Below are 62,361 nucleotides of genomic sequence, written 5' to 3' on the forward strand. Positions count from 1 at the left end.
GAGCCTACTTTGAGGCAAGGCTGGTACTGGGGCCTCCGAGGCCAGGATAAGAGCCTGCTGAGGGGTTAGGCCAGTGCTGGGGCCAGCGAGGCCGGCATCGGAGCCAGCCTTGAGGCAAGGCCGGTACTGGGGCCTCCGAGGCCAGGATAAGAGCCTGCCGAGGGGTTAGGCTGGTGCTGGGGCCAGCAAGGCCGGCATCGGAGCCTGCCGTAAGGCAAGGCCGGTACTGGGGCCTCCGAGGCCGGGATTGGAGCCTGCCTTGAGGCAAGGCCGGTACTGGGGCATCCGAGGCTGGGATAAGAGCCTGCCGAGGGGCTGGGCCGGTGCTGGGGCCAGCGAGGCCGGCATCGGAGCCTGCCGTGAGGCATGGCCGGTGCTGGGGCCTCCGAGGCCAGGATCGGAGCCTGCCGAGGGGCTAGGCCGGTTCCTGCCTTGAGGCAAGGCCGGTACTGGGGCCTCCGAGGTCAGGATAAGAGCCGGCCGAGGGGTTAGGCCCTTGCTGGGGCCAGCGAGGCCAGCATCGGAGCCTGCCATAAGGCAAGGCCGGTACTGGGGCCTCCGAGGCCAGGATAAGAGCCTGCCGAGGGGTTAGGCCGGTGCTGGGGCCAGCGAGGCCGGTATCACAGCCTGCCGTGAGGCATGGCCGGTGCTAGGGCCTCCGAGGCCAGGATCGGAGCCTGCCGAAGGGTTAGGCTGGTGCTGGGGCCAGCGAGGCCGACATCAGAGCCTGCCATGAGGCAAGGCCGGTACTGGGGCCTCCGAGGCCAGGATAACAACCTGCCGAAGGGTTAGACCGGTGCTGGGGCCAGCGAGGCCGGCATCGGAGCCTGCCATGAGGCGAGGCCAGCATCGGAGCCTGCCGTGAGACATGGCCAGTGCTGGGGCCTCCTAGGCCGGGAACGGAACCTGCCGAGGGGTTAGGCCAGTGCTAGGGCCAACAAGGATGGCATTGGAGCCTGCCGTGAGGCTAGGCCGGTGCTGAGGCCTCCGAGGCTGGGATTGGAATCCTGCCAAGGGGTTAGGCCGGTGCAGGGGCCAATGGCCAGCATCGGAGCCTGGCGTGAGGCAAGTTCACTCCTGCGGCCTCCAAGGCCGGGACCAAAGCCAGCTTAGGGGTTAGACCGGTGCAGGGGCCAGCGAGACCAGAACTGGGGCCTCCCATGAGGCAAGACCGCTGTTTGAGCCAGCGAGGTCTGGATCAGTCCACTGAGTAGCCAGGCCACTACTGGGACCATCAAGAGTGGGATCGGTACTTGCAACGCAGCATGCACAGAAAAATATCGCAGAAAGTATAAATCAGACGCTTCTCTTAATCAGCAATAATTAGGAGGAAAAGAGCAACAGGAAGAGGTTGAGCTATAGAAAGGGCCCTATAGTGAAGCAACTAATGTGACCAATCAGAGGGTATGTAATACTGGAGGACAGAGCCTCTTTAAAACGCAGGAGGTACATAAACAAATGTATCAAAGTAAATCACCAAAGATGATTTGGAGGGAGGGGGAGGGAATGGGATGGGGGCTGGAGGAGGGCTAATTGGATGATGTGTGCTTGTATATCCTCTCAAGTCTTGTACTCCAATGTGATTGATATATGACTACAATGCACCAATTTAAAAAAATAAATTAATTAAAAAAATTAAAAAAAAATAATATAATAATCTCTAACCCATCCTCTGTCTTCAGCAACACCGTGAGCAGGAGGTGGGGTGGCCACAGGCTCCCTGTTCACCATAGTGTGGACCTGAAGTGTCCCCAAGGCCCGTGTGTTAGGCTTGGTACCTGGCATGCAGTACTATTAGCAGGTAGTGGACCCTTTAAGAAGGAAAGTCCTGGGAGGCCCACTGGCACATGCCTAGAATCCCAGTACTTGGGAGACTGAGACAGGAAGACCGCAGGTTCAAGGCCAACCTCAGCAATGTAGAAAGACTCTCGGCAACTCAGTGAGCCCCTGTTTCAAAACTAAGAAAAATAAGCCAGATGTTGTGATGCATACTTGTAATCCCAGTACTTGGGAGGCTAAGACAGGAGGATCGGAGGTTCAAGGCCAGCCTCAGCAACTTAGTGAGACCTTGTTTCCAAATAATAAAATAAAAAGGGCTGGGGATGGAGCTCTATAGTTTGCAGGTAGAACGCCCCTGGGTTCAATCTCTACTACCAAGAAGAGAGAGAATTGGGAGGGGAGCAGCCGAACTAGTAAGTCAGGTCACAGGGCGTGCCCTCGAAGGGAGCCCCGGCCTCCCTGTGTCTCCCTTCCCTCCCTGGCTGCCCCGAGCTCCTGCAACGGGGCCAACTGATGGTAGCCTGACCCTCCAGAGTGTGGAGCCGAAATCAACCTTTCCTCTTCACAGGCTGATTATCCCAGGCATTTTGTCATAGTAACAGAACCTGATGTATACAGAAAAAACTCTGTCCCTGCAACTCCTGCCTTGCTGGCAGCTGAGAGTACACTAGGAGCCAGCAGTAACTATGGAGCTGTCACTGGAGGGAAGGGGCAGGTTTGTTGAAACGGCCTCCATTTACCTGCCTGGGGAATGGACAGAATTTGGTAGAGTCTGAACTGCGTGGCCTCCAGGATCCTCCTGGGATGGCCTGGCTCAGGGACCTTGATGTCAGCCTGGGAGGGACAGGAGGTCAGGATGGAGCGGAGCAGCCCTTGAGGCCCCAGATGGCCTTGACCCAGGGTGCTCTGCATGCTTACACACACACACACACACACACACACACACACACACACACACTCACACACTCACCGCTCTGCCCCCAGGCAGCCATGTCTTTCAACACCAACTGGACTTTGACAGGGGTCAAAGGCTCTGCATGTCTCCGCCCTCTCCTTCCAGCCCGTGAGAATATCCGCTGGTGCCCACGGAGTGTGTCCCCTGGGAGCTAAAGCCCCCCAGCGATGGCGCCAGGTGTCCTGTGGATTCTGCTCCCACTGCTGGTGTGGCCTGAGCCAGGGTCAGGTGAGTGGGAAGGCGAGACCTGGGCCAGGACACTCACGCGGACCAGCATTCAGCGGGTCCCTCTGCATCTGGCCCTGGGTGGAGCCAGGCCAGAGAGCCCCGGGGGGCCTCAGAGCTCAAAGAACCTCCAACCTGGGGCCTCAGAAGTTCCCTGCCCTGTAGAGTCAGTGCAGAACTGGAGCCTGGGAAGGGAGGCCTCCCAGAGGAGGGAGTGTAGAATTATGACTTGGATCCCAAGGCACTGAACTAAAACAAAGTTACAGACGATTACAGAGTCGACCACCTGGAGCAGAACCAGGATTCTAGACAGCGGAGGGCGGGGGTTAAGGCTCCTGTGGCCAGGTGTTGGTGGGGTACACTTGTTATCCCATACTTGAGAGGCTGAGACAGGACTGTGGGTTCAAAGCCAGCCTTCAGCAACCTAAAGAGAGAGACCCTGTTTCAAAATTAAAAATTAAGTCGGGCGTGGTGGCGCACGCTTGTCATCCCAGCATTCGGGAGGCCGAGACCGGAGGACGATCGCGGTTCGCGGACAGCCTCAGCTACTTAGTGAGGCCCTCTGCAACTCGGTGAGACCCGGTTTCAAAATAAAGAATAAAAAATAGGGCCGGGGCTGTAGCTTGGAGGTCGAATGCCCCTGGGTTCCATCCCCAGACCCGCACACACACACACACACAAAAAAAAAAAAAAAAAAAAAAAATTAAAAAGAACTGGGGATATAACTCAGAGATGGAATGTCCCCGGGACATTCCAAGTACAAAATCAATCACCAGTACAAAGATAAAGGTGAGGGGGAGGAGCAACGGCATTTCCAGTGGCACAGGATGAGAACAAAATGAACAAAGCAAAACCTGCCCTCTAAAATTTCCCAGCTCTGCCAGGCGTGGCAGTACACACTTGTAATTCCAGTATTTAGGAGGCCGAGACAAGAGAATCTCAGTTTGAGAACAGCCTCAGCTACTTAGTGAGGCCCTCTGCAACTTAGTGAGACCCTGTTTTAAAATAAAGGGTAAGCCGGGAGTGGTGGCGCACGCTTGTAATGCCCGCACTTAGAAGGCTGAGACAGGAGGATCGCGCAGGTTCGAAGCCAGCCTCAGCTACTTAGGCTCTCAGCAACTTAGTGAGACCCTGTTTCTAATAAAAGATAAATGGGTCTGGGAGTATAGCCCGGAGGTAGAAAGCCCCTGGGTTCCACCCCCAGTACCACCAAAATAAATAAATAAATAATAAAGAATAAGCCGGGCGTGGAGACGCACGCTTGTAATCCCTGTGCTTGGGAGACAGAGACAGGAGGGTCGCGCAGGTTCGAAGCCAGCCGCGCTGGCTTAAGAGACCCTGTTTCCAAATAAAAAGTATAAAAGTAGGTCTGGGAGTGTAGCCCGGAAGTAGAAGGGTTTCCAGGAACCCCAGTACCACCAAAAATAAATAAATAAAATAAAGAATAAAAAATAGGGCTGGAGGTACACCTCAGAAGTACAATGCCCCTGGGTTCCATCCTCAGTACCGCAAAAAAAAACAAACAAACAAAAAATTCAACTCCAATTTGTCACGAATAACCACCCCCATCTCTCCGTCTAACGATTTGTCTGGGGCCTCTGCCTGCTTCAGTTCTTCACTCTGCCATCAGCCTGCTATGGGTCCCTTCAGTCCTCGCTCCACCTGTCTCCCTGAAAATCATTTCATCACATTTTTTTTTTTTTTTGAGTCGCTGAGGATTGAACTCTGGGCCTCACACAAGCACTGTCCCGCTGAGGTACATCTCCAGCCCATGAAAACCCATTTCCATATGGCAGCCAAAGGAATAACCTTACAACAACCTGGCCAGATCGATTCCTTTCTTTCTTTCTTTCTTTCTTTCTTTCTTTCTTTCTTTCTTTCTTTCTTTCTTCTTGTGGTGCTGAGCACTGAACCCAGGAACGTTCTACCTCTGAGCTCCACCGCCAGCCCTTTTCACTTTTATGTTCTGAAACAGGGTCTCGCTAGGTTGCTGAGAGTTCGCTAAGTCACTGAAGCTGGCCTTGAACCCACAATCCTCCTGTCTCAGCCTCCCAAGTTCTGGGGTCACAGGCGTGTGCCACCACGCCCAGCGAGATCTCTCTAACTTGGAATCTTGCCGTGGCTCACCAGTGCAAGCTCTTTAGCCGTCCGGCAACAGTCTGGGCACCTCGGTTTCCTCCTCCCCATAAGTACAGCGCTGGGGCTCCCAGGGTTATCAGCAGGACAGCTAGTAGAGACGCGAGCTCCGCAGGTGGATACTCAGGGACAGGAGAGGCTGGGCTAATTCAGTCTCTCCTTCCACAGCCTCCCTACCCCTGGTCATGGACTCCGTCATCCAGGCGCTGGCCGAGCTGGAGCAGAAGGCCCCGGTGACAGCGGACAACCAGAGGGCCTCCGCGTGGCTGCTGTCGGCCCAGGACCTCAGCTCCCCCAGTCCCCTCCACCGCTTCCTCTTGGATGCAGGGAACCCGGAGGCCGCCAACCTGGATCGCCACCCACTGAGCCCTGAGCTCAAAGACCTGATGAAGGCGGTGGCCCGGCATTACGTTAAGGGCGGGCAGGAGCACGGGGTGGTGCTGGCACCCGATGGCTCCACGGTGGCTGTGGAGCCTCTGCTGCGGGGGCTGGTGGCCGGGCTGCAGGCGCGCACGGTTGCGAGCCTGCCCTTCGCCAGCCTGATGGTCCCTCGAGACCCTGAAGCCCCTTCTCTACCTTTTGGGTCTGTCCTACCAGGACTCAAGGGCACTTCTCCGGGGGGGGCCTCTGCAGATGTCGAAGCCACCTTGCCAAATGACAAAGCCAAGCCCCCCACCATTGTGAACAGCCTCCTGGCGGCCACCCTAGCTACAGAACTAGGCCTGGCTTTCCTCCAGGGACCTCTAAATCAGAGCCAGCCGGGCCTGGGAACCGAAGGCTGCTGGGACCAGCTCTCCGCCCCGCAGGTGTTCACACTGCTGGACCCCAAGGCGCTGACTCCCACCATGGCCTTCCTCAACGGGGCCTTGGACGGGGCCCTCCTGGGAGACTACCTGAGCCGGGCCCCTGAGCCCCGGCCAGCCCTCAGCCGCCTGCTGAGCCAGTACTACGGGGCCGGGGTGGCTGGAGACCCAGGGTTCCGCAGCAACTTTCGAAGGCAGAATGGGGCTTCTCTGGTCTCAGCCCCCACCCTGACCCAGCAGGTGTGGGGGACCCTGGTCCTGCAACAGCTACTGAAGCCCATGGACCTCCAGCTGCAGAATATGAGCCAGGAACGGCTGGCCCAGGTGGCCTCCTATGTCACCCAGGAGTTCATCGAGGCCTTCCTGGGTAAGAAGGTCCCCTGCCTGCACGGCTCTCTCTCTCATAGATAAAGACACTCCCAGCCCTGTGTGTCAGGGAGATCCGGGGCCAAGGGAAACCAGAGGGGACGATGAGGGATCTGGATGGGGGCCGGGGCAGCTGCACAGGTAAGGAAGTGCTAGAGTTGGCTTTGGAAGATGAACAGGAGTTTTCTTCCTTTCTCTCTTTCTTTCTTTCTTTTCTTTTCTTTTTTTTTTTCTTTTTCTTTTTTTTTTTTTCTTTTTCTTGGAGGTACTGGGGGTGGGACCCAGGGGCATTCTACCTCCGAGCTATACCCCCAGCCCTATTTTTTATTCTTTATTTTGAAACAGGGTCTCCCTGAGTTGCTAAGGGCCTAAGTAGCTGAGGCTGGCTTCGAACCATGATCCTCCTTTCTCGACCTCCCAAAAGCTGGGATTGCAAGCATGTGCCACCACGCCCGGCTTAGGAGTTCATTTTATTTTTTATTTTTTTTTTTACTTTTTGGCATGGAGGGAACTTTTTGAGGACAGAACTCAGTGGCATTCCACCTCTGAGCTACAGCCCCAGCCCCTTTTTAATTTGAAACTGGGTCTTGTAATACTTGAGAAACAGAGGATCAAAGGTTTGAGGCCAGCCTCAGCAACTTAGTGACATTCCGTTTCAAAATAATAATAATAATAATAATAATAATAATAATAATAATAATAAAGGACTGGGAGTGTAGCTCGGAGGTAAAATGCCCCTGACTTCAATCTCCAGTGCTATAAAATGAGAGAGAGAGGAGACCTGAGGTCCTCCTGTCTCAGCCTCCCAAGCACTCAGATGACAAGTGTGCACCATCACGCCAGGCTCCATTTATTCATTTTTTGGAGACAGGGGCTCGCTAAATCGCCCACCCGGGCCTCGAACTCGCGGTCCTCCAGCTTCAGCCCTCCCGGGCCCGGCCCGAGCTGCGGGAGCCGGCGTGCTCCATCTCAGCCGCACTCCCCACCCCGCAGGATGCCCGGCCATCCTCCCGCGCTGCCGCTGGGGAGCCGCGCCGTACCGCGGCCGCCCGACGCCGCTCAAGCTGCCGCTGGAGTTCCTGTACGTGCACCACACGTACCTGCCCGCGCAGCCCTGCACCACCTTAGCGCGCTGCGCCGCCGACCTGCGCTCCATGCAGCGCTTCCACCAGGCCGTGAAAGGCTGGGACGACATCGGCTACAGGTGCGCGGGCCGCGGTGGGCGGGGCCTCGAGGGGAGGGGCTCGCGGGGGGCGGTGCTAGCGGTGGGTCTAGAGTAAGGGCGGGTCTTTATTTAATCATCATCATCATCATCATCATCATCATCATCATCATCATCATCGTTGTTGTAGTATTGAGGATTAGGCCCAGGGCTATTCTAAGTAATTTTTTGTGTGTGTGGTACTGGGGATGGAACCCAGGGGCCTTCTACCTCCGGGATACACTCCCAGACCTATTTTTATACTTCATTTGTAAACAGGGTCTCACTAAGTTGCCGAGAGCCTCACTAAGTAGCTGAGGCTGGCTTCGAACCCGTGCGATCCTCCTGTCTCAGCCTCCCAAGCGCGGGGATGACAATCCTGCCCCGGCTCAGGGCTGTTCTATTCCGAGCTACACCCCAGACTTGGTTTACTTTTATTTATTTATTTATTTATTTATTTAGCGATACTGGGGTTGGAACCCAGAAGCATTCTGCCTCCAATAAAACAATAATAATAAAAATAGGGTTGCGGGGTGTGGCTTGGAGGTAGAAAGCCCCTGGGTTCCCTTCCCAGTACTGCAAAAAAAAAAAAAAAAAAAAAAAACACCGGGGGAGGGTCCAGCCGAGGGGCGTGGCCCTCACGGCGCCTCCCCATCCTCTCTGCAGTTTCGTGGTGGGCTCCGACGGCTACGTGTACGAGGGCCGCGGCTGGCACTGGGTGGGCTCGCACACCCGCGGCCACAACTCCCGCGGCTTCGGCGTGGCCTTCGTGGGCAACTACACGGACACGCTGCCCACCGAGGCTGCGCTGCGCGCGGTGCGCGAAGGGCTCCCGCGGTGCGCGGCTCGGGCCGGCCTCCTGCGCCCCGACTACAAGCTGCTGGGCCACCGGCAGCTGGTGCGCACCGACTGCCCCGGGGACGCGCTCTTCAGCCTGCTGCGCACCTGGCCGCACTTCGCCCCGGTGAGTCCGAGTCCGCCGCGGCCACCCTCAGCAGCCTGGCGCCCTCGCCAGCGCGGCCCGAGCCTCCAGGCCCTGTCCCAGCGCCCACCCTCTGCCTGTGCAGCCCGAACCCCGCCTGTGACTTCGCCCCAAGCCCCCTTGCCAGTATAAGCCCCATCCAAACCCCAACTTTGGGTAGCCGGATCGCAGCCCCCGACCCCTGATCCGTGGTGACAGCTCTTATGTTGGGTCAATCTAGACCCAGCCAATGCTCACCGGGGCCTAACCTGTCACCAAAACACTAAACACACAGGCCGGGTGCCTGCGGGGATGCACAACTCATCCCAGTACTTGGCAGGCTGAGGCAGAAGGATCGCAGGTTTAGCCTGGCACTGTGGTGGTGCACGCTTGTAATCCCAGCATTCGGGAGGCTGAGACAGGAGGATCTCGGTTTGCGGCCAGCCTCAGCTAATTACTGAGGCCCTCTGCAACTTAGTGAGACCCTGTTTTAAAATAAAGAATAAGCCTGGCATGGTGGCGCAGGCTTGTAATCCCCGCACTTGGGAGGCGGAGACAGGAGGATCGCTCAGGTTCAAAGCCAGCCGCGCTGGCTTAAGAGACCCTGTTTCCAAATAAAAATATAAAATAGGTCTGGGAGTGTAGCCCGGAGGTAGAAGGGCTTCCAGGAACCCCAGTACCACCAAATAAATAAATAAATAAATAAATAAATAAGATTACATTAAAAAATAAAAAATAAAAGCCGGGCGTGGTGGCGCACGCTTGTAATCCCCGCGCTTGGGAGGTGGAGACAGGAGGATCGCTCAGGTTCAAAGCCAGCCGCGCTGGCTTAAGAGACCCTGTTTCCAAAAATAAAAATAGGTCTGGGAGTGTAGCCTGGAAGGAGAAGGGCTTCCAGGAACCCCAGTACCACCAAAAAAATAAAAAATATAAATATAAAGAATAAAAAATAGGGCTTGGGGGTGACGCCCGGAAGTAGAAGGGCCCTGAGTTCCATCCCCAGGCCCGCAAAAAAAAAAAAAAAAAAAAAAAGGATGACAGGTTTGAGAACAGCCTTAGCAAGTAGTGAGACTCTCTATCAACCTAGTGAGACCCTGTTTCAAAAATAAAAATAGGGCTGGGGATGTAGCTTGGAGGTAGAATCCCCCTGGGTTCAGTCTCTAAACACACACACACACACACAGAAACACACACACAACCATAGTGAGACCTTATTTTAAGACAAAATATAAAAAAGGGCTGGGCGTATGGCTCGAAGGTAGAATGTCCCTGGTTAAATCCCCAGTACCAAAGAGAAGGGGGAGCTGGGGGTGAAAGTCAGCACTAGAGCACTTGCCCAGCATGCTGGAGGCCCTGGTTTCTGCCAAAAAAGAAAACGATTGTGCCTAGCCAGTGACATGTGCAGCTTTGTGCGGTTTCCCTCACTCCAGACCCCTGTTTCCTACCCAGTCCGTGGCCCCCCGGGGAGGAGGGCAGACCCAGCTCTACAGCCCCTTCCCAGAGTCACAGTCCCCTCTCTCTTCTAGACTAAAACCTGAGAACTGTCAAGAGGTCCCCTTGGAGACCAGGAGAGAGCCCCCCAAGACCCCGCCCGCAGCCGCCAATAAAGACGGGGGAGAAGCCTCTGTGTACGTTCTGTGTCTGCCTGCGCGCTCTGAGTTTCGCTCTGTCCAGAAGCAGAACCCTGAGACGGGAATTCCAGCCCCAGGTTCACGGCGACAGGGAGCTTGCCTGGTGTGTGTCGGGGCCTGGGTTCCACCCTCAGCACTGCAGAAAACAAACCAACAACAACAGCAAAAAGGATTCCAGTACAAGAAGTGGATTGAGAGGGGATCCAGAAGCAGGGCGTGGTGGCGCACGCTTGTCATCCCTGCGCTTGGGAGGCGGAGACAGGAGGATCGCGCAGGTTCGAAGCCAGCCGCGCTGGCTTAAGAGACCCTGTTTCTAAATAAAATATAAAATAGGTCTGGGAGTGGAGCCCGGAGGTAGAAGGCCCCTGGGTTTCATCCCTAATACCACAAAAAAAGAATAATAAATGGGGCTGGGGGTGTAGCTTGGAGGTAAAATGCCCCTGGGTTCCATCCCCAGTAACACACACACACACACACACACACACACACACACACACACACACACACAAAAAAAGGTGGATTAAGAGGTGAACCAGCACATATCCCCTCTGGAGGGAGGAAAGAAAAGCAGCCGGGAAAGGGTATGTTATCAGACCAGTGTGTGCTCAGTCCGGCTGTGATGAAGTGTACACGCCTCACAGTTATTCCATTCAACGGGGGTCGTTGGTACAGGGCCACGCCCGGGGAGGTGTTAATTCCATAGCACTTCTGGACAGCCCCAGTTGTCAGGGGAAACCCTTCAGCAAAAACACAAGAGAGTTGGAGCCGGGCATGTTGGTGTACCCTCTCAGTATTTGGGAGGCTGGGACAGGAGGATTGAAGGTTTGAGGTCAGCCTCAGAAACTTAGGGAGACTTGCAGCAACTCAGTGAAATCCTGTTTCGAGCCGGGCGTGGTGGCGCACGCTGCTCCCAAACCTGCAATCTTCCTATATCAGCCTCCCAAGTACTGGAATTACAAGTGTGCGGCACCAGGCCTGGCTCAGTACTGGGGATCTAACCCTGGGGAAAATCTACCTCTGAGCTGTACTCCCAGGCTGATTTTAATTTTTTTATTTTGAAACATCTCTGTTGCTGAGGCCGGCTTCAAACCTGCCGGCCTCCTGTCGCAGCCTTCCAAGTACTGGGATGCAGGCACACAGTACTGCACCTGGCCGAGGGTCTTATTTTCAAAGCAACATTGTGTGTGTGTGTGTGTGTGTGTGTGTGTGTGTGTGTGTGTGTGTTCACGCACACATGTGTGCGTGTGCAGTACTAGGGGTGAAACCCAGGGGCATTCTACCTCTGAGCGACACCTCAGCCCTATTTTTATTTTTTTTTAGAAATAGGGTCTCACCAACTTGCTGAGGCTGACCTCGAATCTGCCGTCCTCCTGTCTCAGCTTCCCAAGTACTGGGATTACAAGCGTGCACCACCATGTCCAGCTAACAAAACAACATCTTAAAACTGATGACCACAGGGCATTCACCTGAGTCGGGACCTTTGTGACTGCCCCGGGCCCTGTAGCCAGCCCCATCCTTCCTGCTCCGTGGATTCTTTTTTTATCTTTTTTTCTAGTGCTAGAGGTTCGACCCAGGACCTCACACACGCTAAGCAAGCGCTCTACCACTGAGCTACACTTCCAGCCCTTTTTTATTTTATTTTGAGACAGGGTCTCACTAAGTTGCCCAGGCTGGTCTCGAACTTGTGATCCTCTTGCCTCAGCCTCCTGAGTAGCTGGGATGCCAGGTGTGTGCCACGGTGCCCAGGCCCCACCCCATGGATTCTCGTGATCTTAGTCTTTGCACAACCTGGTACGATATCATCTGGTGCCTTCTCATGCTTTGGATTGGCAAGGTCACCTCCTCAGGGAAGCCCTCCCTGATTCTCCCGGCTCGAGGAGCAGCCCTTCTGCTCAGCCTGGGCTCCAGCTCTCTCCAAGCCGCCTCACGGGATGCAAATGTCCTGTGGGCATCCATGATCGGCGTGCCTCAGGAAAATGAGATCCAGGGAGGCAGCAGACAGACAGAGTTCCCCGTGGCTTCTCTGGCACCTGGTAGACATTCAGGACATTTTGGTCAAATGAGCGAAGGCTCGGATGCTAAACCTTTGAAACCGATGTTATCATCGTGTACAAACAGGGAAAGCGGGGCTCAGACGGAGGGGTGATTCGCCCGAGGTTGCGGCGAGGGGCAGCTGGCGCGCGGACCCGCTCCTGTCCGGCTCCCGGGCGGCAGGTGCTGACCCGCGTCTTTGTCCGAGCATCTTTTACTCACCCTCGTCTTCCGGTAATCACTTAGGAAGGCCTTCCTAAGGTCCCGGGCAGCGCACCAGACCGCTCAACTCTGACCATTTCCTTCACTGCACGACAGCACTCAGCTCAAAACGCAGGCGGGTTACGTTTATGTTACACGAAGTTCACTTCCACTCAGAATTAATACTGACCATAAGCCGGCCGTGGTGGTACGCACCCGTCACCCCAGTACTTGGGAGGCCGGCAGGGGAGGAGGGCAGGTTCGAGGCCAGCTTCAGCAACTTGGCGAGACCCTCTTTCAAAAGAAAAAAACGAAAAGCCCAGAGGTAGAATGCCCCCGGTTTAATCCCCAGAACCAGAGATGCAGTTCAGACCCTAGAAGTCCTGCTTGTGTCCGCTGTCCACTTACCCTGCTAAAGAAAGTCGGGCCGGGCGTGGTGGCGCACACTTGTCATCCCAGCATTCGGGAGGCTGAGACCCGAGGATCGCGGTTCGCGGACAGCCTCAGCTACTTAGTGAGGCCCTCCGCAACTCAGTGAGACCCGGTTTCAAAATAAAGAATAAAAAAGAGGGCTGGGGGCCGGGCGTGGTGGCGCACACTTGTAATCCCAGTACCTGGGAAGCTGAGACCAGAGGATCAAGGTTCGCGAACAGCCTTACAGCTATGGAATCCCAGCAGTGGATACTCTCCGGTGTTTCTGGGCTCTTGTTTTGTATTTTTGGCCCACACCGTCGTTCACCCGAGGTCAACCACGCGGGTCTGTGCCTGTTCCTTGCTGTGTGATATTCCTGGGTGAAGATACCACAGTTCATTCATGGTACCGTCGGTGAACACGGGTTGTTTCTGGTTTGAGGCTGTTATGAATGGTGTTGGTGGGCGTTTCTATTGGGTTTCTAAGTAGCTGTGGCGTTGCTGGGAAATTATGATAGATCATCCCAAAGGCTGGGGACGGAGCTCAGTAGCAGAGCGCTTCTGAGTATTCGCAGGGGTTGGGTTTTATTCCCAGCGCCTCAAAAAAAAAAAAAAAAAACAAACAAACAAAAAAACCCCACTATTTCTATAAGGAGATGATGCCAACAGTGTTTTCTCCCTTGTGGTACTGAAGACTGAGGCCAGGGCATTCTTCCTCCAAGCCCGTTTTTCACATTTTGTTTGGAAGCAGGGTCTCCCTAGGTTGCTGAGTGGCTCGCGATGATGCGGAGGCTGTCCTCGAACCTTCGATCTCCGGGTCTCAGACTCCCCGGCAGGCACCACCCCCAGTCTCCAGTCCAGGCTGGCTGGCGGCAGATGAGAACTGTAGGTGCTCCAATTCCTGGCCCGCGCTTCATCTAGAAGCCTGCCCCCCCCACCCCCCGCATCCTGCCCCCACGGTGCCCTCCCAGCCTGGCCTGGGGTGGGACAGACAGGGTCACGTGGAGCGGGGTTCGGCGGAGGAAGCCGGGCAGGGCGCAGACAGCTGCTGATTCTGGGGCTGGCCGGGAAATCAAAAGGTAAGGGGGGGGTGTGTGTCTCATGCAACCCCGCCGCGATCACCTGAGGGCAGAGCCCAAAGGGCAGTGGACCCAGATGAGGACAGCGTGTGAGCAGACACTGGGCACAACCCTGCTCCTCTCCTCCTCCAGGGCAGCCTCAACATGGACCCTGCGCCTCCCAGCCAGGCCTCGCCCGCGGCCCCCTCGCCGCTGACGTCCTACCGCTGGCACACGGGGGGCAGCGCGCGGAGGGCGGCTGGGGGCTCCCGCTGGGGCCGCCTCGCGGGCTGGGGGCGGGCGCTGAGCCACCAGGAGCCCGTGGCTAGCAGGCCCCCGGCCCCGAGGTCGCTGTTCCGTCGGGTCCACTCTGCGCCCCCCAAGGAGCCCAAGACCAGTCGCCTGTGGCTCTCCAGGACTCTGTGGGGGAGGCCCAAGGACGCGGCGCTGGAGCCCGAGCCGGAGCCCCCGGCCCCAGGTAGGCGCCCCCACCCCGCTCGGCAGGCCGGATGCTCGGGTCTGGGTTGGTCTGAGGAGCACCAGCCTTCTAGACGCGCAGGAAGTTGTGGGGAGCACAGAGGCCCAGCAGGAAGTGAGTGGGGGCCCTCGCAGCCCTCTTCCCTCTTTTCACCTAAAGAGGGGTGAGGCCAAGTTGCGGGGCCGGAGAAAAGGAAAGAGATCCGGCAGGGTCCAGGTGCCAATGGCTCCCGGCCCCAACGGGTGCCCTGGGTCAGAGTGGTCCAGGCTCATCCTCTTCTGCCCGGATTTCCACCGCAGCGCCTCCTGCTCCCAGCCTCCTGCTCAGTACCCTCGCCTCCCTGAGCCTCAGCCTCCCCACGGGTGGAATGGGAACCAGGAGCCTCGTGCAGTGGCGCACACCTGTAACTCCAGGACTAAGGAGGCTGAGACAGGAGGGTCACAGGTTGGAGGACAGCCTCCGCAACTTAGCAGAACTGTTTTAAATTTAAAAAAAAAAAAAAAAAAAAAAAAGCGGTCGTGGTGGTGCACGCTTGTCATCTCAGTACTTGGGAGGCTGAGACCGGAGGATCGCAGGTTTTGCAGCCAGCCTCAGATACTGAGTGAGGCCCTGTGCAACTTAGTGAGACTCTGTTTGAAAATAAAGAATAAAAACTAGGGCTGGGGCTGTAGCTCAGAGGTAGAATGTCTCTAGGTTCTATTTCCAGTACTGCAAAAATAAAATAAATAAAAATTAGAGCCAGGCGTAGCGGCACATGCTTGTAATCTCAGTACTTGTGAAGCTGAGACCAGAGGATCGCAGGTTTGTGGACAGCCTCAGCTACTTAGTGAGGCCCTCTGCAACTCAGTGAGACCCTGTTTCAAGATAAAGAATAAAAAATAGGGCTGGGGGTGTAGCTCAGAGGTAGAATATCCCTGGGTTCAATCCCTAGCACCACTAAATAGATAAATAAATTGATGAACAAACAAACAAACAAACAAAATAGAGCCAGGTGTGGTGGCACACGCTTGTAATCTCAGCACTTGGGAGGCTGAGACATGAGGATCGTGGTTTGTGGCCAGCCTCAGCTACTTATTGAGGCCCTTTGCAACTTAGTGAAACCCTGTTTCAAAATAAAGAATAAAGCCAGTGTGGTGGTGCACGCTTGTAATCCCTGCGCTTGGGAGGCAGAGACAGGAGGATCGCTGCGGAGACCCTGTTTCCAAATAAAAATGTAAAAATGGGTCTGGGAGTGTAGCCTGGAAGTAGAAGGGCTTCCAAGAACCCCAGTACCACAAAAAAATAAAAATAAAGAAATAAAATAAAGAATAAAAAAGTAGGGCTGGAGGTGTCGCTTGGACGTAGAATGCCCCTGGGTTCCATCCCCAGTACCACACACACAGTCGCCCAAAACATGAAAGACGGCACCAGGTGTCGTGCAAAGGGACCTGGAAGGGTAGAGACACCTTGCGGGTCAGAACTCGGGCCTGTGGTACTAGCCCAGGGCTCAGCATGTTGTTAACAATTCACTAATAAGTGGGAGATATTGCTGGGCATGCCTGCAATTCCAGCAACTCAGGCGGACCACAAGTTTGAGACCAGCCTGAGCAACTTAGTGAGATCCTATCTCAAAATAAAATTAAGCTGGGCACAGTGGTGCATGCCTGTAATCCCCGTACTTAGGAGGCTGAGACAGGAGGATCGCAGGTTTGAGGCCAGCCTAAGTAATTTAGCAAGACCCCCAGCAATTTAGTGGGACCCTGTTTCAAAATTAAATAGGGCTGGGGATGTAGGTTGGAGATAGAATGTCCCTCAGTTCAATCTAGTAGCACAAAATAAGTTAACTTTGTGTGTATGTGTGTGGTACCATGGATGGAACCCAGGGGCATTGCATCTCTGAGCTACACCCCCAGTCCTATTTTTAGTCTCTTTTTATTTATTTATTTATTCATTCATTCATTTATTTATGTATTTATTTATTTATTTATTTATTTATTTATTTATTTATTGCGGGTCTGGGGGTGGAACCCAGGGGCAGCTACAGCCCCTGCCCTATTTTGTATTCTTTTTTTTTTTTTTTTTTTTGGTTGTACTGGGGTTCCTGGAAGCCCTTCTACCTCCGGGCTACACTCCCCCCAGACCTACTTTTATATTTTTTATTTGGAAACAGGGTCTCTTAAGCCAGAGAGACTTTAACCCTAACCCTAACCCTAACCCTAACCTGCACGATCCTCCTGTCTCTGTCTCCCAAGTGTGGGGATTACAAGCGTGCGCCACCAAGCCTGGCATATTCTTTATTTTGAAACCAGGTCTCACTGAGTTGCAGAGGGCCTCACTAAGTAGCTGAGGCTGTCCGTGAACCGTGATCCTCCAGTCTCAGCCTCCCGAATGCTGGGATTACAAGCGTGCACCACCACGCCCGGCTTAGTCTCTTTATTTTTGAAAAAGGGTCTCACTGAGTTGCAAAGGGCGTCTCTAAGTAGCTGAGGCTGTCCGTGAACCGCGGACCTCCTGTCTCCGCCTCCCTGATGCTGGGATTATAAACATATGCCACCATACCTGGCCTTAAATCAATTAATTTCAATAAATCAAAAGGGACTAGACTTTAGCTCAGTGGTAGAATACCCTTGAGTTCAGTTCCCAGTATGGAAAAAAAAAGTGGGGCATTGTGGTACACACTTGAAATTCCAGTACTTGGGAGGCTGAGACCCCTGAACCCAGGGGCATTCTACCTCCGAGCTACACCCCCTGCCCGGTTTTTCATTCTTATTTATTTATTTATTTATTTATTTATTTATTTATGGTATTGGGGGGGTGGAACCCAGGGACTTTTCTACCATTGGGCTATACTCCCAGACCTATTTTTATACTTTATTTGGAAACAGGGTCTCACTAAATTGCTGAGAGCCTCACTAAGTAGCTGAGACAGGCTTCGAACCTGTGCGATCCTCCTTTCTCAGCCTCCCAAATGCTGGGATTACAGACGTGCGCCACCACACCCGGCTTGGAAGTTCCTTTATTTATTATTATTATTATTATTATTATTATTATTATTATTATTATTATTATGTGTGTGGTACTGGGGTGGAACCCAGAGGCTTTCTACCTCCGGGCTATACTCCCAGACCTATTTTATATTTTATTTGGAAACAGGGTCTCACTAAGTTGCTGAGAGCCTCACTAAGTAGCTGAGGCTGGCTTTGAACCTGTGCGATCCTCCTGTCTCAGCCTCCCAAGCGCGGGGATTACAAGCGTGCGCCACCAAGCCAGGCCCTTGAGACCCTGTTCTGTTTTATTGTGTCATATTTTTTTCTTTTGTTTTGTTTTTTGATACTGGGGTTTTAACCCACAGGCATTCTACCTCTCAGCTACACCCCAGGCCCTTTTTGAATTTTTGTTTTAAAACAGGGTTTCTCTAAGTTGCAAAGGGCCCTACCAAGTTGCTGAGGCTGGCCATAAACCTGCAATCCTCCTGTCTCAGTCTCCCAAATACTGGGATTACAGGCACGCACTACTACCCCAGCATGCATGACCCTGTTTTGAAGTTTCAAAATAAAAAATAAGCCGGGCATGGTGGCGCACGCTTGTAATCCCATCAATCCAGAGGCTGAGACCTGGAGGATCACGGTTCGCGGACAGCCTCAGCTACTTAGTGAGGCCCTCTGCAAGTAAGTGAGACCCGGTTTCAAAATAAAGAATAAAAAATAGGGCAGGGGGTGTAGCTCGGAGGTCAAATGGGTTCCATCCCCAGACCCGCAAAAAAAATTAATTTAAAAAATAAAATAAATAAAAGGTCTGGGGGTGTCGCTCTGAGGTAGAATGCCCCTGGGTTCTATCCCAGTACAAAAAAATTTAAAAAAATCAACCTTGTGTTCAAGACCTAATGCAAACTCACTCTCTGGGAGGCCTTCCCTGACCCACTGACTCTACCTCCACTTCCCAAGAAAGGGACTGAGCCAGGTGATTACACACCTGTAATCCCAGTGCTTGGGAGGCTGAGACAGGAGGATCGTGCGTTCAAGGCCAGCCTCAGTAACTTAGCAACACTCTATTTTAAAACAAAAAATATAAAGAGCTGGTGATGTTGCTCAAAGTATAACACCTGGGTTCAATCCTCATTACAAAGGAAGAAAGAAGAAAAAAGAAGAAAGCCAGGCATTGTAATCCCAGTACCTGGGAATCTGAGACAGGTCAAGAATAGCTTCAGTAAATTAGTGAGGCCCTTTGCCATTCAGTGAGACCCTGTTTAACAAAAACAAAAGGCCAGGCGTGGTAGTGCATGCTTGTAATCCCTGTGCTTGGGAGGCAAAGAGCTTGGCTTAGGAGACCCTGTTTCCAAATAAAAATGTAAAAATAGGTCTGGGAGTGTAGCCTGGAGGTAGAAGGGCTTCCAGGAACCCCAGTACCACCAAAACAAAAACAAAAACAAAAACAAAACAAAAAAAAAACCGGGCGTGGTGGCGCACGCTTGTAATCCCAGCATTCGGGAGGCTGAGACAGGAGGATCCGGGTTTGCAGCCAGCCTCAGCTACTTAGTGAGGCCCTCTGCAACTCAGTGAGACCCTGTTTCAGATTAAATAATAAAAAAAAATGGGCTGGGGGTGCAGCTCAGAGGTAGAATGCCCCTGGGTTCCATCCCAAGTACCGAAAAAAAAAAAAAAAAGCTGGGGGTGTAGCTCAGAGATAGAATGCCCCCAAGTTCAGTTCCCAGTACCAAAAAAAAAAAAAAAGAGGAATAAAGAGAAGGAGGAAGAAGGAAGGAAAAAGAAGGAAGCTCCCCTACTATTCTGAGCTTTTTCTGTTCCTTTCTCCAACTTTGAACACCTTCTGCCTTTGACTGGCTGCTAAGTAGCAGTCAGGGCTGCGGCCTCCTGGACCTACTCATTGTCTTGTTGAGAGAAAAATGCTCTGTCTGAGGCCTGGCCCCACCACTCACAGCCTGTGCGAGCCTGGGCAAGTCACTCGGCCCCTCTGGGCTTCGGCTCTGTGAGTGGCTTTTGGAGGACTGAGAGCGAGCGAGCGGGTGGGGTGGCAAACAGTACCAGGCGCAGGCCCAGAGGTGGGTAGAGACCTGGTTGCGGAGGGAGCCCCCGGATGAGCCTTCGTGGTGGACCCGGTGGCCCAAAGGAGGAGGAAGACTCAAAGCAGCTCCCCCTCTTCCAGAGCCAGAGCACCTCGTCCCGCGGATCCCGGAGGCGCCGTCCCCCGACACGCCGGTGTGGGACATCGGAGGCTTCACCCTACTTGATGGAAAGCTGGTCCTGCTCAGGGGTGAGGACGAGGTGAGTGGGCACGAGGGGAGCAGCAGGGGAAGGGACACAGCCGAGGCGGGAAGGCGTCCGCCCCTCCCTCTGACTGCCCACTCCCACCGGAGAACAGGGTCCTCGGCCCGCCCGGGTGGGAAGCTCCGGCTCAGAGGTCAGCGTGCGGGCTGCCGTGGGGAGCCTCCGGGATCCAGGTAAGTCCTGAGGCAGGTAGGGAAGGCGGGCATTAGGGAGCCTCTAATTCCCAGCCAACCTCCTGCCTCTCATCACCCGCAGATCGGGCCTCCGGAAAGACAGAGCCAGACCCCGCTGCTGGCATCAACCAGGTTCATAATGTTCGGGTAAGGCAGCGAGTGGGAAGGGGCAGAGGTGAGCCAGGACTCCTGGCCCTCAGAGCTGAAAGGGCCCTTTACTGGGGGTCTGGGGCAGACTGCTGACCCTCCCTGTCCTCTGTGAAACAGAGCTACTACTGAGAGAATTTTCCTCCTTGGTCTGTTGGAAAAGTCGTTAGAGAACACAGAGAAACTGACGATGGATGCTTTAAAAATGTGAGCTGCAACCGGTCATCCCAGTACTTGGGAGGCTGAGACAGGTGGATCGCAGGTTGGAGGCCAGCCTCAGCAATTTAGCAAGACCCTCAGTAACTCAGTGAGACCCTGTTTCAAGAAAAAAAAAAAAAATAAGCCAGTCGTGATGGTGCACCCCTGTAATCCCAGTACTTGGGAGGCTGAAACAGGACGATCGCAGGTTTGAAGCCAGCCAGCTCAGCAACTTAGCAAGATCCTGTTTCCAAATAAAAAATAAAATAGGGTTGGGGTGTAGCTCAGAAGCAGAATGGCCCCGGGCTCAATACCCAGCACCCTCCGCAAATTAATAATAATTATAATAAAATCAAATCAAAAATAAAATAGGGTTAGAGGTATAGCTTGGAGGTAGAATGCCCCTGGGTTCAATCCCCAGTACCACAAAAAATAATAAGAGCTGGGTGTGGCTGTGAACGCCTATAATCCAAGTGCTTGGGAGGCTGAGACAGGAGGATCGCAGGTTCACTCCCAATCTTAGCAACTGAGACCCTGTTTCAAAATAAAGAATAAAATAGGATTGGGGGTGTAGCTCACAGGTAGAATGCCCCCAGCACACACAAATAATAATAATAACAACAAAATAAAGAGCCAGGCGTGGTGGCGCACACTTGTAATCCCAGCATTTGGGAGGCGGAGACCAGAGGGTCGCTGTTCTGGGCCAGCCTCAGCTACTTAGTGAGGCCCTCTGCAACTCAACGAGATCCTGTTTCAAAATAGAGAATAAAAAATAGGGCTGGGATGTAGCTCGGAGGTTGAATGCCCCTGGGTTCCATCCCCAGTACTGCAAAATATAATAAAAACAATAAAATAAGAAGCCCTTTACCACTGCTGCCGTACAGTCTGAGTTTGGCCGTGGTCCTTCAAGGATTCTCCAGGATACCTTGCTTGGTAGGGATGAAGATGAGGGAGGAGGTCAGGGCCCTGCTGACCCCGTTCCCTCCCTCCCCAGGGCTTGCTCAAGAGGCTGAAAGAGAAGAAAAAGTCCCGGTCGGACCTTGGCGCCAGTGCGGTCCAGGATAGGTATGGGTACCAAACACCTCGGGTCCCTCCCTCTGCGCTCTGCCCCAGGCCGGGTGATGCTGGGGCCACAAGGACCCTGGCACGGACCCGGGGCAAGGGTGGGGAGGCGCCCTGGGATGGGAACTAGGTCGAGACCGGAGGGCAGGGGAAAGCAGGCAAGCGGAGGTGAAGGGCTCGCTCCCTGTCTCCGCCCCAGTGCGCCCAGTTCTCTCGGCTCCAGAGAATCGCTGGCCACTCTCTCCGAGCTGGACCTGGGGGCCGAGCGGGACGTGCAGATCTGGCCGCTGCACCCCAGCCTCCTGGGAGAGCCCCACTGCTTCCAAGTAAGTTTAGGGCAGCCCTCTACCGACGCTGGGGCTCCACCCTCGCTCTCAAACACACCTTTGGGGGGGGAAAAAAACCAAAAACCGCCCCAACAGGTAACGTGGGCGGGCGGCAGCCGCTGCTTCTCCTGTCGCTCGGGCGCAGAGAGAGACCGCTGGGTCGAGGACCTCCGCCGCCACCTCCAGCCGGCCCAGGTCAGCGCCCCGGAGGCCCCGCCCCCTGCGCTCTGCCCAATCCCGGCTCCAGCCCCAGCCCCGCCCCCAGCCCCGCCCACCCCGAGACTCCGCCGGCCCGGCCCGGAGCCGATGGGACCCCTCTCGGGCCGGCGGAACCCGAGTCCTCCGTACCAAGGGCGTCTAAGAGCCCACTCTGCAGTCCTCCTCCGTGTCCTGCAGCGCCCCCGGACCTCCGTGGCTTGGGGGCCCTGGGCGCCGGGGCGGGGGGCCTGGGGGCGCTGTCTCCCCGCAACACCCCTCGTCCCGCCCGCAGGACGGCGCGGCGCGGGAGCGCACGTGGCTGAGCGTGTGGGTGCACGAGGCCAAGGGGCTGCCGCGGGCGGCGGCGGGGCCCCCGGGCGTGCGCGCCGAGCTGTGGCTGGACGGGGCGCTGCTGGCGCGCTCGGCGCCGCGCGCCGGCCCGGGCCCGCTGCTCTGGGCCGAGCGCTTCCACTTCGAGGCGCTGCCGCCCGCCCGGCGCCTGTCCCTGCGGCTGCGCGGCGCGGGCCCGGCGGGCGCGGCGCTGGGCCGCGTGGCGCTGGCGCTGGCCGAGCCGCGGGCGTGCGGGGCGCCGGCCGCCGGCCCGCAGCGCTGGTTCCCGCTGCTCGGGGCCCCGGCGGGGGCGGCCCTGCGCGCGCGGGTCCGGGCCCGCCGCCTGCGCGTGCTGCCGTCGGAGCGCTACAAGGAGCTGGCGGAGTTCCTCACCTTCCACCACGCGCGCCTCTGCGCGGCGCTGGAGCCCGCGCTGCCCGCGCAGGCCAAGGAGGAGCTGGCGGCCGCCATGGTGCGCGTGCTGCGGGCCACCGGCCGGGCGCAGGTGAGCCGCCGGCCGCGAGCCCGGAACGCCCCGGGGGAGCGCGCGCGCCCGCAGCAGGAGGATGGCGGGTTCGAGGTCGGCCTCGGCAACCTAGTGAGCCGCTCGGCAGCCTAGGGCAACCGGGCTTTCAGAGAACAAGTAAAAAGGCTGAAAGTGTAACTCGGAGGTAGAATGCCCCTGGATTCAATCCCCAGTCTCCAGAGCCAAATAAATAATAAAACAGGGCTGAGGGTGTAGCGCCGAGGCGGAACACCTGAGGTCGCTCCCCAGTACCACCCAAACAGACACAGACAAACGCGCTCAGGTCGAAGCGGGGAAGCTGGACGTGAGCAGCCTCCGGAACGGAAAGGCGTCTTGAGGGGCGGGGCCCGAGCAGCACGCTGAGGGGCGGGGCCTGAGCACCACCTTGAGAGGCGGGACCTGAGCACCACCTTGAGGGGCGGGGCCTGAGCACCACCTTGAGGGGCGGGGCCCGAGCAGCACACTAAGGGGCGGGACCTGAGCACCACCTTGAGGGGCGGGGCCCGAGCAGCACCTTGAGGGGCGGGGCCCGAGCACCACCTTGAGGGGCGGGGCCCGAGCAGCACGCTGAGGGGCGGGGCCCGAGCAGCACCTTGAGGGGCGGGGCCCGAGCAGCACACTAAGGGGCGGGACCTGAGCACCACTTTGAGGGGCGGGGCCCGAGCAGCACGCTGAGGGGCGGGGCCCGAGCAGCACCTTGAGGGGCGGGGCCAGAGCAGCACGCTGAGGGGCGGGGCCAGGGCAGCCCAGTGTGGGGCGGGGCCTGGGTGAAGCCTTAGCGCTACAAGGCTGGTTTCGGAGGGGAGTGGTGGTTCTGGCCTCAGGAGCCCAGCAGTGAGGACTGGACCTGCGTATCCACAAGGAGGAAGAGGGCGCCTGTCGCAGGTGCGAAGGGTGGTCCAAGGGCTAGGATCCCTGTGTTAGGTCTGCGCAATGTGCACCTTGTCCTCCCCAGGCCTTGGTGACAGACTTGGGCACCGCAGAGCTGGCACGCTGCGGAGGCCGGGAGGCGCTGCTCTTCCGAGAAAACACTTTAGCTACCAAGGCCATCGACGAGTACATGAAATTAGTGGCCCAGGATTACCTCCAGGAGACCCTAGGTGAGTGGGCCGAGGAGCTGCTGTCAGAGACCAGCTGGCTGGGCTAGGGATCCCACAGGAGATCCGGAAGGCTCTAGGCAACCTGGATTCTGGTAGAGGGCTGCTGAAATCCTGGAGAGAGTTGGGGGCGCCCTGAGATGTCAGGTGCCTTCTGAAAAAGTTCAAGATAGGGTTGAAGGGTGGGATGGGCTTGGGTCGTCATGGCCCTGAACTTTGGCCATGCTGGGCTGCAGGGATAATCGTGCAACGCCTCTGCGCCTCAACTGAAGACTGCGAGGTGGACCCCAGCAAGTGCCCGGCCCCAGAGCTGCCTCAGCACCAGGCCAGACTCCGAAACAACTGTGAAGAGGTCTTGGAAACCATCGTCCACTCCTATGAGTAAGAATCGAGGACCCAGCCCCTGAACTCACCTTCCTGCCACCTCTCAGCCTCGGAGCCAACCCTGTGCCCCCCCCATTAGGGTTGCCAGGTAACATACAGGATGCTCAGTTGAACTGTTGCTATAGGTGGTGGCACATGCTTGTAATCCCAGAATTTAGGAAGCTGGGACAGGAGGATCGCGGTTCATGGATAGCCTCAGCTACTTAGTGAGGCCCTCTGCAACTCAATGAGAGCCTATTTCAAAATAAAGAATAAAAGCCGGGCGTGGTGGCACACACTTGTAATCCCCGTGCTTGGGAGGCGGAGAGAGGAGGATCGCGCAGGTTTGAAGCCAGCCGCGCTGGCTTAAGAGACCCTGTTTCCAAATAAAAATATAAAATAGGTCTGGGAGTGTAGCCCGGAGGTAGAAGGCCCCTGGGTTCCATCCCCAGTACCACCAAAATTAATAATAATAATAATAATAATAATAATAATAATAAAAATAAAACTGGGGGTGTAGCTCAGAGGTAGAATACCCCTGGGTTCAATCCCCAGTACTGCAAAAAAAAAAAAAATTAAAAAATAAAAATAGGCTGGGAGTGAAGCTCAGAGGTAAAACTCCCCTGGGTTCAATACCCAGTAACACAACACACACACACACACACACACACACACACACACACACACACACACTTTAATGCAATGCTTGGGATATAATTATACAAAAAGTTGTTCGTCGTTTATATGAAAGCCAAGTTTAACTTGATGTTCTGAAGTCTTACTTGCTGGATCTGTCAACCCTATCTCTAAGGCCAGGTAGCCTGGGACCCAGACCCTTGCCCTCTAGACACAGAGGACGCCATACCCAATCCCATGCCACTTGTCTCTAGGTAGCGCAGGAAGGTCCTCCATCCTATGACCTCTATGATTCCAGGTGATGCATACCCCTAATCCCATGACCCCTGGCCTTAAGTGACTCTGTTTCCCAAGTTCCATGAAACGGGTAACAGGAAACCTGGGACGCCTATCCCTTGACCTGTACTGAGATTATAGGAGGGCACTACCATGCTCGGCTTGTGAGCCAGTGTTTCAAAACAAAAAGTAAAAAAATGTGCTGGGGAAATAGCTCGAAGCCCTGGGTTCAATCCCCAGTACAAAAAAAAAAAAAAAAAAAGCCAGGCATGGTGGCGCAACTTGTAATCCCAGCATTTGGGAGGCTGAGACAGAAGGATCACTCAGGTTTGAAGCCAGCCTCAGCTCCTTAGTGAGACCCTCTTTCTAAAATTAAAATATAAAATAGATCTGGGCATAATGCCTGGGTTCCACCCCCAGTACCACAAAAATAAATAAATAAATAAATAAATAAATAAATAAATAAATAAAAACAAAATAAGCCGGGCGTGGTGGCTCCCGCTTGTAATCCCAGCATTTGGGAGATTAAGACCAGAGGATCGCGGTTCGCGGACAGCCTCAGCTACTTAGGCCCTCCGCAACTTAGTGAGACCCGGTTTCAAATTTAAGAATAAAAAAAAAAAAAAACTAGGGCAGGGGGTATAGCTTGGAGGTCAAATGCTCCCGGGTTCCATCCCCAGACCCGCAAAAAAAGAAAGAAAGAAAGAAGCCGGGCGTGGTGGCGCATGCTTGTAATCCCCGCGCTTGAGAGGCTGAGACAGGAGGATCACACGGGTTCGAAGCCAGCCTCAGCTACTTAGTGAGGCTCTCAGCAACTTAGTGAGACCCTGTTTCCAAATAAAATATAAAAAAGGTCTGGGAGTATAGCCCGGAGGTAGAAAGCCTCTGGGTTCCACCCCCAGTACCACCAAAAAAAGAAAGAAAGAAAAGAAAGAAAGAAAGGGCTGGGAATGGAGTGCAGAGGTAGAATGCCCCTAGGTTCTATCCCCAGTACCACCAAACAAACAAACAAACAAAAACAAAACAAGCTTTCAGGGGTGATGTCTCACCCCTGACCTTATAACCATGACCATCCATGACCTTAACCTGCTGCCTCCTCTGCCCTAGCTGGTTCCCTGCAGAGTTGGCTACCGTGTTCTCCAGCTGGCGGGAAGCATGTACGTTGCGGGGCTCTGAGGCGCTGGGGCCCCGGCTGGTGTGTGCCTCTCTCTTCCTGCGGCTCCTATGCCCTGCTATCCTGGCACCCAGTCTGTTTGGCCTGGCGCCAGAGCACCCAGCACCTGGCCCGGCCCGCACCCTCACGCTGATTGCCAAAGTTATCCAGAACCTGGCCAACCGTGCCCCGTAAGTGCTGGGCGGCTGGGGAGGGTCATGTGGGGGCACAGGAGGGGCAGGTGCCTGACCCCACTCACCCAGCCTGGCCCTGACTCAGGTTTGGCGAGAAGGAAGCCTATATGGTCTTCATGAACAGCTTCCTGGAAGATCACGGGCCAGCCATGCAACGCTTCCTGGACCAGGTGGCCATGGTGAATGCGGACGCCGTCCCCAGTGGGTACCAGGGCAGCGGTGACCTGGCTCTCCAGTTGGCAGTCCTACATGCCCAGCTTTGTACAGTCTTTGTGGAGCTTGACCAGGTATGGCACAAGCACAGAACCCTGGACATGGCTCGGGAGCCAGAAAGGCTGGGGGACACTGGCCCCAGAGAGCCGGCCCAGAGTCTCCATGTGTGCCTTGCCAGGCAACCCGTGACAGCCTGGAGCCTCTGCCCACCATCCTACGGGCCATCGAGGAGGGCCGCCCGGTACCTGTCTCGGTGCCCATGTGTCTCCCACCACCCCCTGCCCAGGTCTACTCCAGGTAACCCCAGGTCTGGGCTGGGTTCTGATGGGTGGGAGCAGGGGGTCAGAGGTGAAGATGGAGAATGTCAGAGGTCACCTGCAGGGTCGAGCCAGGCTCCATGTCAGAAACAGAGTTGGAGCTGGGCATGGTGGTGCACGCTTATAATCCCAGCTCTCGGGAGGGTCACATTGTGGCAGAGATCTAGGAGAAGGCTGGGGTGGGGGTGAAGGTTACGCTGGGGTCATGTCAAGGGCCACGGAGAGGTTGGTGTGGTAGTCAGAAGTCACCGAGGCTGGCTTCAAATCTGTGATCCTCCTGTCTCAGCCTCCCAAGTACTGGGATAACAGGTGTGCACCGCTGTGCCACCCAGCTAAGTCGTTAAAGCTAAGCCTGTTCGCAGCAAGGTCACACGAATGTAACAGGTCAAGGGGGGAGGGGTTATCTCTGGCCTGACGTTGAGTTTGGGAGTCATCTCAGGGGCCAGTGGAGGGTCTGAGTTTTTTCATCCCACCCCCAGCTTTCCTGCAGGGGAGAAGCCCGGCTTCTTGGCCCCGCGGGACCTCCCCAAGCACACCCCTCTCATCTCCAAGAGCCAGTCTCTGCGCAGCTTTCGCGGTGCGGGCATTTGGGCCCGGCCACGGCCGGAGGAGGAGCGCACCCCGCGGTGGGCCCGGCCGGTGCAGCGCACGCAGAGCGTCCCGGCCCGGCATCCAGCCCGCCGCCGCCCATCCGCGCCGACCGCCGGGCCCGGGCCGCGACCCAAAGGCTCCCTGCGCACCCGCCCCGCGCCCCGCGGCCGGCCCTGGGCCGGGGCCTCCGCCTCTCTGCCTCGGAAATCTTCGGTGCCCTGGCAGCGCCACCTGGACCAGCCGCGGGATCGAGACCAGGCGCTAGGCACGCAGCGACCCCTGAGCAAGGTGCGGCCAGACCCAGGTCCACGCCCAGGGGTCGGGGTGGGGCTGGGCGGGTAGGAACGGACTGAGGAAGGACTGAAGGCCAGGTCAGTCAAGACTGGGTTCAGATACCGAGCTGGAGCCCAGCGCGCTTGCGCACACCTGTCATCCCAGGACTTGGGAGACTGAGAAAGGATTCCAAGTTGGAGACCAGCCTCAGCGACTTAGCGAGACACTGTTTCAAAATAAAAAACAGGGCGGCGAGTGTAGCTCGGTGGTAGAATGCCCTTGGGTTCAATCCCCAGCACCAAACAGACACAAACAAGCAAAAACCTCGCTGCGCTCTGGGCCCTGGGCCCCTGGGTCTAGCCTAACCCTCTCTGAGCCCCCGTTTTCCCTGGTGCACAGGAGCGCGGTTCCCTAACCCAACGGGATCCAGTTGAGGGAGGGGAAGGGGTGGGACAGCGGGGCCGATTCCAGATGCTGCTTCCCACAGGTGGCAGAGCTCCAGGGCGAGGTGGCCACACTGCGCGAGGAGCAGAAAGCGCTCTCCCGCCTGGTGGAGTCGCTGAGCACAGACATTCGGGCCTTGACGGAGCACCAGGAGCAGCTGCGGGGCCAGCTACAGAACCTGGACACCAGGCTCCGCTCTGGGTGAGCCCCGCCCTCCCCGTTAGCCCCGCCTCCGAACGGCCCAGCACCAATCAACTCGGCCCAGACCCCGCCTCTCTGCCAGCCCCGCCCAAATCTCTCCTGGAACGGTCAACGCCCCCTGGGTCAGCTAGGTACCCCAAACACCTTTCCAGTCCCTGGCAGGACCCCGGCGGGGCTTCATACAGGACTACTCAGGCCCGAGTCCTGCCCCTCCCGCAGCCCTCCCCTCTTAACCAGGGTGGGCCAGGACTGAGATATTTCTCTCAGTCTGGGAGCTCCCCCAGAGAGTTCTCCTCCCAGGCTAAGCTCCTCCTCCAAGTGTTAATTGGTCCTTGCTTTTTTTTTTTTTTTTTTTTTTAGTACTGGGAATTGAACCCGGGGGTATTCTACCTCTGACCTACACCCAGTCTTTCTGATTGATTGATTGATTGATTGATTGAAACAGAGCCTCGCTAAGTTCCGGAGGCTGGCTTTGAACCTGCGATCTTCCTGTCTTCCAGCCTACTAATTCCTCGTATTATAGGCATGTACCCACCATGCCTGGCTTAGGACTTTGCATCTTAAATCGAGCCAGTCACTGATCTGACTCTTCTTTAGACATACTTAGCTCTCTAATCTGGACAAACCTCGCCACCACTCCACCCTCTGGACCCCCTCCCCGGGGGTCGCCCACCCGGAGCTGAAAGAGACTTCCTCAGTCTCTGATCTCCCCCACCCCATGCCCCTGACTCCCACAGGACCTCAGAGGTGGATCCAGAGGGTGGTCTTCCAAGCAGTGACAGCCACAAGCTGAAAAATCTGGTGAGGCTCCTCAAGATCCCTGGGGCAGGTCTGCGTGGTGGGAAGCTGTGGTTGGGGTGCAACTTTCTTGGCTACAAAGCCACCCCCACCGCCTCCCAGGAGCGCCGCCTGACTGCAATGGAGTGTACTCAAGCCCAGCTGAGAGAGACCATTCAGAGCCTGAGGCTTCCTCCACGGACACCAGGATCTGGGAGCCAGCCTCTGCCCCTCAAAGCACCCTGCATCAATGGGGACACCGCCTGAGCCGCCCAAGCCACCCCACCCCACATTTGAGAGCAGAGAGATGGCCGTCTTAGGGGGACATCTGATCCTGTCTTGGCCCTGTAGTGGGGGGTGGAGCTATAGGTAGCAGCAGCACTGGCATGCTGAGGCTGCCCAGTAAAATCTTACTTTTAGCAAAACTTTTGGTTTCTTTGTTCCTACGTATTACCATAGAGAGCACCTCTTGGCCCCCATTCAGCTCACCCAAATTCTCCCCTGACTGGAGGTCTCATGGAAAGGGAAAGGTAAGCACATCTTTACTACCCAGGACCTGAGGCCATGACTCTAGAAGCCCACATTTTCCCAGCTGAAAAATGGATCTCAAGTTCCCACACACCGTGGAAGACCCAGTGAAGATATTTGTCAGTTATGGGCAACACCTGTTTCTCAGTGAAGCATGGATCCCACCGCCCACCCAACGCACCTCACCCCAGTCCCTCGTCCCCTAATAAGGGACTCTTCCTAGGCCCCAAACCCCAAATCAGCACCCTCAGGGCAGGGCGGGCATGAATTTGGGAGGAAATGAAGACAAGGCGTGAAGATGCTTGATCTCTGGGTGGATGTTGGAGTCAATGTGTAGGCATCTGACAGGATGGAGGATGCTCCGCTAGGCAGATGACTCAGTCAGCATCTGATGATGTCTGACCTGTTGGATGAGGCGTTGGGTAGGGGGCTAAGCAGAATGGATCTGCCTACCTAGAAAAGTCCTAGCTCAGAGCAGGAAACCAACGTTGCAGTTCAGCACTTGCAGATACTGTACATACGTCTCTTAAGGCCTCTGAGACTCAGAGCTGAGCTGTGTAGAAACAGTGAACTAGACAGACAGGACCTCTGCGCTCCTGTGTCTGGGTGGCTGAGTGGGAGGCTGTGGGTCTGGAGGTTGGATGCCTGCTCGTTTTTATGGATAAATAGTGTGTCCTTGGGCGGTGGATGTGCAGGCAGACAGGTATGGGTAGGTGGGGTGATGGGTGTTTGGATGATGAATAGGTGGTCGGAGGGTGAGTGGACAGGCGATTCTTTGATTGGACGGGTGGATGAGTGCTTGATGGGTTGAGCATGTGGGTGAACAGGTGGGAAGACGATGGCGCTGGTTGGGAACAGGCAACAGGCTTGTGCTGTGTGCACGGCAGGCTAGTCTGGGAGCCTGGGGCTGGGTGGAGCAGGGGGCCTTAGCATCGGGGGACCCCGTAGAGAAGCTCTAGGGGGTTGGGGATGCTGAAATGAATGACGAGGACAGGGTGAGCTTGTAGCTGGAGGAGAGCTGATAGGGACAAGGCTCTGGAACTAAGGACTGACTGGGTGGAGAGCTCAGGACCTATGAATGACCCATAATGGAACTTCTCTGTCTCCTTCCCACTTTTCTGGGGCTATTAGCAAACCTCGTATTGGGAGGACCAGTAAGGTGATGGGAGTCATTGGGGGCAGGAGGACAAGGGGATTGTCATGGTAACAGAGCCTCTCCCTGGACTCCCAGGTCGCGCGGGCCCTTTAAGGGTGACCTGCTTGACCACTCCCAATATGGCGGAGCACCGCTGGCCGCTCCCCCCCACCCCGGGGGGCGGCGCGGGAGGGGGGGGCAACCCAGACCTCCCCATCATGGCGGCGCGGCGGGGCTGTCGCGCTTAGGTCACGGCGGCGCGCCGGGGGGGCGGGGCAGCGGGGGGAGCGATTTAAAGGGACAATGTCCCCCGAGCGGTGGAGGCGGCGGCGGCTGCGGAGGCCGCGGCACCGGCACCGGGAGCGGCGGCAGCGGTAGCGGCAGCGACGGCCGCACCAAGGAGGGGAGCTCCGAGCCCTGGCACCCAGCCGGCGGCGCCGCCTCCCCGGTGAGGCCCGGCCGGGCCTGGGGAGCCCGCGGGCGGGGCGGAGCCCGAGCGGGGAGGGGGAGGCCCGGGCCGGGCCGGCCCGGGCGGGACCCCCCGGGGCGGGGGCGGGGCGGGGCTGCAGGGGCGGGGCCTGGCCGGGGGCGGGGTCGCACAGGTGGGGGGAGGGGCGGGGGTCTTGGGGCAGGTGTCTCCCCCCTACCTCGGCAGTCCCGCGGGGTCTCCCGCCCCGAGGTGCACGGGCGGAGGGCGCATTCCCAGGACCCTGGACCCCGAAGGGGTGCGCCAGCGCGGCGCAGCCCCCGCCTCTGCGACCCTTGGGGGGCGTCTGGGCGGGAGCCCCCTCCCCAAGCTGCCAAAGTGCTCCGAAGTTGCGGTCCCGCCCGTTCCCCGCGGGCAGTGCCCACCGGGTGGGTGCCTGCAGGTGCTTCTTCTAGGCCTGGGCAGGGATAACCCCCCCCACCAAGACTGCCAGCCCATGGACAGGCCCCCCCGGGAACCTCCGGGTCCCCCGAGGGCAGCGCCTGCAACCAGGCCTGGAGCCCCGGCACCGCCCCGGTTGCCTGGGCCCGGCCTCCCCACCGGCTCCCTGGGGAGGGCGCCTCATTTCTGCCCTTCACTTTCTGCCGTTACCTTGAAGGTATTTATAGGTGGAGAGAACAGCCCCCTCTCCCTAGGGTGCTCCTTTTCTGGACCAGGAGCCCCATCAGTCCCTCCCTTTTGCCTCCGGCCAGAGCAGGAGGGTGGGGGGTGGGTGGATGGAGGAATCAGACTGGGTGTGCATGAGGGGTAAGGTGGGGGGAGGGAAAGGGTTAATGCCAGAGTCACTTGAGGCTTCTGTGGGTGAAGAGGTTCAAGTTGGAGAACCCTAAGGTCCTGGGGGGGTTGAAGTGTGGGAAAGTGCAGGCAGGGGTAATTGATATTGGCAACCAAGTGAGAAAAGTACAGGGGTGGCAGTGGGGGACCCAGTGCACAGGATCAGGAGGTAGAAGTGGCTGGGATTTAAGGAGTCTGTGCGGCCCAGGACGTGCAGGAGCAGGGAAGCTGTGTGTGCAAATAGTGAGGAGTAGGGAGAAGCTACAGGATTTGCTGAGTGTGCCTGGGTTAAAATGGGGTAAGCAGAGGCAGCAAAGGATCTGGGTAAAGAAAGGGGTTATCCACAGAAAGACATGCTGAGGTCAGGTGTCGTTAAGCCATCATGTGTATAGCTGGGCCCTTGGCCCGGGGGGTAAACTGAGGCAGTGGGCTGCAAGAAGGTCTGGGTTTTTGAGGGAGGGAAAACTGTGACAGAGTCCCTTTCTTGCCTCCCCTGAGCGCTTCTTCTCTCTGTCCCCAGACCCCAATGCCCCGCTGAGCCAGCCCCAGCCTGAGTGGAGCCAAGCCAGGAGCACCCATGGAAGGACCCCTGGCAGGCGGCCTGGCCGCCCCGGATCGTCCTCGAGGCCCAGAGAGACTGCCCGGTGTGATATCTGCTCCAAGGGAGGACATCGAGGGCGGGGCCGAGGCCGCCGAGGGAGAGGGTGGCATCTTCCGGTCTGCCCGTTACCTGCCCATCACCAAGGAAGGCCCCCGAGATGTTCTGGATGGCAGAGGTGGCATCTCTGGTAAGCAGGAGGGCCCCATGGCCCTGAGGGAGCATCACAGCGTGGTCCCGAGGCTCAGAGAGATCGGGCACCTGGCCCAGCAGGAGCTGAGTTGGGATTGCGATTGGGCTAGGGCTAGCATTCTCTTTCTGTACCATTTGGCGCCCCGTTTTACAGTTGTGAAAAACAGATGCCTTGGGAGCTGGTGACTGGACCAAGACCCCCTCCCCCACCCGTGGGTGGCAAGGAGCCAGGGCTCAAGCAGGTTGGCCTGACTCCCTCCTCTGCGCTAGAACCACCGGGTCCAGGTGCCCCTCCCAGCACCCTGAGCTCCCCAAGCCAAGCTCTCCAGTTCCCCAGCTAGACCTTCTCTCTCCATCATGCTATCTCAGCACTCACTGTCTTGGTGAGTCTTGCTGTTGAGCCGTGGGCTAGCTTATGCCCTCTAGTGGCTAGGGAGGGACTGAAGAGTCAGAGATACCTACTGCCCCAGGTGCCTCAGTTTACCCCACAAGAGGGTATCTCACACTGTCCCCACCTCGAGATTTATTCATCATTCATTAAATGCTGAGTGCCTACTGTGTGCCCGGCTCTGCTCTGGGTGCTGGGAAAAAAAAGACAGCTGTAAACAAAAGAGGCAAGCGTTCCCAGCCAGGCATGGTGGTGCATGCCCAGAATCCCAGTGCATGGCAGGCTGAGAGGGTGGCATGTTTGAGGCCAGCCACAGCAACTTAGCAAGACCCTGTTTCAAAATAAAAAAAAATAATAAAAAGGACTGGAGTTGTAGCGTAGAGGTAGAACACCTCTAAGTTCAATCCCAATACCACTAAAAGAAAAGGAAGAGAGATCAAGAGGGGAGAGATGAGGGGCAGTGAGCCTGAGAAAGGGGGTAGGAGGTGTTCAAGCAGGGACCCCACACACAGACTCGAAGGTCTGGAGATGCGCCCACAGGTACCAAGCAGAGACAGGAGGGCAAAATGAGACCCCCCGGGGATTAGCCCACTGCCCAGGGAGCCTCAGCAATCCCTTTCTTGAGGCCCAGAGAGTAGCAGGACCTTGTCTCTGGTCACACAGTTGGGACCTCAACTTTGTGGAAATCGGAGGAACAGGCGCTGGGACCCTGGGATCCTCTGTAGGTGTGATTTCAAAGGACCAGGGGTTTCCTCGGTGCCCGACTGACACCCCAGCTCTGGAGAGAGGGGAAAGGAGGGTAGATACAGATGTCCTCATCCACCCTAGGTATCAACCAGAGATTCATGCTTGCGCCTATTTTGCAGTCTGGGGAGAAAGGTGTTGTGGCCGCCAAGGGGGACCAGTGCTGCCCTTAATTCTCCTGAGCAAATAAGGGAATGGAATCAGGGCAGCGCAACAGGGAGCAGAACCATGGTCTGGAGGCTGGAGGACAGATGACCTGGGCTTTGGATGTGGTCTCTTTCCCACTGTCCTCTCAGCCTGTCGACCCCCTTTCCCTGACACAGACACCTGCCCTGGGAATCTCGTGACGCCGGTAAATAGGAACGCCTCTGGGGTTGCCATCCACCCCGAGGTCTGGCCCTCCATCTTCCCCATTCAGCTCTCAGGGTCCCCCTAAGAACTCTCTGCAGTGGTCACTTCCAAACTCCTCTGCCTGCCTCGACAAGGGTGTGTCCACCGCCTGTCCTGTCTCCTCTTGTAGCTGTTCCCTCCACACACACCCTGAATCCCCTGCCTGATGTGTCCTTTGGGTTGGGGCTCCCAGGTCTGCAAAATCTCAGAGGGCTTAAACATTCCGCGTGGATGGATGAGGAGTCTGGTGTTCTGTTGGGGACGGGGACCCAGGGCCAAATGACGCAGCATTTCTGCCTTGCTGGGGCCCCAGACTGGGGAGGAAAATCAGAGTATGCAGCCAGCAGGCCTGAGGCTCTGAGTCCAGCCTCCAGCTTCTACCCCTGGGAGTCCCACCTGCCCTCCTCCCCTCCACCGCCTCGTCTCTGGATGGAATGATTACTGTGACCTCATCGGCACCTGTCGCTGGCCCTGCAGGATTGGGTTGGTGACTGTTACCATCGAACAGAGGAGGGAGCTGAGCCTTGGAGCAGGAAAAGCGAGCCCTTTGGGTCGCACTGCTGGGCCTGCAACCTGGGTCTGCCCCCAAAGTTAAGATTCTTGGCCACTGGGCCAAGCAGCCCAGCTCAAGTTGTTTGTGGAGACCTCCTTCTGTCATTTGCAAGCCCTCTCAGGGACCCCAGGGCGCAAGAGCCCCTGAGGGCCCCTGGCCACCACCACCGGCTGAGGGTTACGTCTCGGGAACCTCACGCAACCCACAGGGACTTCTGGATCGCCGTCAGTATGGCGGCCATTGGACAGCCCCCCCAACCTCCGAGGTGCCTCAGACACGGCCCTGCATGGCCTCCTTCCTCCAAAGTCGCCGCCACTAAAAATAGGAGCCTCGCTGGAGCTGCTCACAGTGGCCATGGTGGCCCCCTGGCTCACAGAATACTTAGACAACAGAAGTCACAGAATCACAAAATCTGGGACACACAATCTCAGGAGCTTAGGGTCCCAGCCTCCCAGAAGCAAGAGCCCCGAGACCCTCAGAGCCACACCTCTAGGCTGTGCTGGGACTGGTTACCCACAAACCAGTCATCGTCTTCGGAGAAGCCCACATCTGGACCCAGACGTCCTCAAAGAGCTGGGCTCTGTGGCACACACCTGTCCTCCCAGTACCTGGGAGGCTCAGACTGGAGGATGGAAGATTTGAGGCCAGCCTTGGAAACTTAGCAAGACCATGTTTCAAAATAAAAAATAAAATAGGGCTGGGGGTGTAGCTCAGAGGTAGAGTGCCTCTGGGTTCAATCCCTAGCACCAAAAAAAAAAAAAAAAAAGTCCTCAAGAGATGCTTTCTCTTGGGGTCTTGCCCCCACACCTAGTCCCCCCCATACCCCATACTCTCTCTGATACCCACATAACTCCAAGCACAGCTCTGCTCCCTGTCCTTCTACCTAGTGCTTATCAAGTGGCGGCAATCGGGCATCCAGTGCTCATTGAGGAAGTATCTGGGGATGCTTCGGGCTGTCATGACTGTGGCGTGGGGAGGTGGCCGCACCTAGTGGGCAGTAGTCAGGTTCACCAACATCCTACCGCGCACGGCACGGCCCCCACCACAGAGAGTGACCCAGCCCCAAAAGTCGACAGTGGCCGAGTTAAAAACTGCTCTGGCTACACGCACAGTGGTCCACACCTGTTATCCCAGTGAGGCGGGAGGCTGAGGCTGGAGGATCACAAGTTCTAAGACAGCCTGGGCAATTTAGCAAGACCCAGTCTCAAAATAAGAAATTAAAAAGGCTAGGGCTTTAGCTCAGTGGCAGAGCACCCCTGAGTTTCATCCCCAATGCCGGAAAAAGAAAAAGGAAGCCGGGCGTGGTGGCGAATGCTCGTAATCCCAGCATTCGGGAGGCTGAGACCGGAGGATGGCGGTTCGCAGACAGCCTCAGCTACTTAATAAGGCTCTCTGCAACTCAGTGAGACCCTGTTTCAAAACAAAGAATAATAAGCCGGGCGTGGTGGCGCACGCTTGCAACCCCCGCGCTTGGGAGGTGGAGACAGGAGGATCGCACAGGTTCAAAGCCAGCCGTGCTGGCTTAAGAGACCCTGTTTCAAAATAAAAATATAACAAATGGTCTGGGGGTGTAGCCCAGAGGTAGAAGGGCTTCCAGGAACCCCAGTACCACCAAAACCAAAAAAGAATAAAAAATAGGGGCAGGGAGTGTAGCTCGGAGGTTGAATGCCCCTGGGTTCCATACCCAGACACACATAAAAAAAAAAAAAGAAAGAAAAAAAAAAGAAAGAAAAGAATAAAGGAACTGGGCGAGGTGGTGCATGCCCGTAATCCCAGTACCAAGGAGGCTGAGACAGGAAGATTGCAGGTTTGAGGCCAGCCTAAGCAACTCAGTGAGACCCTATTTCAAAATAAAATATTTTAAAAGACTGGGGTAGTTTGCGGACATCCTCAGCTACTTAGTGAGGCCCTCTGCAACTCAGTGAGACTCTATTTCAAAATAAAGAATAAAAAATAGGGCTGGGAGTGTAGCTCAGAGATAGAATTGTCCTGGGTTCCACCCCCAGGACTGAGAAACAGAGAGAGAGAGAGAGAGAGAGAGAGAGAGAGGAAAGAGAGAGAGAAGAAAAGAAAGAAAAGAAAAAGCTGGGCGTGGTGGCGCACGCTTGTAATCCCTGTACTACTTGGGAGGCTGAGACAGGAGGATCCCACAAGTTCAAAGCCAGCCTCAGCTACTTAGTGAGGCTCTCAGCCAACTTAGTGAGACCTTGTTTCCAAATAAAGTATAAAATAGGTTTTGGAGTATAGCCCGAAGGTAGAAAAGCCCCTGGGTTCCAGCCCCAGTACCACAAAAAAAAAAAAAAAAAAAAAGAGAGAGAGAGAGAGAGAGAAAGGAAGAAAAAAGGAAGGAAGGAAGGAAGGAAAGAAAAAGACTGGATGTGTAGCTGGGAAATATAATACCCCTGGATTCAATCCCCAGGACCAAACCAAACAAACAAACAAAAAATGAAGGAAAGAAACAAGAAACTGTTCTGTAATGTGTGTGGTTCTTTACCCCCCCATGTTTCCAGAAGCCATGCCACAGCCCCACACAGACCCTCAGGCAGCAGCCATACCACCCTGGCATCCCCCTACACCCCTTTTTCATTCCTTGATTCTCAGCAGTCAACTTCCAGGGCGAATCAGACAGAGAGGGATTGGAAATAGAATTAGCCCCAGCACCCCTTGCCTGCTTTCTGGACCATCCGCAAATTGAGGCTAGTCCAGCAATTGCATCTGCCGGGCCCTGGCCGGGGCACAAGTTCCCCCAGCGTGTTAACCTTGGCCCAGGCAATTGGCCGGCTCCCCGATTGGCATGCTTGCCCGTGCCAGGCAAGCGTGGCGGGCAGAGGAGACGCGGGCCAGGATTCCTGTGGCCGCCCCAGGCGTTGGCTCTACAGGCAGATAATAGAGAGTTGGCTCTATCTGTGTGTGTGGATTCGGGGATGTTCCCGGGATTCCACTCTAGGATTCAGGCCTGGGAGGGGTCCAGAAGGAAGTAGTGGGCCCCGCGTAGCTCAGGCCGGGCGGCCTTCTCACTCAGCGTGATGGATTTGATGAGCACTTCGGTGCCAAGCACAGCAGTGAAGAAAGCTGATAGAACCCGTGTCCTCGTGGGGCTGTGTGTTTGCAGGGGACAGACAAAGTCCAGAAAACGATCCAGGCAGTAGCTGGGAGAGCTAAGGAAAAATGTCAGTCAGGTGTTGAGAGAAAAATCATAGGGATTTCACAGAACTGGTGGCCAGGGAAGGGCACTCCAGGAAGACCAGCAAAGGCCTTAAGGCTGGAAAGAGTTAGGTGGCCTCGAAGCTCCAGTGGAGGGCCACAGAGCCCGGCAGAGGCGCAGAGGGCGCAGGACAGGCAGGCAAGGCTGGAGAAGCCAGCAAGGATCAAACCTCATAGGGCCTCCTGGTGGCACTTGGGAATCTACCTGGCTTTATTGTAAGTATTTGTGAGAAGCCAGGTGAGTTTTTAACCAGAGTGTGACTAAAAAAATCACCCTGGCTGCCACGTGGGGGGAAAGAGAGGAGGGTTGGAAGGCAGTAACCCTCTGGGGTCCCCCAGGAGACCTAAGGGGACTCCTGCAAAGAAACCCCTTTCAGGGTCAGGAACGCAGAGGCCAAAGGCCTCTCAGGGAGAGGGGCTGGGAGCGGCCCTTCAGAGGTGCCCAAGGGCTTCCGGAGTTGGGGCGCGGAGCCCCGGCCAAGGGGGGCCCCAGCCCCTCAGGGTCTCCCCTCTCTGTTGCAGACGGGCAGCCCTATCCTGGCCTCAGCGAAGCCCTCCCCCGTGCCACCTCCGCCAGCCATCGGATCAGCAGCTGGTGAGTGCCATGCTGGCCCTGACGCAGGGAGGGCAGGGGGGCAAGCAGGAGGTGCCCAGGCCCCAGAGAAGCCCCCAGTGAGCCAGCGGGGGACAGGAGGGAGTCAGGAGGCCAGGCAGGAGGAGGAGGCTCCCAGCAGACAAGCCCAGGGCGTTTGCTGGGGTGGGGTGCGGTCTGGAAGGAACACAGACAGTCAACTCTCATTATCCCTGCCAGGAGCAAGGCCAAAGTGGCAGGAACCCGGGGAATGGATCCTCTGAGTCCTTTTCTCTGCCAGGCGACCCTTAGGCTGACCTCAGTTTCCCCATCTGCCAAATCGGGTTTATCTGAGGCATCTCATGCATTTGTCTCGATGACCCAAGGGGTATTGGGTAAAAGCAGGAATCGAGCCCAGCGTGGTGGCACACACCTGTCATCCTAGTACTTGGGAGGCTGGGACAGGAGAGTCGCAGTTCAAAGGCCAGCCTTGGCACCTTAGTGAGACCATTAGCCACTCGGCAAGGTCTGGCTTCAAAAAAGTCTGGAGGTGCAGCCCAGTGGTAGAATGCCCCAGGTTCCATTCCCAGTACCACAAAAAAGAAAAAAGAAAAAAGAAAAAAGAAAAAGCCAGGCGTGGCGGCGCACGCTTGTAATCCTAGCATTTGGGAGGCTGAGACAGGAGGATCGCAGTTCACAGACAGCCTCAGCTACTTAGTGAGGCCTTCTGCAACTTACTGATACCCTCTTTCAAAAATAAAGAATGAAAAATAGGGCAGGGGGTGTAGCTCAGAGGTCAAATGGCCCTGGGTTCCATCTTCAGACCCACACACACACAAAAAAAAAAGAATAAAAAAAATAGGGCTGGAGGTGTAGCTTGGTGGTAGAATGCCCCTGGGTTCTATCCCTAGTACCATAAATAAATAAATAAATAAATAAATAAATAAATAAATAAAAGGAATCAGCCAGGCGTGGTGGCACATGCTTGTAATCCCAGCACTTGGGAGGCTGAGACAGGAGGATCGCACAGGTTCGAAGCCAGCCTTAGCTACTTAGTGAGGCTCTCAGCAAATTAGTAAGACTCTGTTTCCAAATAAAGTATAAAATAGGTCTGGGAGTATAGCCCGGAGGTAGAAAGCTCCTGGGTTCCACCCCCAGTACCACACACAAAAAATATAAAAAATAAAAAATAAAAAATAGGAATCAACCACAATGCTGATGCGCATTTCCCTTTGTTAAACAGATTGGCGGGTGTGATATATACTAATAATCTTATTAGAATCAATCATATCTCTCAGAATTAAGAATAACTGAGCAGAGCTGGGCATGGTGGCGCACGCTTGTAATCCCAGCATTCGGGAGGTGGAGACGGGAGGATCGTGGTTTGTGGACAGCCTCAGCTACTTGGCGAGGCCCTTCACAGCTCAGTGAGACCCTGTTTCAAAGATAAAAAGACTAAAAACTAGGGCTGGGGGTGTAGCTTGGAGGTACAGTGCCCCTGGTTTCATCCCTATAGAAAAAAAAAAAGAACTGAGGGGAGTTGGGCGTGGTGGCACACACCTATAATCCTAGTACTTGAGGCTAAAACAGGAGGATCTCAGGTTCAAGGCCAGCCTCAGCCACTTAGGGAGGCCCTCAGCAACTTAGCAAGCCTGTTTCAAAATTAAAAAAAAAAAAGAATTAAAAGGAATAGGGGTATGTCTTGGAGGTAGAACGCCCCCAGGTTCAATCTGTAGTCAATGGAGAATCGATTAGGATCAGGGATGAGAACTCACATCCCTCAGGGGCTTCCTGGGAGCCAAGAATCAGGTGAAACAAAGTGTTTCCCAGAACACAGAGTAGTGTCTCTCTTCCCTGTGTCTCAGAGTCCAGGTCCCTGTTGAAAGGCTGTGATTTTGAGCATTTAAATAAGCGCTTGTAGTGTGTGATGTTTTTGTTGCTAACCGCTTATGAGAAAGCTCCTTAGGTATTGTGTGAGGACAGGAAGGTGCCTGGTTCTTGGAAATAATCTCCATTTAGTTTCTCCTGGGGGAGAGATGAGATGAGAGTTGACTGTCCCACCAGACGTGGGGACCTTGGAGACACTCCGTAGAGGAGCTCCATTCTCTGAGGTTTCCGGACGCTTCCCCCATGCTCTAATGGGGCTGGGCTATGTGCCCAGGTGCACCCTGGGAGTTGACACTGGCTTTGGACCCCACAGCTGTGGAGAGGTCCAAGTGGACTTGCCCTTGCTCCCAGCCCTCTCCCCATACACTCCTAGCCTCTCCCAGGGCACCCCTGGGCTGGATCAGACTCCCTGGGAGCCCCCTCCCCCAGGGAACCCCAGGCCCACGGCTAACCTGTCCCCATTGGCCCTTCCTTGCAGCGGCTGGGATGGAGGCAGCCTGGACTTCCGGCCAGGCTCCCCACCACCCCATCTCCTGGGTCCCTTCCCCGGTCCCCCTGATGGCCAGGGGCCCTGGGAGTACTCCTTGGCCCAGGAAGCCGGGGCAGGCATCCCACCTGAGCGGAGGTTTGAGGACTGTGTCATTGTGAGAACCGTGAAACCCCATATAGAACTTGAGGGCTCTAGAAGATTCTCGCACCATCAGGGCGAACTGAAGCTCTTTGAGAAAGCCCCCCGGGGCCTCCCCCAGTTTGACTGGCTCCCGCGGGACCCCGGGCTGCACTTGGACCTGCCGCCCCAGCCGCCGCCCCTGTCCTCCTTCAGGAGGGCGCCGAGGCCCGTGGAGGATGCCGCCGGCACCTCGGACGTGGAGGTGGTGGGCACCCAGGGGGACCTGGAAGAGTTTGAGGAGGGGCTGGCCCGATCCCCGCAGTGGGGCCTGCCCCCGCCAGCCTCCGAAGTGGCCACGCAAACCTGGACAGTGAACTCCGAGGCGTCCGTGGAGCGACTGCAGCCGCTGTCCCCGGCCGGAGCAGAACCCTACCTATGTGGGCTGTTGGAGGAAGTGGCCGACGGGGTGGTCAGCCCCGACGAGGACGAAGACGAGGAGCCGGCCGTGTTCCCATGCGTCGAGTGCAGCATCTACTTTAAGCATAAGGAGCACCTTCTAGAACACATGAGCCATCACCGCCGCGCCTCGGACCAGGAACTGCCGGCCGGCCCCGCGCCCCTGGCCTGCGGAGAGTGCGGCTGGGCCTTTGCTGACCCCGCCGCCCTCGAGCGGCACCGGCAGCTGCACCAGGCCTCCCGGGAGAAGATCATAGAGGAGATCCAGAAGCTGAAGCAGTTTCCAGGCGACGAAGGCCGGGAGGCACGGCTGCAATGCCCCAAATGTGTCTTCGGCACCAACTCTTCCAGGGCCTTCCTGCAGCACAGCAAGCTGCATGCGCGCCAGCCATCACACCAGCCGGCCGGGGAGCCGTTTGGGGGCGGCAGTAGGGCTGGCAGCCCTGGTCCTGATGTCGGCACCCTCGTCTATCCTCCTTTTGGGGCCCCCCCAGGCCTCAGTGCCTGTGCCTTCTGCGGCTTCCCTGCGCCCAGTGAAAGCCTGCTCAGGGAGCACATGAGGCTCCTGCACGCCCGCCCCCACTGGGAGGAGGACTCCGCCGGCCAGCCGGGCACCAGCCAGGACACATACGCCCGCTTCCCAGACGGTGCTGCAGACTACTTTGGCAAAGACGAGCCGCTCCTGGCCCCTGCATGGCAGGACAACCCTCTTGGATACAACTCCAGCCTGGCCTTTAGCCCAGACTGCCAACAGCTGGGCGTGAGGGCTTTCCCGCTGTCCAAGCCGCTCCTGCAGGACCCAGGCCAGAGGCCTCTGGGGATGCTGGCCTTTCCCTCACCCCTGGCATCTGCCCCCTACCCCACCCATTTTAATAGAAAGAAGAGCGCCATTCATCCTCAGGGGCTGAGGGACCGCAGGTATCTTTGGAGTGAAGAGGATGAGGACGAAGAGGAAGAAGAGGAGGAGGAAGAGGAGGAGGAGGAGGAGGAGGAGGAAGAAGTCGAGGATATAGCACTAACTCCTGACATGGAGTTTTCCCTGGAAAATAGGGTCTTTCCACCCCCGGTTGACCCCAGCCTCATTCCCCAGCAAGCCCTGGAGCTGAAGCGGACTTTTCAGGACACCCTGCAGGTGGCTGAAGCCACAAGGGCCCAGCGGCAGCAGCTCCGAGGGATGGTACCCATCGTCCTGGCAGCAAGGCTGCAGCCACAGGTCATGGAGGCGGCCAGGGTGCCCCCGAGGCTGCAGCCAGAGGAGCTGGGGCTGGGGAGCACCCACCCCCTGGATTTCCTGCTCCTGGATGCACCACTGGGCGGCCCCCTGGGGCTGGATCCGCTCCTGGAGGGGGACGCGGCGGCCCTGAAGCATGAGGAACGCAAGTGCCCTTACTGCTCAGACCGCTTCCACAACGGCATTGGCCTGGCCAACCACGTCCGCGGCCACTTGAACCGCGTGGGCGTCAGCTACAACGTGCGGCATTTCATCTCTGCAGAGGAGGTGAAGGCCATCGAGCGCAGGTTTTCCTTCCAGAAGAAGAAGAAAAAAGGTAGGGCAGCTCTACCACAGCACCCAGCTCCTTGCGAGGCCCCGGAGCCACCCGGCCACATTCTAATCCCACCCACCCTGGCTCCAAAACCTCCCTTAGCTGGGGGCATGGTGGTGCAGGCCTGTGATCCCGGTGCTTGGGAGGCTGAGACAGGAGGATCACAGGTTTGAAGCCAGCCTGGGCAACTTAGCAAGACTGCTAGCAACCTAGCAAGCCCCTGTTTCAAAATAAAAAATAAAAAAGGCTGGGGGTGCCACCCAGGGGGAGAACACCCCTGGGTTTCATCCCCAGTACCACAAAAATAAATAAGTAAATAAATCAATCCTCCTTTAGCTCCGTGCAGGGTGACATTGGGGCCTCCCCTCCTGAGAGACCTGGGAACCTCAGAGGTCACCACCAAAGGTCAGTGGATATGTGAGGACTCCCCCAGTGCCCTGGCCGGGCTGGCAACTGGAGGAAAGGGGTCTGGGCAGAGGAGTCAGCTTCAGGCAGAGAATCCCATTGGATTCCTTCATTCCACATATATTTATTGAGGTAGGTCCCCTCCCTCCCGGGCACTCTGGGACACGGCCGATCTTGCTGTCCTGGAATTCGTGGCCCAGGCCAGGAGTGACGGGACCCTTGGCGGGCTTCACCCTTTCTGCTTGTGAGGTGAGCAGATTCTCAGGCAACAAGATTCTGATTCCAGAGGTCCATCTCCAGCGGCTGTGCCCTGGGTGGCTCTGATGCGTGGTCACAGAGCCCCCTTGGGTAGGTGCTGATATGGTGAGAGAGAGAGAGACAGAGAGACAGAGAGACAGAGAGAGAGAGAGAGAGAGAGAGAGAGAGAGAGAGAGAGAGAGAGAGAGAGAGACAGGGAGACAGACAGACAGACAGACAGACAGAGAGCGGGCGCACATTGTACACAAGTATGGGAAGCAAGGGATGGACACTTAGGAAACCAGGCAGTTACAACATGAAGCGAAGGAGACCTGGAGAACCAGGGGCCTGGGGAAGCCAAGAGAAGATGCCCCCAACTCCACCTGCAGGGCTCCTAGAAGGCTCCCAGAGGGGGGTCACCATGTCCTCTGCTTGCCCGTTTCTTTTCTATCCATTTTCTTTATGCATTGCCTATTTATTTATTTATTTATTTATTTATTTATTTATTTATTTATTTAGTGGTGCTGGGGATGGAACCCAAGGCCATTCTACCTCTGAGCTACACCCCCAGCCCGATTTTTGAATTCTTTTTTTTTTTTTTTTTTTTTTGGTGGTACTGGGGTTCCTGGAAGCCCTTCTACCTCCGGGCTACACTCCCAGACCTATTTTTACATTTTTATTTGGAAACAGGGTCTCCTAAGCCAGTGCGCGCGGCTGGCTTCGAACCTGCGCGATCCTCCTGTCTCTGCCTCCCAAGCGCGGGGATTACAAGCGTGTGCCACCACGCCCGGCTTTATTCTTTATTTTGAAACAGGGTCTCACTAAATTGCAGAGGGCCTCACTAAGTAGCTGAGGCTGGGTAGGAAGCTTTGATCCTCTTATCTCAGCCTCCCAAGTACTGAGATTACAAGTATGTGCCACCACCCTGGCTTTCAATGCCTATTTGATTTACTGCGTGCTGGCAAAGGTGAGGAAAAAAACCAAAAACAGAGCAGGGCGTGGTGGCACATGCTTGTAATCCCACCATTTGGGAGGCTGAGACTGGAAGATCCAGACAGCCTCAGCTATTTAGTGAGGCCCTCCACAACTTAGTGAGACCATGTTTCAAAATAAAAAAAAAAAATAAAAAATAAATAGGGCAGGAGGTGTAGCTCGGAGGTTGAATGCCCCTGGGTTCCATCCCCAGACCTGCCGCCCCCCAAAAAAAAGATATGAACTGGGTGTGGTGGCACACACCTGTAATCCCAGTCCTTGGGAGGCTGAGACTGGAGGATCTCAGGTCCAAGGCCAGTCTTACCAATTTAAGGAGACCCTGTCTCAAAAAGGGGTGGACAGCCAGACGTGGTGGCGCATGCTTGTAATCCCAGCACTTGGGAGGCTGAGACAGGAGGATCACACAGGTTCGAAGCCAGCCTCAGCTACTTAGTGAGGCTCTCAGCAACTTAGTGAGACCCTATTTCCAAATAAATTATAAAAAAATAGGATTGGGGGTATAGCCTGGAGGTAGAATGCCTCTGGATTCCATCCCCAGTACTGCCAAAAAAAAAAAAAGGGGGTGGACATGGTGGCACAGGTTTGTAATCCCAGTACTTGGGAGGCTGAGACAGGACAGTCCCAGATTTGTGGCCAGCCTCTGCAACTTGGCAAGGCTTTATGCAACTTAGTGAGACCCTGTTTCAAAATAAAAACATAATGCCAGGTGTGGTGGCTCGTACTTGTAATCCCAGTACTTGAGAGGCCTAGACGGGAGGTTCATAGGTTCAAGGACAGCCTCAGCAAATAGTGATACTCTCATCAATCTAGTGAGACCCTGTTTCAAAACAAAAATAAAATAGGGCTGTCTGAAGGTGTAGTTCAGAGGTAAAATGCTCACTGTGGTACAATCCTCAGTATCACAAACCCACACACACAAGGGGCTGGGGGTGCAGCTCTGTGATAGAGTGCCCCAGGTCCCACCGCTAGTACTATTTAAATATAGATAGATAGATAGATAGGCCGGGCGTGGTGGCGCACGCTTGTAATCCCCGCGCTTGGGAGGCAGAGACAGGAGGATGCGCAGGTTCGAAGCCAGCCCCGCTGGCTTAAGAGACCCTGTTTCCAAATAAAAATATAAAATAGGTCTGGGAGTGTAGCCCGGAGGTAGAAGGGCTTCCAGGAACCCCAGTACCACCAAAAAATACACACACACACACACACACACATACACACACGGAATTTCCTTGCTGAATGTTCACTCAGATGTTTATAAACCCACAAATGAAGAAGCCTTCCCGAAGGGGGTCCCTGATGCCGCCGGATGTGTAAGGGCCTCCCGAGGCATGTCACTGGGGTGGGATGCACCAGCCAAGAGCTGCAGGGCAGGCAGGAGTGGCAGCATCAAGAGGCAGGGAAAGCCGGCCCGGGGGCACGCCTGGGAGGGCTCAGGGCTAGGGAGTGGTGCCCCCACCCCTACCCCACCCCAGGCAGCCCCTGTCCTCTCTCCGCAGTGGCCAACTTTGACCCTGGCACCTTCAGCCTGATGCGCTGTGACTTCTGCGGGGCAGGCTTTGACACTCGGGCCGGTCTCTCCAGCCACGCCCGGGCCCACCTGCGGGACTTCGGCATCACCAACTGGGAGCTCACCGTCTCGCCCATCAACATTCTGCAGGAGCTGCTGGCCACCTCAGCTGCCGAGCTGCCCCCCAGCCCCTTGGGCCGCGAGCCCAGCGGGCCACCCGGCAGCTTCCTGACCTCCCGCCGGCCACGCTTACCTCTCGCCATGGCCTTCCCGCCCAGCTGGGCTGAGGACCCTGGGCCTGCCTATGGAGATGGTAAGGGGAGTGGGCAGGCCAGGCTGGACCCTGAGCTAGCCCGGGGGCTCAGAGGGATGGAGGGCTGGGGGCAGTCTATCTATATTCCCACAAGTGTTTCAAGTCATTTTACAAAGTATATCACCACCATTCTGCCAATTAGGGGTCATTTTTTGTTTTACTCAGGGGCTGGGCTTCCACCATAGATGTTTGTGGAGCTCCCGAGAGAAGCCAGACACTGTATTCAGCACTTTACAGTCATTGCAAACCTCACAATGATACTATTAAGGCTGGGTGTTATTATCAGCCCATCTGACAAATGTGGAAACTGAGGCACACAGCGCTCAATTAATGTGCCCAAGGCTACACAGGTAGGAGAAATCGGGTTTGAATCCCAGACAGTCTGACTCTAGCTTCCGGTCCTCGATGAATCTTCTGTCTTGAGCATTGTGGCCCAACAGGACTTTCTCTGAGATGATGAAAATGTTCTTTAGAGCCAGGCATGGTGGCACGTGTACTCAGGAGGCTGAGACAGGAGGATTTCAGGTTCAATGACAGCTTTAGCAACTTAGTAAGACCCTGTTTAAAAACAAAAATAGAAAATAGGGCTGGGGGTACAGCTCAGAGGTAGAATGCCCCTGGATTCAATCCCTAGTACCAAAAGAGAAAGAAAGAAAGAAAGAAAGAAAGAAAGAAAGAAAGAAAGAAGAAAGACAGAAAAGAAATTTAAAAAAAAGAAAAGGAAGAAAAGGAAAATATTCTTTAGTCATCCGTGCTCTCTTGGAGGGTCACCACTGGCCCATGTGGCCGCCAAGCACATTAAATATGGCTAGTACTGGGCCAGTGGCAATCCTATTGAATGGTCCAGATCCAGAGTCCAGATTCTAGATCCTCGACCAATGCCTGATTGATCCAGCAGCACTGAATCCCTCCTCTACCACCCCCCATCCCCGCAAACTCAAGTTCTCGCTGTGTAGTAAGATTTCATCTATATTATCTCAGCTATCCCTCAAACACAAGTCCTTGGGGCCAAGAATTTTGTTTGTCTGTGGTACTGGGGATGGAAGCCAGGGCCGTATGCATGTCAGACAAGTGTTGTTTGTGCATTTCACGGGTGAGGAAACCGTGGACCACCTGCTTTGCCCCAGACACCTAGAGTGAGAGCTGGACTTCCAAGCGCTTTGTTTGCTGGTGGGCTCCAGTGGGAGGATGGCTTAGGAAATCCAGAGTCAGTATTTGGTGCAGGAGCCCAGGGACCGTGCATTGCAGAGAAAATGGGAAAGTGAAGTGCAAAGGCAGAGTTTGTGCAGCAGCTTTAATTAGAGTTGATCAGGAGGAGCACTTGGACTCAGAAATGATAGGTGTCTGAACCGGGAGGAAATGACCCGGAGCTGCTGGTGGCTGGGGCTTCCTTCTGTGTCTTCCTTGTTTGCACTTTCCAGCGTCCTACCCAGATCTGTACTCTAGGCTTAGCTGGGCTCCTTTCAGACCTCAGGCCACTGACAGGCATTCCGGAGTTCAGAAAGGGGACAGTGAAGCTCTCAGAGCTCCCCTCTCTTCCTCCGACCAGGAAACAGGCACAAACAGGAGAGTGGCTAGTTGAGGCAGAGTGGGGGAGTGTGTTCAGCCTTCCTGCCCTTGCTTGGTGTATAGCTAGCTTTTTTGGGGTGTCTCAGGGGTGGCTGGGAACATGCGCTCAGCAGCCACGTTCATCTCTGGCTAAGCCGCTTCCACCAAAATACCAATGAGTGCCCGGGAAGCTAGCCAAATCCCGGGGTGCCAGGAGTCGGTCTGTGGGCAGGAAAAAGTGGTTTGACATTACGCTGGCCTAGTCCAGGAGGAGAGAGAGAGAGCGGGGCGTGACCTCAGGTGTTCAGTGAACATCTGGGAGGAGGCTCAGGTTAAGGAGCATCTGGGACGATCCTGGAACAGAGAAGATGGGGGCTAGGTTCTTGCCCCTCCTCCTCTCTCCCCTAGTGGGCACGGGGGTGAGTGGGTGCCAGGTTGGGGGCGGGGCGACCACCAAGTTCTGGCCCCACCCAGCTGTCAAGGAACCTCGGCGCCGAGGGTTTGGAGTTAGGGGAGGAGGGAGCAGGCAGTGCTGGAATGTAGGTATGTGTGTGTGCGTGCTGAGCTGGACTCTAGGACAGCTGGACACCAGGATGATGTTGGAGGGGGGTCCTCGTGGTTGAGGACCAGGAGTCTTCAGCAGATGGTGACTTCCCGGTAAGAGAAAGGGTTAGGGCCCCGGGGCACGCCCTCCCTCTGCTTATGGGAGGGGGCGGCTTAATATGGAGGTGGAGGTGTGTGGCTGGAGGGTTCCCATCCTAGCGGAGGGACATCCGGGGCCGGCACGGGACGGAAGTCGAAGGCCGCTCGGGACTCGGCTTTCGCTCCCGGCGGCTGCGGCCACTGGTGGGTCCGCGGGGCCTGGCGAGCGGTTACCTCGCGGCGCTCGGCGCTCGGCAGGCCGTCCTGACAGTGCCCCAGGGGCGGGGCGCGCTCGGCGGCGGCGGCGCTCGGCTCTCGGCTGCTCTCGCCTGGGGCGGCCGCCCCGCGTGCGCCGGAGCCAAGATGGCCGCCTCCACCGCCCAGTGCCGAGTGACAAAAGCGGAGAGCAAGGCGGCGGCGGGGCCGCGCGCGGGGGGCGCCCGGGAGCGCGCACCCACCGGGGCGCCCCCGCCCGGCCCCCCGAGCCCGGGCCCCGCGGCTCTCCCGGCGCCGCCGCCGCCGCCCCCACCCCCGCCGCCGCCGCCGCCGCGGGACGGGCCCAAGGCCGAGCCGGAGCCGGGGCCCGGGCCCGCGCCCCCGCCCCCGCCGGGTAAGAGCCGGCGCCGGGGAGGGTTCGGGGAGGGGAAAGTCGGCGTCCGCCCGCCGGTGCCGCCGCAGTCGCCCCGGCGTCCGCCGTCCAGCCGCCGGGCGCCCCCTCCCCCCAGGCCCTCGGGTCGCAGGGCCCCGGGCCGCCGGGCGCCGCCCCCGGGGTCCCGGGCCACGAAACACCCTGCCGCCGCTGCTCGGGACCCCCGCCCGCCTGACAGATGTCTCCTGCCTCCTTCGGAGTCCGGGGGCGTCTGTTGTCACGGTTCCGGCCCCGTCGGTGCGGAAACCCGCTTTGGCCCCTGTCCCGTCTGACAGTCGCGCCCACCGCACCTGGAGACTTTGACAAAACTCTCGGGTGTCCCGGCCCCCGGTGGCCTCCCGGCCCGCCTTCTCCTTGCCTGTGTGGGACTCACACCGAGCCAGGGTCTTGTCTGGCCTCCTGCATCTGGGCCTCCCGAGGCCCATCCCACTCACAGTAACTACACACTCTTACTCTGCTCCCAACTCTTAAATGTGGAGCTCAACAGGCTTCCCAGACCCGTTTCTGTGAAAAATCAGATCATGAAAACCTACCTTGAGCCCCTGTCCCTACATACCTCTCCCCCAGGAAGCCTCCTGACCTGATAGTGGCATAAAAAACTTCACACAAGTTCAGAAATTTTTATGGTTCCTGTCCACCGTCAGATCCACGCTGGCCGGTTCCAGGTTTTTGGTTTTCACCTTTCCACATTTAGGGTTCAGCTGTGCACCAAAGCCCTAGCCCTTGTCTGGTGGAAATCCCTCCTAAGTCCCAAATCCCTGTCCTCGGCATCCTGCCTCTGCACTACCTCTCTGGCCTGCTGACCCTGGCCTCCTTCAGTCAAGTTCTCCTTCTGCCTTTCTGCCTTTTGTTAAGTTCTTTCCAGAAAGTTGTTTTCTCTCAGATCTTCTTGTGATGGGAGTGTCAGCTCAGACTTGCACAATGTCCCCTGACTGGTCTGTGCTTTGGTGGCTGGAACCTGTTGCCAGGCTCTACTGTCACCTGGCAGCCTCAGTGTCTGTGTGTGTACTGGTGCTGGGGTTACAGACTGGGGTGAGCTGCTTCCCGGAGTGAGAGCAGGTGCCAAGGATGAGGAAGTGCCGCCATCCGGGTCCTCCTGGGGGTGGACAGCCCGATCCTTGCGTGGGCTGAGCCTGTCTCCTCTACCCCACAGGCCTGGGTTCTGAGGAAAGCACAATGGTGGCCATGGATTTGGGGTCCCCCGTGCTCCCTAAGAAGAGTCTGCCTGTCCCTGGGGCCCTGGAGCAGGTGGCCAGTCGGCTGAGCAGCAAAGTGGCCACAGAGGTTCCTCATGGCAGCAAACAGGAGCTGCCGGACCTCAAGGGTGAGTGGCCGGGGTGACAGGGCCAGGGCGCTGGCCAGGCCAGTCGTACTCACAGGGGAGCTCTCAGGCCTGGGAGTTGATGTGAGGCTTTCAACACAGCGTTTCTGCAGCCTTCCCCAGGCGTGACCCCAGCTGCACCCTCAGTGGGCAAGGGAAGGGCATCCAGAGGAGCAGGCATGTTGGTCCAGAGCTTACTCTGCCCCTTGTTAGCTCTTTGACCTTCGGTGTGGCACCAGTTTATTGTCTGTTGACTCTGAAGTTGTTCTGAGTAATGATGGGCTCCATGCAGTTTTCAGGGATGTGAAAAGAGTAAAAGCCCTTGGGCCAGTGAAGTTGGGGGACCAGGAGGCAGAGAAGTTGACGGTGGGGATGAAGGCCCTACATAAGTAGGTACAGGGGCCATGACTGGCCCTTCAGCTCAATTTAGTACATGAGTGGAGCTGTAGACAGTGGCTAGGACTTAGCTCAGGGTGAAGCTTATGGTCAGTAAGTCAGGGTTTGTGGGAAAATCTTGCCAGGCCACTTCGGTACATCTGAGATCTGAAAGGTATCCCTGCCTGCTGGACCACAGAAGGGTGCTTCCTCCTGCTCTGTGCCCTTGGGTGCAGCGCTTTCCCTCTCAGCCTCAGTTTCCTCATTTGCCAACCAGACTGGCTGATCCCTGCCTCATTAGTGTCCCTGTGAACTTCCAGGGGGCTTGATGGGAACAGAACACTTATACTGAGACTGGGTGTGAGGGGAAGAAGCAATGGGCCGGTTGGGCCCACCAGCCTCACAGCCCGCTCTCCTGGCTCCCGTCTTACCCTCCAGCCCAGAGCCTGACCACCTGCGAGGTCTGCGGCGCCTGCTTTGAGACCCGCAAGGGCCTATCCAGCCACGCGCGTTCCCACCTGCGGCAGCTGGGGGTGGCCGAGTCGGAGAGCAGTGGCGCCCCCATCGATCTTCTCTATGAGCTCGTGAAGCAGAAAGGCCTGCCAGACGCTCCCCTGGGGCTGCCCCCAGGCCTGATGAAAAAGTCCAGCTCGCCAAAGGAACTAGTCGCCGGGGCCGCCCGGCCTGGCCTGCTCGCCCTGGCCAAGCCCCTGGATGCCCCTGCCATCAACAAAGCCATCAAGTCTCCTCCTGGCTTCTCCACCAAGGGCCTGGCCCACCCGCCCAGCTCTCCGCTTCTCAAGAAGGCACCGTTGGCCCTGGCGGGCTCCCCTGCCCCCAAGAATCCTGAAGACAAGAGCCCCCAGCTGTCCCTGAGCCCCCGGCCGGCCTCTCCCAAGGCCCAGTGGCCCCAGTCTGAGGACGAGGGGCCCCTGAACCTCAGTGAGTGCGGGTCCCGGGAGCTGAGGGAGGTCCTGGTGCTGGGAGGGACCGGGTGTCAGTTGTGCCTCAGGTCAGGAGGGTCCAGGGTTGGAATGCAGGGGTCAGTGGGGGCCACAGCGCCTGTCTTCTGGGTCAGTCAGGTCAGTGTTGGTGGAGGTGCTCGCTTATCTCCTGGCGGGCTGTTCTGCATATGTTCATCCATCTCCCACTTTGCGGATCTTCCCTTGGAGGCTTGGCTAAGGCTGCCACAGTGCCAGGGTCATCTGCCACTTCCAGTCACTCTTGTCCTTCTCTGGGCTAAGGGTAGGGCCGTGAAAGAAACCAGGGCTCCTGTGGGCCTGCTCTCCAAGTCGGGGTTCTGGGCATCTTGGGTCCTGTAGACAGATGGTCCCTGTAGATGGCCCCATCTTCACGTCTTCCTGGCCATCTTGGTCAGAGGCCTCTCTGTTTGTGCCCAGGGTGGAGCCCTTCTACCTGGACTAGGATTGGGGGAGAAACCCTCCAGGGGCAGGGAGCAGGTTTCATGGGAGTGTTCTGCAGAACATCAGGCTTTCCCATATATTTGCGGGCATTACAGCCTGGGGGTGACCCCAGGGTCAGGTCCTCCTGCCCAGGGAGCACCCCAGATAGCAACTCATGTCCCTTGAATCTGCTTCCGCTGAGCCTGCTGCTCCTTTAGAGCGGTGCCCTGGGTTGTGTGGCGCTTGGCAGGCCAGGGGCTTTGCTCAGCACCCACCACTAGCTCCATGGCAGGCAGGGTTCTTGGGAGAGAGGCCTGGACGCATCAGCAGTGTTGTCACTGCCTGTCCACTCTACATCCTTGAGCTTTCTACCATCACCTTGATGTCAAAGGGCCGTGCAGGGGACAGGTTATTGTGTCGCCCGAAACTTCAGAATAAATCCACGGCCCGAGACCTGCAACCCGAACTGCCTGGGTGGCTGAGAATCATACCAGACCCTCCTGCCTCCACCCCAGGGCCGGCCCAGGTGGCGGCCGTGAACCCCCCCTGTGTTTTGTCTCCGCAGCTTTAGATAGTGACGGGGGCAGAGAGCTGGACTGCCAGCTGTGTGGTGCCTGGTTTGAGACCCGCAAGGGCCTGTCCAGCCACGCCCGTGCCCACCTGCGCCACCTGGGCGTCAGCGACCCGGACGCCAAGGGATCCCCCATAGACGTGCTCCACGGGCTCATCAGGAGGGACGGCGTCCAGATCCGCCTCCCACCCGGGCGCGGCGCCCTGGCCCAGCTGGGGCGGCCTCCTCCCGCCTCCGCGGCCCTCTCCTTGCTCCCCCCCCCACCGCCGGCCAAGAAGGCCAAGCTGAAGGCCACGGGTATGGCCAGCCCCTGGGGGAAGCAGGACCTCTCGGCCGCTGCAGCCGCCGGCATTTTCTGGGCCTCTGATGTGGAGCCGTCTCCTCTCAACCTCTGTAGGTTCTTGCTTCAGCCGCCCCTCCTCCCTGCGGGCCCTGGAGCCCCTCCCGGGGGGGTCACAGCCCCCTCCCTACTCCCTCTCTGGGCAGGGAGTAGACAGGGGCCCTTGGCAGGCAGTGGGCCGGCTCTGCCCAGAGCTCTGGTTGGCAGTGGGCTGCTGTGTCCTCTCTCTTGGCCTTTGACCTCTGTCACCATGACCCTCCTTGAGAACGAAGGCCGAGGGGAGGGTCCTGCCTTTTGGTGTGGAAAGTGCCCACATCTGCCTTGTCTGGACAGCCGTGGCTCCTAGGCTGCCGCTCCCGCCTTCCTTTCCCGAACTTGTTGGGATCCGCAGGGCTGTGAAGCCTTGGTCTGCTCTCTGCTGAGACCGAGGGCCCAGCTGCTCTTGAGCTCCCCTCCCTCCTGCTCCTGCCGGGTGTCTGGCCCTGCCCCACACCTTGGCTCCCTCACCCACCCTCCGCTGCCCACTCCTGGCTGGCCAGGACACTCCTGCAGGTGACCGTACTAAGGATGCCCATGGTTTTAACTGCCCCTCTCCTCCTGCTGCAGCCTCCGGCCCAGAGCCAGCTCGAGACATCCGCTGTGAGTTCTGCGGTGAGTTCTTCGAGAACCGCAAGGGCCTGTCGAGCCACGCGCGCTCCCACCTGCGGCAGATGGGCGTGACCGAGTGGTACGTCAACGGCTCGCCCATCGACACGCTGCGGGAGATCCTGAAGAGAAGGACCCAGTCTCGGCCAGGCGGACCCTCCCACCCACCAGGGCCCAGCCCCAAAGCCCTGGCCAAGGTGGTGGGCAGTGGAGGTCCCAGCAGCTCACTGGAAGCCCGCAACCCCTCGGACCTTCACCTCTCGCCCCTGGCTAAGAAGTTGCCGCCACCAGGCAGCCCCCTGGGCCATTCACCAACTGCCTCTCCTCCCACGGCCCGGAAGATGTTCCCAGGCCTGGCTGCACCCTCCCTGCCCAAGAAGCTGAAACCTGAACAAATGCGGGTGGAGATCAAGCGGGAGATGCTGCCGGGGGCCCTGCATGGGGAGCCGCACCCATCTGAGGGTCCCTGGGGGGCGCCGCGGGAAGACATGACACCCTTGAACCTGTGTAAGTGTGACCTTGTGGGATGGCAGGGAGCGTGGATGAGGGGTCTCCTGCCTGCCTCCCTTGGGGTTACCCCTCACACCCAGTTGAACTGGAAGGGAGGATGCACAGGTCCAGGGGACCAGGGCTAGTATACAGTTTGCCTTGCAGACCCCAGCCACCAAGCTGCCTTATTTGTCCAGGGGAGGCAGAATTGTATCTCTGTGGTGGTGAAGAGATTTTCTCTCTCCTGCCATCTTCAGTCAGTTGGCTGAAGAGCCTGGCTGCCAGCCAGGTTCCTAGGAGGAAGGTCACGGGGATCAGCTAGCGACATCTGCCATGGGGAAGAGCAGAGGGGCTGGCAGTAGGTGTCAGAATTGTGTCTTTCTGACATTCCTGGAATTAGGTGCTTGACATTAGGGTCAGGTTTGAGTTAACATCTCTATTCCTAACCAGGCTCAGTAGTACACACCTGTCATGCCAGTACTTGGGAGGCTGCCGCAGGAGGATTGCAGGTTTGAGTCCAGCCTGGGCAACTTAGCAAGACCTTGTTTCAAAATACAACATAAAAGCTGGGCGTGGTGGCGCACGCTTGTAATCCCAGCATTCGGGAGGCTGAGACTGGAGGATCTCGGTTCGCGGACAGCCTCAGCTACTTAGTGAGGCCCTCTGCAACTCAGTGAGACCCTGTTTCAAAATAAAGAATAAAAATAGGGCTGGGTGTAGCTCAGAGGTTGAATGCCCCTGGGTTCCATCCCCAGACCCACAAAAAAACAAACAAAAAAAAAAACCCAAAAATACCCCAACAACATGAACAAGGCTGGGGGTGTGGCATGGAGGTAGAATGCCCCCAGCTCAATCCCAGTGTCACACACAAGAGATCTCTGTTCATTCACACGCCTGTGACCTTGGGTAGGTTCCCTCACTTGGAAGATGGAGATCAGCGCAACCTCGTGTCTGTGGTTTCTTGAGAACTAAATGACACACAGTACTGAGCACAGAGCCTGGGTGCAAAAGTTGTGTGTGCGATGTGGCCACTGCATCAGCCACTGGCTACCCCATGGCACCGCGTGCGTATTTTCCACGTGGTTGACCGTGTGCCTGCTGGATGCTGAGCACTGCCCAGCCTCCACGGTAGAGCTCACGCGCCTGCCTGGCCCTGTGCCATGTACTCTGGTCCACCCTCCTTTAGATCCTTCCGGTGACATGGGGAGGTGAGGGCTGTCACTTCCATCTGGCAGAGAAGGAGGTTCAAGGAGGGGATGCGTCTTGCCCAGCTTCACACAGATGACAGAACAGGCAGAGGGCTGGATGTGTGCAAGGGCCGCGGAGGCCAGATGAGATGGGCAGGCCTGGGCAAGGGGTGGGCACTAGGCAGCTAGCACTCGGGCCTTGGGCTTGGAGGCTTCCTGCCCGCAGCCGCTACCTCCTTCTCCCCCTACCCGGACCCCTGCAGCGTCCCGGGCAGAGCCGGTACGGGACATCCGCTGCGAGTTCTGCGGTGAGTTCTTCGAGAACCGCAAGGGGCTGTCAAGCCACGCGCGCTCCCACCTGCGGCAGATGGGCGTGACTGAGTGGTCTGTCAACGGCTCGCCCATCGACACGCTGCGGGAGATCCTGAAGAAGAAGTCCAAGCCGTGCCTCATCAAGAAGGAGCCCCCAGCCGGGGACCTGGCTCCCGCCTTGGCCGAGGACGGGTCCCCCACGGTGGCCCCCAGGCCGCACCAGTCCTCGTTGCTGCTGTCGCCCCTGGCTGTCCGGCCAGGCAAGCCAGGAGCTGGGTCAGCCCAGGTGCCCCGGGAGCTGAGCCTGACGCCCATCACTGGGGCCAAGCCCTCTGCCACCAGCTTCCTAGGCTCCGTGGCAACCAAGCGGCCCTTGCAGGAGGACCGCCTCCTCCCAGCAGAGGTCAAGGCCAAGACCTACATCCAGACTGAACTGCCCTTCAAGGCAAAGAGCCTCCATGAGAAGACCTCCCACTCCTGTAAGCAGTGGGCAGCAAGGTCCTGGGAGGCTGGGAAGTGCCGCAGACTCCTGCACTGGCCTGGGCGGGGCCAGAGAGTGTCCTGTGGGAGGTGGGATTGGCTCCTGTGGGCTGGGGTGTGTGCCCCAGGGCTCAGCCACGCCTCCTCTTCCTGCAGCCACCGAGGCCTGCTGTGAGCTCTGTGGCCTTTACTTTGAAAACCGCAAAGCCCTGGCCAGCCATGCGCGGGCACACCTGCGGCAGTTTGGTGTGACGGAGTGGTGCGTGAACGGCTCGCCCATCGAGACCCTGAGCGAGTGGATCAAGCACCGGCCCCAGAAGGTGGGCGCCTACCGTAGCTACATCCAGGGCGGCCGCCCCTTCACCAAGAAGTTCCGCAGCGCCGGCCACGGCCGTGACAATGACAAGCGGCCATCCCTGGGGCTGGCCCCCGGGGGGCTGGCCTTGGTCAGCCGCGGTGCTGGGGGGGAGCCGGGGCTCGAGGCCGGCCGGGCCGCCGACAGTGGTGAGCGGCCTCTGGCAGCCAGCCCACCAGGCACCGTGAAGGCCGAGGAGCACCAGCGGCAAAATATCAACAGTGAGTACCGTTGCAAGGGCAGCAGGCACCTGCTGCGGCCGCCCAGCCCGCCCGGCCCTGCCCCACTGTCACTTCCTCTGCCTCCCAGCCCTCCAGCCACTCTCCCGTCAGCCCACCTGCCCAGGCGGCGGCCAGGCACCTGTAGTACAGGTCCCAGAGCGGCAGCGCCCTGCTTGCTAGAGGCAGGGTGCCCTGGCTCTCCTGCTCATCACCTGCCCTCTCCCACCTTAGAATTTGAGCGTCGGCAAGCACGCCCTCCAGATAGCGCTGCGGCCCGGGCAAGCGAGGTGGCCAGTGACCTGCATCCAAAGCTGGAAGAGGCGCGGCAGCCCCCACCCCGAGTGCGGCCCGTCCCCTCCCTGGTGCCCCGGCCTCCTCAGACGTCACTCGTCAAGTTTGTTGGCAACGTCTATACCCTCAAGTGCAGGTATGCTATCCCCCAGGGAGGGAGGGGACACCCACAGGGCCGAGGCTGTCAGGAGCCCCTTAGGATAGGACAGAGTCACCAGACTTGGGGGCACATGCCTATAATTCCACTTGAGTGGCTGAGATAGGAAGATCACAGGTCTGAGGCCAGCCTCAGCAACTTAGCAAAATCCTCGGCAACCTAGTGAGACTGTTTCAAAACCAGAAAATAAAGAGCCAGGGTTGTGGTGGAGGTGTGGCCCCAAGCGTGCCTATAGATGTGGTAGGACCAGCCTAAGGGCTACTCACAGACCTCAGAGCACTGGGCTGATAGCCTGAGCTTTGTAGCCAGTGAGACTTGGGTTCAAATTCTGGTCCTGACACCAGGCCCTGACAACCTTGGCTTGATTTCCTCACCCTTAAAGAGAGGGCTGCCAGGCATGGTGGCATATGCCTACAATCCCAGTACTTGGGAGTCTGAAACAGAAGGATATTAAAAAATAGGGCCAGGAGTGTGGCTTAGTGGTAGAGTACTTGCCTAGCATGTGTGACCCTGGGTTTTATCGCCAGTACTGAAAAAGGAGAGAAAGGGAGAGTGTTGTTTGAAGCCTGGCCAGGTGGATTACTTGGGAAGCTGAGATGGGAGGATCACAGGTTCGAGGACAGTCTCAGCAAGTAGTGAGACCCTATGTCAAAATAAAAATAAAGTAGAGCTGGGGGTGTAGCTCAGAGGTTGAATGCTCCTATGTTCAGTCACTAGTACCACACAAAAAAAGAGAAAGTTGATAACAGACCTACCTGAAAGATTTGTTACGAGGACTAAGTTTAATAGTTACCAAACACTGAGAACTGTACCTAGTGTGTGGTAAGCACTCCCCTAGTTTCCATTTGATTCAGAAGAGAACTAGTCTTCGATAATTCTCAATGGAGTCTAAGTATACATCAGAGACCAAGAAACTGGGACCCTTTGACATGAAGTGATTCATCTCAGGCCATATGGGCCAAGTCAGAAGTGGGATTCAAATCAAGTCTCTGGAGCCACAGAATTCAAACTCCCGGCCCCTGTGCTATGAGGCCTTTCTTGGTGCCCCTTTGAGGCAAGAGGAGGAGGGGCCTGGTAAGGTGGCCGTCTCTGCCTCTCTGTGCCCTCAGCCATCTCAGATCGCATGCATTAGTCAGATGGCACAGGTGCTTGGGAAGTTGGATGGCTCTTAACCCAGCACCAGAGATTTCATTTCCAGTGGCCCCCTCCATGACCCCATGATGGGCAGAGGTGGCTGCCTACAGGGAGACACCTGGCTTCTGGACTCCTCAAGTTCTGGGCCTGTTCTGTCTATGCTCCTGCGTAGTGGCAGGTGTACTCAGGGATGTAGACAAGGCTATTGCTTCCACCTCTCTGCAGCAGTGTCCACTCCCTCTGTTCTCTCATGCAGGTTCTGTGAAGTGGAATTCCAGGGCCCCCTCTCCATCCAGGAAGAGTGGGTGCGGCACTTACAGCAGCACATCCTGGAGATGAATTTCTCCAAAGCGGACCCCCCGCCTGAGGAGCTCCAGGCCCCGCAGGCACAGACAGCAGCAGCAGAGGCGCCCTAACACAAAAGCATTCCAGATTCCCTCTCGTGCCACCTCTGTCTCCTCCTGTTCTCCTATGTGTCCTCTTCCCTCTATTCCTCTTTTCTTTCCGTTTCCAAAGGAGCAAGCCAAAACCTCAAACCGGCGCCCCTTGGTGGGGGCTGGCACACTACAGACGGGCGCCGGGAGCCACTAGCCACCCTTTCCCCAGCCCAAGGACTCTGGGGCCACAGGGTGTCTTCCTCAGATCCATGCCCACCTGGTCCAGCAGGGACAGCAGCCGGGTCTCTGGTGACAGCTGATCTGGTTACAGGGGAGGTTCGCAATCCCCTGTGTCTAGCAGCCAGGCAGGGCTTTGTCTGCCATCCGTGGCCATTTGCAAAGAGCCCAAAGACCCCTATTCTGGTTCCCCCTTCCCCTGTGAATATCCTTTTACACATGCACATGCAAACATACACGCACACGCACCTCGTGAGACCCGGGGTCTGCCCTAGCCCCCCAGTTCCCGAGTCAAAACGATCACATCATGCCACGGTGCTTGCTCAGGGGAAGCCTTGCTCCCTCTATGGGCTGCTAGGGCCTGGGAGCCCCCACTGAGTCTACAATGCCACGGAAATCCTTGTTGGCTGCCCCCCAGAGGGGCCTTCCTAGTTGGGAAGAGCTCAGAGCTGACAGCTGCCTCCTGCCATGTCAAGGCCCCCCCAAGCCTCAGGGGCTCCGGCCGGGAGGGTGGAGGGGTGGGACTCTCCTCCCCACCCCAGCTTCCCTCCCTCTTTTCACTGTTGCTTTCTATGTATAGCTCCCTAGACCTTTCACTTTTTTAAAGACGCGTTTTGTGTAGAGAATAAGGAACGTGGATCTTTTTATTTTGCAATCCTGGGCCAGCTAGATACCGGGAGCCGATTGACCTTTTAACTTTTTCAGTGGCCACCTTTTGGTTATCAATGTACCTAGAACTATGTAAATTAGATTAAATTTCTCTTCTGGAAACACCCCGGGGCAGGCGGCCAGCGTGTGTTTTTCTGTCAAGTGGACAGGCTGGTGATGGCCGGCAGCTGAGGCTGGGGTCAGGGCCTGATCTGCCTGCCTCCCAGAGCCCCAGAGGGCCCGGGCTTCCCTGTTGGCCACCAAACTAACCAGAAGCAGCTGGGGATGATACCAAGTGCCCAGCTGTTGGCCTGTGATGGGTGGCCGGTGGGGGCCCCTGTGAGCAGAGGAACCCAGGCCCTGGGCATCCGGTCTGTCTGGGAAGCGAGCCAAGAGGGAGCAGGATTGAGGCTAGGATGGATTCTTTCCAAGGGTAAGAGCAGCCTGGTGAGGGTGTCTGGGAGCCGCTGCAGGTGGGGGAGAGGAAGAGGCGCACAGCTGCTGGAGCATGGGCAACGGGACCCGAGGGGACAGGCACTGGAATCCATCCACCTCTGAGATGTGGCTTTGCGTGTGTGTGGCACCGCAGATTGAACCCAGGGTGGTCTGCCTTTGAGCTACACCTCCAGCCCTATTTTTTTCTTTTATTTTGAAACAAGGTCTACCTAAGTTGTAGAGGGCCTCATTAAGCTGCTGAGACCAGCGACAAACCTGTGATCCTCCTGTCTCAGCCTCCTGAGTACTGCGATTGCAAGCCTGTGCCACCACGCTAACTCCTACTCAGTTTATAAGCATATCACAAGTGTCTTTGTTCAATGGGCAGCAAGTTCCACATAAACCTTGTTTAGGTGTTTCTTGTTTTTGCTCATAATGGGGATAGAACACAGGGGTGTTCTACCTCTGAGCTACATCCTCAGCCTTTTTTTGTTTGTTTGTTTTTGCGGTACTGGGGATGGAACCCAGGGGCATTCTACCTCCAAGCTACACTCCCAGCCCTATTTTGTATTCTTTATTTTATTTTATTTATTTTGGTGGTACTGGGGTTCTTGGAAGCCCTTCTACCTCCGGGCTACACTCCCAGACCTATTTTTACATTTTATATTTGGAAACAGGGTCTCCTAAGCCAGTGCACGCGGCTGGCTTCAAACCTGCGCGATCCTCCTGTCTGCCTCCCAAGCGTGGGGATTACAAGCATGCGTCACCACGCCCGGCTGTATTCTTTATTTTGAAACAGGGTCTCAGTTATGGAGAGCCTCACTAGCTGAGGCTGTCCGCGAACCGTGATCCTCTGGTCTCAGCCTCCCAAATGTGTATTTTTAATTTTGAAACGGCCTCACTGAGTTGCAAAAGCTCTCACTAAGTAGCTGAGGCTGGCCGTGAACCGTGATCTTCCTGTTCCAGCCTCCCAATGCTGGGGTTATAAGCATGTGCCACCATGCCCGGCTGGACCTTCACTTATTAATCTGCTCTCAATTCGGCTTCATTTGTAGCCCTCCTGCCACTCCCCTTCTTCCCTTTTCCTACCTAAATTATAGTGAAGCGTATCCTGGCCACCAGATGAATCCATCTGCATATTTCAGTATGTTTCTCTAAAGGTCAGGCCATCGTTACACCTAAAGAAATTGACAGCCAGGTATGGCAGTGCACACCCGTAATCTCAGTAATGTGGGAGACTGAGTAATGTGGGGAGAATCCCAGGTTTGGAACTAGCCTCAGCAACTTAATGAGGCCTTATTTCAAACTAGTTATAAAATGGGGCTGGAGGTATAACTCACAGGTGAATGCCCCTGGGTTCCACCCCAGTACCACAAAAACAAAATTCTTGTTTCTGGTTCTGGGAGTGGGACCCAGGAGTGTCCTACCACTGAGCTACTTCCCCAGCCCTTTTATTTATTTTGAGACAGGGGTTCCTTAAATTGCCCAGGCTAGCCTCAAACTTGAGATCTTGCCTCAGCCTCTCAAGTTGGTGGGTTACAGGTGTGTACCATTGTGCCCAGTGCTTAAAATAAAGTAAGAAAAAGCTCCTTTTCTGTGGTTCTGGGGATTGAACCCAGGGTCATTCTACCTCCGAGCTACACCCCTGGCCCTATTTTTTAAATTTTTATTTTGAAACAGGGTCTGTCTAGATTGATGAGAGTCTCACTGCTTGCTAAGGCTGCCTTGAACCTGCGATCCTCCTGTTTTAGCCTAAAAAAACCTTTTAAAAACACGAAAATGTACACAAGCCATAACTGCACTGCTTGATGAGGTTTTACAAGTACGATTTTCAGTGTGGCTCTTAAGTCATCTTGTAAAAATTATGAGGTACTGACAGTGATTCCACACAACCAGGGATGGTCTGAAGACAACGCTGGCATTGGGCTGTACGATTTTGTATGGTGTGTGTGCGTGTGTTTGTGTGTTTTCCTGTGCATCAAACAGGGCCTCAGGCATGTGCTAGGCCCTGCAGAGCATGTGCTAGTGCTCTACAA

General features: G+C 56.6%; 3 protein-coding genes across 3 annotated transcripts; all 3 read left to right on the top strand.

Moving 5' to 3' along the window:
* Positions 1-2,880: 2,880 nt before the first annotated feature.
* On the top strand, positions 2,881-8,607 carry PGLYRP2 (peptidoglycan recognition protein 2; the record flags this gene model as incomplete). The annotated part of the gene is made up of 5 exons (XM_080715404.1): positions 2,881-2,962; positions 5,264-6,265; positions 7,258-7,468; positions 8,132-8,429; positions 8,563-8,607. The coding sequence occupies exons 1-5, from the start codon at positions 2,902-2,904 to the stop codon at positions 8,605-8,607; spliced, it is 1,617 nt and encodes a 538-aa protein (XP_080571530.1). The 5' UTR covers positions 2,881-2,901.
* Positions 8,608-13,923: 5,316 nt separating this feature from the next.
* RASAL3 (RAS protein activator like 3) lies at positions 13,924-23,942 on the top strand (the record flags this gene model as incomplete). The annotated part of the gene is made up of 10 exons (XM_080714899.1): positions 13,924-14,236; positions 19,364-19,497; positions 19,595-19,673; positions 19,756-19,820; positions 21,013-21,050; positions 21,280-21,406; positions 21,503-21,601; positions 21,897-22,439; positions 23,416-23,560; positions 23,794-23,942. 10 exons carry the CDS (start codon positions 13,924-13,926, stop codon positions 23,940-23,942), a joined length of 1,692 nt encoding a protein of 563 aa, XP_080571025.1.
* Positions 23,943-32,496: 8,554 nt separating this feature from the next.
* WIZ (WIZ zinc finger) lies at positions 32,497-59,044 on the top strand (the record flags this gene model as incomplete). The annotated part of the gene is given in 13 exon segments (XM_080714963.1): positions 32,497-32,707; positions 38,511-38,583; positions 40,925-43,059; positions 46,123-46,154; positions 46,157-46,508; positions 50,501-50,671; positions 51,482-51,985; positions 53,012-53,410; positions 53,964-54,509; positions 55,942-56,469; positions 56,627-57,046; positions 57,278-57,473; positions 58,885-59,044. Coding segments are annotated over 13 exon segments (5,727 nt in total).
* Between the last annotated feature and the right edge of the window lie 3,317 nt (positions 59,045-62,361).

Source organism: Muscardinus avellanarius (assembly GCF_963383645.1).
Source record: "Muscardinus avellanarius genome assembly, chromosome: 18".
Classification (NCBI taxonomy): domain Eukaryota; kingdom Metazoa; phylum Chordata; class Mammalia; order Rodentia; family Gliridae; genus Muscardinus; species Muscardinus avellanarius.